Source organism: Populus nigra, chromosome 19, assembly GCF_951802175.1.
Source record: "Populus nigra chromosome 19, ddPopNigr1.1, whole genome shotgun sequence".
Taxonomy (NCBI): Eukaryota; Viridiplantae; Streptophyta; class Magnoliopsida; order Malpighiales; family Salicaceae; genus Populus; species Populus nigra.
Window position 1 is genome coordinate 3,279,430 of NC_084870.1, and position 71,480 is coordinate 3,350,909.

At 31.2% G+C, this 71,480-nt stretch overlaps 6 protein-coding genes and 1 long non-coding RNA gene across 10 annotated transcripts in view; 3 read left to right on the forward strand and 4 right to left on the reverse strand.

Moving 5' to 3' along the window:
- Window positions 1-950: 950 nt before the first annotated feature.
- LOC133680242 (tetraspanin-3-like) lies at window positions 951-5,366 on the forward strand. The gene is made up of 2 exons (XM_062103052.1): window positions 951-1,632; window positions 4,861-5,366. The coding sequence occupies exons 1-2, from the start codon at window positions 1,120-1,122 to the stop codon at window positions 5,200-5,202; spliced, it is 855 nt and encodes a 284-aa protein (XP_061959036.1). The 5' UTR covers window positions 951-1,119; the 3' UTR covers window positions 5,203-5,366.
- A 6,769-nt stretch (window positions 5,367-12,135) lies between these two features.
- On the reverse strand, window positions 12,136-14,807 carry LOC133680243 (L-ascorbate peroxidase, cytosolic-like). Of its 2 annotated transcripts, none has more exons than XM_062103053.1 (10): window positions 14,659-14,807; window positions 14,426-14,562; window positions 14,140-14,314; window positions 13,999-14,064; window positions 13,261-13,309; window positions 13,086-13,168; window positions 12,915-12,994; window positions 12,676-12,778; window positions 12,514-12,572; window positions 12,136-12,407 (listed from the first exon to the last, which is right to left on the reverse strand). In XM_062103053.1, the coding sequence occupies exons 2-10, from the start codon at window positions 14,542-14,544 to the stop codon at window positions 12,392-12,394; spliced, it is 750 nt and encodes a 249-aa protein (XP_061959037.1). In that variant the 5' UTR covers window positions 14,545-14,562; window positions 14,659-14,807; the 3' UTR covers window positions 12,136-12,391. The 2 variants fall into 2 exon arrangements, with proteins under 2 accessions (XP_061959037.1, XP_061959038.1); XM_062103054.1 differs by having other exon boundaries at window positions 14,426-14,576; window positions 14,659-14,783.
- Window positions 14,808-24,046: 9,239 nt separating this feature from the next.
- On the reverse strand, window positions 24,047-25,605 carry LOC133679926 (uncharacterized). Its single transcript, XR_009836228.1, has 2 exons — window positions 25,003-25,605; window positions 24,047-24,926 (listed from the first exon to the last, which is right to left on the reverse strand). It is a non-coding gene; the product is annotated as an uncharacterized LOC133679926 (long non-coding RNA).
- A 2,520-nt stretch (window positions 25,606-28,125) lies between these two features.
- LOC133680016 (probable receptor-like protein kinase At1g49730) lies at window positions 28,126-30,756 on the forward strand. Its single transcript, XM_062102796.1, has 7 exons — window positions 28,126-28,364; window positions 28,854-29,109; window positions 29,651-29,703; window positions 29,781-29,848; window positions 29,957-30,046; window positions 30,186-30,255; window positions 30,338-30,756. Exons 1-7 carry the CDS (start codon window positions 28,301-28,303, stop codon window positions 30,640-30,642), a joined length of 906 nt encoding a protein of 301 aa, XP_061958780.1. The 5' UTR covers window positions 28,126-28,300; the 3' UTR covers window positions 30,643-30,756.
- Window positions 30,757-31,329: 573 nt separating this feature from the next.
- LOC133680015 (dnaJ protein homolog) lies at window positions 31,330-33,640 on the reverse strand. Its single transcript, XM_062102795.1, has 6 exons — window positions 33,340-33,640; window positions 32,925-33,090; window positions 32,676-32,814; window positions 32,219-32,495; window positions 31,944-32,142; window positions 31,330-31,855 (listed from the first exon to the last, which is right to left on the reverse strand). The coding sequence occupies exons 1-6, from the start codon at window positions 33,487-33,489 to the stop codon at window positions 31,539-31,541; spliced, it is 1,248 nt and encodes a 415-aa protein (XP_061958779.1). The 5' UTR covers window positions 33,490-33,640; the 3' UTR covers window positions 31,330-31,538.
- A 19,897-nt stretch (window positions 33,641-53,537) lies between these two features.
- On the forward strand, window positions 53,538-60,062 carry LOC133680283 (protein IQ-DOMAIN 5-like). 2 transcript variants are annotated; one of them, XM_062103128.1, is made up of 7 exons: window positions 53,538-53,773; window positions 54,076-54,172; window positions 54,274-54,516; window positions 55,895-56,122; window positions 57,591-57,704; window positions 58,416-58,908; window positions 59,425-60,062. In XM_062103128.1, the coding sequence occupies exons 2-7, from the start codon at window positions 54,089-54,091 to the stop codon at window positions 59,577-59,579; spliced, it is 1,317 nt and encodes a 438-aa protein (XP_061959112.1). In that variant the 5' UTR covers window positions 53,538-53,773; window positions 54,076-54,088; the 3' UTR covers window positions 59,580-60,062. The 2 variants fall into 2 exon arrangements, with proteins under 2 accessions (XP_061959112.1, XP_061959113.1); XM_062103129.1 differs by having other exon boundaries at window positions 53,541-53,773; window positions 59,434-60,062.
- Window positions 60,063-71,057: 10,995 nt separating this feature from the next.
- LOC133679252 (probable RNA 3'-terminal phosphate cyclase-like protein) overlaps window positions 71,058-71,480 on the reverse strand; it is a 3,422-nt gene continuing 2,999 nt past the window's right edge. For both annotated transcript variants that reach the window (XM_062101793.1, XM_062101791.1), the window contains exon 6: window positions 71,058-71,480. This exon is cut by the window's right edge and continues 67 nt beyond it. In XM_062101793.1, coding sequence (XP_061957777.1) covers window positions 71,429-71,480 — 52 coding nt within the window. In that variant the 3' untranslated portion in view covers window positions 71,058-71,428.

Below are 71,480 nucleotides of genomic sequence, written 5' to 3' on the forward strand. Positions count from 1 at the left end.
ATATGTTTTTTTTAGCTTCAAATTTGAGTAGCTAGTTGAAGAATAAACATGAGTTTATTTTTGTTTATTTGTGGCAAAACAACCTTCTTTTGCAGGAAGAAAGATCGTACACTAACTTATCGAAGATTAACTGACTTCGTGGTGCCATTCGCATACTTAAAATTATCTATGGGTTTAAGTCTTTTTTCTATACCTTTGGTTATTAGGTATATAGTTACCTCTAGGTTAGAGTTCTATCAAACTTAATTTTTAGCTTTTAAAATTATTATCTTCTTTACTGGGGATTGCTTGACCATATGATCAAGATATTCACATCAACGTGTCATTTGATTTGCACCTCACCAGTATTGTTTGCTCTTCCTCTCACTGCATGCACTCATTCTATTTGAATGATGTGTTACTATTTTCACCGATCACAACACTAGCTTTTACTGCTTTAATTGATTTCCTAGCCTTTCATTAACTTTTCTTCTAAGAAAAATTATTAGACTTGATCTAACCCATGACCTACTTCAAGGCTCGAGTCATATGTTGGATGAGTTAACTTGGATTAACTCTTAATATTAGACATTAAGATCTTAATGCATTGCAATTTAGACATTGGTTGATTTTTAATTAAAATAACATTATTTCTCTTTTTTTAAAATAAAATGATATTATTTTATATTTTAAAAATATATAACTACGATATGATCATGAGTACCCATCAAGTTGATTTTTATTTTTTTTTTAAATTCAAGAGCGTGTGCAAGGTAAAACTGAATTTTATAGCCATGCTTAAGAACTCCAAGGCGCGGAGCAAAACGACATATTGGTAAGCACAGCAAATCTCCATAACCCGTCACAGGCCGGGTTGGAGCTTAGAAACTCGGGCCCGTACCTTGAAAAATAGAATCCAACTTGACATAAGCCCAGTACGGACGCGAGGATATTTATGAGCGTAAAATATCACACCTACAGAGAGACGTTATACCTTTGCCTTTGTTGCTATCCTTTCTCTTCTTCACTTGTAACTCGCCATCCCAAAAATTAACAGTAAAGAAAGAGAGACGGAGCAGAGAGAGAGAGATCCGACGCGCTTGTTGCAGAAAGGGAGAGAGAAACAGAGAAAGATCAACCATGAGATCTAGCAATCACTTGATAGGGGTACTCAACTTCCTGACCTTTTTGCTATCAATACCCATCCTAGGAGGTGGTATATGGCTAAGCAGCAGAGCCAACAACACAGATTGTCTGAAATTCTTACAGTGGCCATTGATAATAATTGGGATCTCAATCATGGTCGTTTCCTTAGCCGGTTTCGCTGGCGCGTGTTATCGAAACACTTTCTTGATGTGGGCTTACCTATTTGTTATGTTCTTCATCATCGCCGCGCTTTTAGGGTTCATCATCTTTGCCTATGTTGTCACTGATAAAGGGTCGGGCCGCCCACTCACGAATCGTGCGTATTCTGACTATTATCTGCAGGACTATTCAGGGTGGTTGAAGGATCGAGTAGCTAGTGATAGCTACTGGCACAAGATTGGCTCTTGTATACGAGATTCTAAGGTTTGTGGTAAGATGGGGAGAACTAAAAATGGCGTCCCTGAGACTGCAGATACGTTCTTTAGCAGGAAGCTCAGCTCTATTGAGGTATGTGCCTTTTTTGTTTTCCATAATATCTTGAGTTCAAGAAATATCAAATCTATAATTTCTTATCGTGTTCCAAGTCTTGAAAAGTTTTGGGTTTTAGCTAACGATTTGAGCAGAATACTGAACTTGTTTTGCGATTAGAGATGGGTCGGAGTAGAACGACTCAAGATCTTTAGACTCAGTGGCCTCAACTACCAATCAATTAATGGTTGAAACTTGAAAATCTCAAATACAACAATAATAATAAATTATAAAACAAATTATAGTTTCTCTGGTTAATTGATAGAAGATTTTTTTTAACAGTAAATTAAATTTGATTAATATCAAGGAATTAATTTTAGAAAGTCGAAGGATTATTTAACTCGTTTTCCAAAAAAAATGATTAATTTAAAATTTGCATGCAGCATTAAGGAAGCCTATCGTACGGGATAAATAAAGAAGGAGTTCAGATCCTAGATTTGAATTCCGCGTAAATAAACAATAATATTTCTCTTCCCCCCACCATTCCCGCTCCCTCCCCGATAATTTAAGGCTTCTTGATCGAGACTTGTAGTAGTATTTTATTGTGGTTTACAGTTGTTTTTATGAATATTTTTTTATTTGAAAATTTATTAAAATAATATATTTTAATTTTAATCTTACGTTTTAATAATATTTTATTAAAATCATAAAAAAAACGTTAAAAATATCTAAATTTAATATTTTTTAAACAAAAAAATATTTTTAAAAATATAATATTTAGTCAATTATTTTTTAAAATTGTATTGTGCTGGAATCTTCAACTAATTGCCTAATTTGTTTTGAAAAAAAATCCCCCAAATTATTGCTAGTGCGTAGGGACATCGACTGTGAGAGCCACCGGCTATAGCTGTTTCTTATTTGCCACGTAATTGTTTGTCGGCCGTTCGCAGCCCCACCTTTCTTTCTCAGAAAGGAGGTTAGCTTTATCCTTCTACCGTCCAGAGAAAGAAAGTTGAGTAGCTTAGCTTTATTCATACATTGACATAAAAAAGAAGCGATGGGACCTTTTCATTTTTAGTAAGAAAAACCATCATTACAAGATTCGTCTCTCATCCCTCCCTGCCTGCCTGCCGTCTTCTCTCCCTCTCGCTTCCCCATCTGCATGCTGTACTTTAACAATTATAATTAAATTAATTTTATATTTATATATATATATATATATAATTAATTTACTAGTATTTTTGGCACTTGTTTTGCTCATGTATTGTTTAGCTGATTTATATTATTTTTAATAGATTGTTTAGAATATTTATAAATGAATAAATATGGATGTTTATTAAACATAAAAGTGTTTGATTTTCAAATAATTGTGTGTAAATTTCGACAATTATAATTAAAGTAATTTTGGGACATAAATTAAAATGTAACCGTGTAAATGATTTTTAACTCATCTTGAATAAAAGTTAGGGATATATATTGAATTATCTTTCATAATTTAATAATTAATAGCGATGTATAACTCTTAAAAATAATAATTACTAAAAACGTTTTCACTTAGCATTATATTATTGTAAAAAAAATTATTCAAACAGTTTTCTTTTCAATTCTATGTGGCATGAATATAAATTAATATAATTTTACTCAAATTAACTTTTATCTTATATATATATAGCTTTGATACTTAAAACAGGCATCTATGAAGCCTGTTTGGAGCACTAGGATTTGATTATGGATAAGCTCAATTTTTAAAATTTTGAGAACTCTTGTTTGGAAAGCATTCTAATTCAAGAAATTGAAATCATGAACTTCAAAATACTGTACAGAAATCGCAGCTCTACCCAACTATCTCATGTTCACCTTTGTCGTCCCTCCCCTCCTCCTGAACAGTCATCGTCGACACATCCCATTAAACCTAAAAAGATTCATCCTTTATACTCACAATCTACATATCTTGCATATTTTACAGGAAGAACCAAAGATATTAGCCTGATAAAAGAAAAAAACACTGTTGGAAGAATAGTGCCTTTTGTCAGTCTGAGTACGGTATCAAGAGTAGAATCTTAGTGTATTTATTTATTAATTTGTTTAGATGAATATTCTTCTCTTCTCTTTGCATACTTCAAGTTGCAGCTCTTTTCAATATGAAAAGTTACTGCTAGAGAATAAAAGATGAAAGAGATTTGAGAAAGGGGATGCAGAAAGCTGGAATCTTATCTGATTACCCTACTATCTTATATTAAAGATTTGAGAAACTTAATACAGCTTCATTGTTTATATACTATATACTAAAATACATGGTTCATATTAAAAGTGTTTTTTTTTAATTAGTCTTTTTTTTTCCTTTCAATTTCATCTATTATTTTTTCAATCATGTTTGGCAACTCCCGCACTGTGTAATATCAAACCCAAGCTAGACAACAATAGATGAGTTTAGAGGTTTTTTCTTCTCAATTTCATCATTTTATTTTTTAATTTTTTCTTTAGATTTTTTTTAATTGGTCAACTAGATTGCTTTTGAATTGGTCAAGTTGATTAGGTCACATCATAACAACTTCTACATGATTTAATTTTAAAACTGGATTAGACAAGAAGTTAAATCAGGTAGTTTTTTTTTAATCATTTTCTTCTTAATTTTATCCTTAGATTTTTATTGGTTACCTTTAGAATGTCCTTATCAGCTCTCTATTATTGAGTTGCTGAGTTTGTCCCAATCTAATAATTTTTGTCCTAAAAACACCATTATCTAATCCTATCCACCACGAGATCAAGCAAAGAAATAAAACTTAACACCAACCCGTATATAACAAGTGAAAAATCAACTAAACAAACACACACACAAAAAAAGAACTGCACCAATTGGATCCTTTGAATCATAAAGTCAAAATGGCTTCCATTCTTGGGGGGAGGTCGAAGAATATGAAGTTTTAGGGCTTTAGAAATAGAAAAATAAACATGTAAAGTAAAGAAATTCAAGGAAAATAGAAATATACTTGATGTATGGAATGCTTTTTTCAACATTGCGTCAAATTAATGAGCTAATCAAACATTATTTGAACTTGGGTCACGCCATCATCAACAATGTCAGGTTTTAGCATGACGCAAAGTTGTAGAACTGTCATCCAATTTTCCATCGCTGCAGACATGAAAAAAGAAAAATTCAACAATCTTCAAAATATAGTAAACAACCCACTGTGTATGGTATATTCTCCTCTCTCTTGTATTTATTGTATAAATTCATAACAGATTTGCTTTTGGTTTGTTCTGTAGTCTGGTTGTTGCAAGCCCCCTACAGAATGCGGCTTCACTTATGTGAACGAGACTTTGTGGTCATCATCTGGAGGGGCTGTTTACAGCACTGACTGTAACACCTGGAACAACGATCAACAGCAACTGTGCTATTCCTGCAATTCTTGCAAAGCTGGTTTGCTAGCCAACCTGAGGAAGAGTTGGAGGAAGGTCTCGGTCATTAACATCGTCATATTAATCATTCTAGTGATTGCCTATGTGGTTGGCTGTGCAGCCTTCAGGAATAATCGCCGGATCGATAACGATGAACCCTACGGGGAAGCAAGGATGACCAAGTCTCAGCCTAGCAGAATCCATCTTTAATCAAGTGAAGCTCGATTGGTTAGATTTCCTTTCCATGTAAAAATTATGGTTTTGGTGTTATCATGTAAAACTTGAAGCTTGGTTGGATTTCCTTTCTATCATCATATCAGGGATGTAAAAATTATGGTTTTGCTATATTATTAAATAAAAACTTGTTTCTTCTAGCCAGGGGAAGAGCGGCGTTTCTTTCTCTTTTACTCATCATCATTTGTAAGATCGCTGTGTGCGCTTCTTTTGAAATTACTAGTAAAATTAAAACATACTCTAAATGTTATGGGGGAATCACTCTTCCCTCACACACATTTCACTGTGCATTACAACAGTAATCCACAATGATTTTTCTTTTTTTTTTTTTTTTCACTTTTCTCTTTTTTTTTGTTTTTTTTTCAATTTTTTTTTTCAAAATTACTTTTGTTTTTTCAATTTTCCTAATTTTTCTTTTTTTTCATTTATTTTTTCTTTTGTTTTTTTTAAAATTATTTTTGTTAATTTTACTTTTTAAATATTGACCTGGTTAAAATTTTTGTTTTGTAATTTTTTTCTTGAAAATACTGTGAATTGCTGGATGTTTTTTCACATAGTTTTTCTATTTTATTTTTCAAAATTATATTTTTTGATTTTTTTTAATATGAAGCTGATTGATAATTTAGTTTTGTAATTTTTTTTTAAAAAAACAATGTTTATTGTTACAGTGTTTCTTCACATGGTTTTTTTTATTGTTTTCTCTGAAATTATCTTTTTTTTAATTTTATTTTTTAATATTGATTTGGTTAAAAATTACAGTTATAATATGTGAGGAAAGCACTTTAACTTTCCTTGAAAATTACTGTTGGTTGCTACAGTGTTTTTTCCCACATGGTTTTTTTCTGTTTTCGTTATGTTTTTTCCTAAAATTATCTTTGTCAATTTTATTTTTAAAATATTAAGCTGGTTAAGAATTATAATTACAAGTAAATACAAGTTTTTCCTCAAAAAACACTATGGATTGATACAATTTTTCTTCACATAGTTTTTTTCCAGTTTCTTTTGTGTTTTTTTTTTGTAATATTTTTTTCCAAAATTATTTTCATCGATTTTATTTTTTAAATAAAGTTTAATCATGTGGGGAAAGTATTATAGTTTTGCTCATAAAACATTGTGGATTGCTACAGTGTCTCTCCGCATAGTTTTTTTTGTTATAATTTTTTTCAAATTATCTTTTTTCAGTTTTATTTTTTTAATATTGAGTTGTTTTTGAATTACAATTACAAGTCATTACAAATAAGGCTAAATCATGTGGGGAAGCACTGTAGCTTTCATCACAAAACACTGTGAATTGCTACAGTGTTTCCAACATGATTTTTTTCCCTTTTTTGGGTGTTTTTTTTTCTGAAATTATCTATGTTGATTTTTTTTAATATTGAGCCGATTAAGAATTTAGCTTTGTTATTTTTTTCTTTAAAACACTGTGAATTGTTGCAGTGTTTTCCCATGTGATTTTTTTATGATTTTTTCTAAAATTATCTTTGTCGATTTTTTTTTTAATATTGAGTTGGTTAAGAATTATAATTACAATAAAGCTAAATCATATGAGGAAAGCGTCATAGTTTTTCTCACAAAACGCTATGGATTGCTACAAAATTTCTCTAAATAGTTTTTTAGTTTATTTTATTGGAAAAAACGCTATAGTTTTCCTCACAAAACATTGTCAATTACTGCAACATTTTTTCTCATGGGTTTTTTTCCTTCAAAAATTATCTTTGTTGTTTTTTTTTAATATTAAGTTGGTAGAGAATTTAGCTTTGTATTTTTTTTTGCTTTTTATTAACTGAAAAGCTAAATCATATGGCGAAAGCACTGTATCTTTCCTCACAAAACACTGTAGATTGCTACAAATTATTTTGTTCAGTCTCTAAGTTTTTGATCACCAACACAACTTTTTTTTCCGTCATGAAATATTTACTTCATCATATCTTTAATTTCTATTACGTATCTAACGCTGGTTCACAATTATAACACTATTAAGTACATTTATTTTATATACCCGCAGCAGCGTGCGGGCAAGTTATCTCGTCATATTCTAAAGCACATACAATTTACTGGAAGAACACCATTAGTGTTATTGTCTTAGAATTACAATAAAATTTTAATTAGAAAAAAAACAATCGTTCCTAGTTCATCAAATTTTGATTTTGTTTAGTTGGTCATCCACCTTTAGATTCTTTCAACTTGGTCCTTGAAAGTGTTTTTCGTCACCTTTGATTTTTTCTCATGCTCCTTATATCCCATGTTAGCACGTGCCCAAGATGTCAAGGATTGTTTCGGTGTTGCGTTGCGTGTTAATTTTACATGGGAGGAATATTAATTGTTGTGTAAAATAAAATTAAAATAACAAAGATTAAAATTGACATCGACAAAATAAAAGCCTCTTCCCTATTTTTATCATTCTAGAGGCGTGTAAATTTATGCTTTTGTCCCTTGATTTTAATTTTTTTACATTTGATCCCTCATGTTTTTGAATCTTTTTTTTATAGATACCAAAATTTATTTATTTTATATTTCAGTGCACAACTCTTTAATGAAAGAGATAATTGTTGAGAAACTTTAAGGAGAAAAAAAGCTCTCGGATGGCCGAATCTTGATCATATATAACTTTGATTTTTATGTCTTTAGATTTCATCTTGAAGATAGGAGCTTAATGGATGTGGTTTGCAACTTTAATAATAATAAAAAAAATCAAAACTCAAAAAGTTTTTTTTATTTAATTTGATTTTCAGGCTATTAAAATATATTTTATTGTTAGAAATGAGATTATTGAGGGAAATGAAATATTTATATTGCTTTTGAAATAATCCTGATGTGCATAGTTTTTCTATATACATATGAAATATCTATTTTTAAAATTTGAGATAATACAATAAAACATAATATAGTTCATATATTAGAAAGTTTATAAATTCATAACATTTTATATCCTTATTTTACAATATCCTAAATTTTATAATTGATCTTACTCACGCTTTACTCTTTAGACAAAAAAAAATATAATGTTTTAAATCTTTAAATTTTTTTATCTTTAATTTTATCTTTTTCACTCCTTCCTCGCATAACTCGAGCTCGGCTCTATACAAACTTACATGGCATCATTGCAATAATTTCTCCATTACTTCATTCTATGGCATTGAAAACATGAAATGAACAAGAAGAGAGGAGAACTCATTAGCCACATGAGCTGCGCAAGACTTTACTGCAATGAGCAACTCAACTTTTGTGACTGGAATTCTTCCAACACCAACAGACTATAAGATTGGTTTATTTTGAATGTGATTGCTAACAAATGGACGAAATAAACCAACTAGCCAGAGCTTGCAAGTTTATGCAAAATTAGGGTTAATTTGAAAATCAGGTAGAAATTGTTTTTCATTTAAAAATACATCAAAATAATATATATTTTTTATATTTTAAAATTTATGTTGATATCAATATATCAAAAAAATAAAAAAAATAAAAATTTAAAACAAAAAAAATAAAAAATAATTCAACCATAATACCAAATAGAATATTCAACGACAAGCCATGATCTTGTTTTGGTATAATTAGCCCTCGTCTCCTCCTTCACAGCCAACCCCACACAATCTTCTTTTCCTCGTATAGCAACTATTACCACTGATACGCCCTCGTTTCTTCCAAATCAAAACCACATCAGCAATGATGGATTAAAAACATAAATCATAAGCCACTTACTCTTTAACATGAGAGATTAGCAATGTTGATTGGTTAAAATAATTGAACATAGTTTAAAAATCAAGGTTCTCTCTAAGCTTCAAATTGGGTGGGTTTTTTTTCAAGTTTTTGAAAAGAAATTATTTTTTTAAAAAAAAAAAGATTTTAGTGGCATGAAAAAAGAAAAATCATGTCTAAGAAAACTGTAATCTCCACAAGAAGAGAAAAATGGATTAAAAACACAATTTTGATTTGGATTCATATCATTAATAAAAAAGATAAATCATATTTGAAGTATTATTTTAAAAACCGACCCTATGGATTGACCTATAACTTGATTAGCCAAGACCAAGTCGGTTTCAACAAAAATAGAAAAACAGTTGATTCGGTGTGATACGGTAAAAAATCTAAAATTATTCGCAACCCGATCAGCCTAGTAACAAACCCAAGATGATTTTGTATTTTTTATAAAAGTAAAAAAAAAACAAATTAATCTAAGTTAATTCATTATACAAGACTGAGGACTTGCATATTTGAATGAGTTCAAAAATTAGGACTTGAAGAGAAAAACCATGTCTAAAACGTGAAATTTTATTAATTGATCCGTGAGGTATTTTTGATATATTTATGGTTGTTTAGTCATTTTGTTCTATTTAAAAAACTCTGATCAAATATATAGAATGAAATTTTCAAGAAAATAAAAACAGGGTAAAAAATTAAGCTAGCTATAGTATTTTTAATTAAAAAAACATTAATTAAAGAGGAGAATTTATAAGGCCAACTATATTTTTTATACAAAACTTAAATAATTATATTTGTAAAAATATCCATTTTAATGTTCATATTATAATTTTGAAATCTGGTCTGGCTTGACGGGTTAACCCAAGACCCGGCTAATCCAAACCTGAAATCGAGCCAGGTTTAAACTAAAAACACTCAGGGATTTGACCAGGCGAAACCCGGCCTTATTTTTTTTCTAACTGTCTTGCTCTTCATCTTCTCGTGGCTACTGCTATAAACTTCTTGTTACTTGGAGAAGTAGCTGGGGTAAACGCGTGAAGACCAGGTGGTGTAACTTGCTCAACTATCACCGACTCATCGACCCAGCTCGGCCACCCTCCGTGTTCGACCATCTTAACTCAGTCAGTCCCATCATGAGTCAAGAATAAATAGATGTCTGGGCTGAGTTCCTCTACTTCACCGCTCCATCCTCTCTCCATAAGAAGCGACAACTGTGTTTACGCCAGAAGGAGAGACTGCAAAGCTAAAATCAGCAATTCCATGTGGGGTGAGTCTCCAAGTCACCCCGGCTGCATACACTCCAGCCCAACTTGTCCTTGGCTCGCTTGGGTTTTCATGCATTGACAAGTATACTAATCTCCACTCACAATTAAAAACATGAAAACCCAGGCGAGCCAAGGACTGTTTTGGCTTCCCTCTCTTTCTTTACCAAATAATTTCCACTCACAATGGGTTTATCCTTCATTAAAATTCCACCTTTTCCATTCAATAAAGGAACTTGTACAGGTTTAGGAATTTCAAGGGCTGACCTTGATCAAGAGGATCATCTCTTCTTTCTGGCTTCATTTGTGGCTTATGGATCTGGGGATGGTTTTCAATGGGCAACCTTGGAAGTGAAGAGATCTAAGAAGACTTACTTTATTGAGATGCTTTATTTTTTAGTTCATCCGGTTTAATTCGAGTCAACTTATCTGATCCATGATCTAGACCGGGTAACTACCAGTTAAGTTTAAAAACTATGATTTTTTGATTTCTATATAATTAAAATAAAAGATCATAACCAAGTTATTGACAAATTAAAAGCTTTGAAGTGATTAATGATAGAAGACATGATTATTTTTTAATATATTTTTTATATTAAAATAATATATTTTTTAAAAAAATTAAAAACACAATTTTTACTTGATAATAATTAAATAATACTTTAAAAAGCGTGGGGAAAGCACTGTAGCTTCCCCACGTCTTTCACTTATTAATATATTATATTATTGTTATTATTATATTATATTATATAACTGTCGTTTTTTTTTTGTTTTTTTTAATGAAATTTTTTTTTTGATTTAGTTTATTAATATTAAATTTTTTTTATTTAGTTATCAAATTTTTATGATACGGATCCCGGATTTGATAGGTTAACCCGGATTTTTTTTCTTTTTAATTAATTTTTTTTTGTTTAGTTTGTTAATGTTAAATTTCTTTCTATTTAATTATCAGACTTTCATGACACGTATCCTGGGCTTCACGAGTTAACTTGGTTTGATGGGTTAACCCAGTTAATTTTAGGTAAATCCGTCAATTGTTTTTTTCTATTTAGTAATCAAACTTTCATGACGTGAATTCCAGGTTTGACAGGTTAACCTGGTTTGAAAGGTTAACCCAATTAATTCAGATTTTTTTTCTTTTTCTTCATTATTTTTTTCTTCCTGTTGGTTTTTTTTATTTGTTTTTTTTTAAAATTAATATATTTAATTATCATACTTTTATGACATGACCTTATAGCCAGAGCCACATTCAATATTCTTGGGTTCGGTGTTGCAGCCAGGTTCACATAAACTTAAGTCATGCAAGTTTAATGTTATTATTAATATTATAAATATTACTTTTAGATCAGGCGTTACAGTCAAACTCAAGATTCTTGGATATAACTTTACAGAAAAACCCTAAACTTTTAAATTTTAATTTTTTTTTATATTTTTTATGAAAAAAAAATAACCCACGGCATGTTATATAACTAGTATCGTTTAAAGCTCCTTTGCTCATAATAATTACTTGAAATATATTAAAATAATATTTTTTTATTTTAAAAAATTATTTTTTAAATTAATACATTAAAATGATTTAAAATATAAAAATAATTTAATTTTTTACAAATAAAAATACATTAAATTTTATAAAAAATCTATACCGTGGGTTGTTTCTATAGTTAAACACAAATACATTTCAAACCTTACTTTACTTTTCATTTATTATAATTCATTTCATAATAATTTTAACCAATCTCAATTTTCGTAACTTTCTTTTAACTATAACTAAGAATATTATAAAACAATATAAATACTTTCTAAACAATAAACACAAAAACTACCACAACACCAAATAAAGAAACAGTATTTGGCGCTATGATACTCGTAGTTTTCAAATATTTTTCAATTAAAAATATAAGAGTGGGGTTTTTCGTGATTTTTATACATGAACAAATCAAAACTATAATACACCTGAGAAATATCAATTTATTACTTTTTTTATATGAGAGTAAATTGGGGGGAGTCCACAACTTCATATTATTTTCCGAGAGGATGAGTTCAAATCGACAGAACCGAGACATCTCTTCCACCCATCATGAGCAACCAACATAGACAAAACCCAAGTGTTTCATTACAAACCAATACAGCTGCTGAAACTAAATCCTACAAGATCCGAAAAACATCATGGCCGAAGCCAAGCACCTTGTGCATTCATCTGAATCTTAGGCATCAGCAAATCTGTCAAAAAATACCACAGAATACCAAATGAGCAGCAGTCCAAGAATACAGGTAATTCTTCCAGGTAACGTGACCATTGAAAACGTAGATTGAAAATTGTAGTTACCCCAGTTCGGAGAGCTTCAGATGAGCTTCGGAATAATCGGCAAAGAAAGCATCTTCATCCTAAAAAAGTGAAGACGAAAGGACACAGCATTAGCAGAAGCAGAAAACCAGCAATTTTTCAAGCGCCTCAAGCACAACAACAGATGGTATTTTTGGTACATACAGCAGCATATTTGTCAACATATGGGCGGAAGATAGGGTCAGATAGAAGAGCTTTGTCAGATGGCAGTTGTAGAAGCCCTTCCTTCTCCCCACTCAAGAGCTCCCTAACGAAGTTTAGAAACACACAATGTGAGGAAAATGAAACATAAAACAGTGCAAGCATAAATTCAATGTTCGTGCACTGAAAATATGACAGAAAACAAGTGAAGGCTCCGAAGGAAACCAACCAACAGTACTCACTTGAAGTAAGAGTTATCAAAGATGAGAGGGTTAGCAGTCCAGGGCCCCTCAAAACCAGAGCGCTCCTTGTGGCACCTTCCCTGCAATACTCATGCGCCAATAAGTGAAAAAAAGGCAAACAACAAGCACTCAGGTATCATTTCAGGAAACAATTTGAAACTTGGAACGGACCAGGGTGTGGCCCCCAGAGAGAGCTACAATATCCTTATCACTGAGGCCCATGTGGCCGAAGACATCCCTCAAGTGATCAGAACCTGAAAAGGCATTATACAACGAGTCGATGACTTGGAGCTAAAACAATTTCAAATTTTCCTATTGCAGACAAGTTGACAAGGAGCAAACAAACCCTTAGTAGCATCAGGCAGACGGCCTTCTGGAGGTGGCTCAGGCTTGTCCTGAAATCAAGCAGGGCAGCAGAAAATTAATTGATAGAACAAATTGCTAAGACCAAAAACTCTAAAATGTGAGGGACTACAACACCGTTTGATAATCATCACATCAGATAGGAAGATGCTGTATTATCAGAGAACATAGATCTTCAAAGCATAGACAAGGGGAACAATGCTTGTTCATTCTTCACAAAACATAACGCTGTATTATCAGAGAACATGTATCTTCTTAGCACAGACAAGGGGAACAATGCTTGTTCGTTCTTCATAAAACATAACATGCACAAGACATGACAGGACAGCAGGTGAAAATATTAAAAAATTTGCAGCAAGCTTTATCACCAAACGGTAAGGTTTGAGATTTATTCAATAGAGATTCTAGGTCAAGCTTAAAGAACAACAATCAATAAAAAATGGATGAATCCAAAGTTCAACGCTATGAAATAGTTAAAACACCGCTGTTACACATCAGGCCAAAATACTAATCCACCTCCTTGCTCCCTCCCCACCATTTTAATTACTAGGTTGAAGAATGACCATGCAAATTTCAAAAGCAAACACAAGAGCCTGAGGTTAGACCTAACGTGGCAATGACTGCCTAAGAAATCAATGGCGATACAAAAGCAAAGAAGGGTATCAAACAATAAACAAACAAAACAAAACAAACAGAGGAAGAGAAAAGGAAAATTACTGACCTCTCTCCCAGGGTGGAAAGGAACCTCAGGACCACCAGTGATTTCAACACCAACAACACCAGCAAGCTACACCGAAAAGAAACCAATCAAAACACAGTAATTAATTTTTTCTTAAAAAAAAGATAATAAAATGGACAGTACTTGGTAGAAATCGGCATAGGAGAGGATGGGAAACTGCTCCTTGATGGGCTCAAGGAGTCTGACAGCAATGTCGAGACCATTGTTAGCGCCATGTGCCAGCTCTGCCGAGTACCTCATGGTACCAAAGGGCCCACCGGTTTTTGTCTTAACATCGAAGGTTCCAGCTGAGTGCCATCTGAATCATAACCACAACAACCAATCCGATCGGATCAGATCGGATCCAATCAAACATTTACATGGAAAGAGGGAAAAAAAATAAAAAGAGGAAGGGGAAGGGGGAATATACGCTAGACGAAGCATGAGAGGAGCGCAGCTCTTCTCAGCAATCAAGCTTCTCAGCTTCTTCTTGGCCTTTTCAACGGCTTTGATGTACTCTTCGCTTACAGTTGGATAGTTCTTCGTCATTTTTGTTCACTTGTAATTCTACAGCAAAAAAACTAAATATATTTTAGATCGAACACAGTTAGATAAAAACGGGAAGAGAAGAAGAAGAAGAAGAAGATAGAACCCAAAACAGACCGCAGAAAGTAGAGGATGCAGATGGAAACCCTAGCACGAGGCAGGCACAAGTCAAGCACAGGCTCTTCCTAAATGATAATGATATTTTTTTATACAGACGGATGCAAATGGGTGGACCTGATACAAGAGAGATGAGAATGTTCTAGTAGCTTAACTCCAGCCGTTGGATTTAGTTCATCTTGGGGCCGTTATTGATTTTGAAAACGGACGGATGGGATTGGATTCTTGGTTAGTTGTTGACTAATACATTTACGGTTTCCCCACTGGGGTAGGTGAGGCGGAACAGGGGTTGGAAAATGAAAACCAAAATGGAAAGGAGCGAGTAAAATTACGACAAAAACTAAAAGTATCAGTAGCAAAAAATATTGTGTACTCTCTCACAATTTATGTAGCTCGGAGTAGTGTATCTTTTGATAACTTTTATTTTGGTGCTTAAATTTTTATTTTATACAATCTTTAGCTCTTTTGAACCCAAAGTAGCCTTCAATTACATATTTTTTTTTTAGGAAGGAGTATTAAATTGTAAGCTAAGAGTCTAAAGTAAAAATCCTCGGTAAGATGAAGGTGAGTTGAAAGTTTTATTGAAATATTTGTTTTAATTCCCTATAGTTTTTACATATTAAATGACTAGTCTCTTGAATTTTAAGACAATATATTTTGATACTTAACTTTATATATATATTTTTTTAGCTTTAAATATTAGGAGGAGAGGGAGGGAGTTGCTGAATTCCAGCTTAGAGAGAAAAAATGGTTGTTCAGGAAGATTATGACCACCAAAATAGTTGATTTTAATGTTAAAAAATTTTATTTGATGAGAGCGATTACGTTAAGGTGTTTTTTTACCTTAAAAACACATAAAACAACATATCTGAGCTAGGGAAGAATTTTTGTTTCAAGTGAATTTCGAGTTTTGGGGCAGTTTGCGGCTTTTTGATGGCCATATATCGATTTAACAAGGTTTCTATGGTGTTTTCTAGGCATTTTGAGTAAAAAAAATGAGTTGAAAATGGGATTTTAGGTGAAAAAAATAAAGGATCTTGTTTTTCTGGCTACTACAATAACCGAATTATGAGTTCCCAAATGATGTGTCATCTGTTGACACAGGTGACACGTCATTTTTTTAACTATTTAGGGTAAATGACGTGTTGTCTACCCCATTAAACTTAAAAATAAAAAATAAAGGGAGGCGTTGGGCCTGATTCTTTTTTTTTTAGTTTTTTTTTTTAAATAACACATTATTTGTGCATATTTTTTCAAATAAATTTTTGGTTTATATTTTAATTAGATTGTGATTATTTTTAAATGATATTAGATATGTTTAATTTTTAGAGAGGTATGTATGATTCATTTGTGATTTTTTCTTAATTTTATATAGATTAAATTTATTTATTTTTAATATTGATTTTTTTATAAGATTTTCCATATGTATATATAGCCTTGCATTGTTTTTTTTTAATTATTATTCAATAAATTTTATGTGTTATGTGCAACCTTGTATTGTTGTTTTTATAATTATTATTCAATAAATTTTATGTGTGTGTCAGTTTCTATTAAAAAATTTATGCGTTTTTCTATTACAAATTTATTTCGATAGAGGAATTCATTAAACATAACCAAATAAATTACCCATGTTGTGATGTTAGATATCTTAATTTTCATTTTTCACTTGGTTTTCTCAATTTCATTTTTGTTTATTATTGATATTTTTGTTCATCACTTTACACGATGGTTATTGAGTTGTTTAATTAGATGCACGCATAATTGTTTTCGATTTACATTAAGGAGTTCTTTTGCTATATATATAATTTGGTGGAGGAAACTATTTGGTCAATGTTTGCGTAAGAAAGTTTAAAGGTTTTTGGTGCTCTTACATTGCTTTCTCTTGAAGGAAAAATTTACCTTCCAAGGTGAGTATTTGAGATATGTACCATATTCATTTTATACATTTGATCCAGACATATAAAAGGATATATAAAATATTTTTGCACCCATTTAACTAAGTTACTCAAGTCTTTGTAATAATAAAGAGACGACAAGAATTTGTTACTTTTTACTTGCTAACAGTTGCTGAGAGTTGCTGAGAGTTCATTTCTCACCTAAAAATTGGGCTTCATATTCTTTTTGTTCATCATGCCACCTTTTGTTTTGAGTTGCTCAAACAATGTTTATGTTAAATTGATGTCTCTTTACATTTTACAATTTGATTCTTATATGAAATCCAAGACAATTTGAGAAAGGTTTTTGCATGTTATTTATTTGTTGCTTGAAAGCCAAATCATATACCTTTTAATGCTACTAGCTCTTGATTACATGCTTAGAAAACATTTTTTTTTCCTTTCAATTGTCTCACAATTAAAAGCAACGCATGTTTTCAGAAGTAGCTCGCAACAACATACAAACAATCTATCTAGTGGGAACCGAAATGGAAAGGAGCTAGTAAAATTAACAGTAAACTATTCATTTCAAATATTATTTTTTTGCTTTTGCTTTTAAAAAAAATTGTTTCTCTTATTTTATATTTTAATATTTAGTTTATTAGATATTAAACTTCATGATCTATTATCATTTACTCTATACGTAATTAACGGTCTTATAACTTTATAATTTATAAAATCTTAGAGATTTTATTAGCATCTAGAAAAAATCAAAACAATATCTTATATGTTTGGGATGTGATTCATAAACGTTGCCACCTAACTAGAAAAAAGAAATGGAAAGTTCAAATTACCTCCTACATATTAATAACAAATTTTAAAAAAGTAAGTTATTGTAAACCATTGTGACCTAGGACACAAAACACTATAAATTAGAAGAGTGAAATAAAATTTTTATCCTTCTAAAAAAATTAACAAAGCTTGTTGTTAGGGGTAAAATTGTATTTTTCAAAAGGTCCATTAGACGTTACCAAATTTATTGGAGACAAATTGATTTTTACGTGTGGGCAGCCGTACGTGTGGGCAGCCCTGCATGCCATTCAAGTGGCACATTCGAGGTCATTTAGTCACCAAATACACTGTTTTATAGCAGCATTGGAATCGTCATAATAGCCCCTCCACAATCAGGTAGTGCGTGTGGCTAATGGGCTTTCGATTTGACGCCAATGAAATTTTTTTTTCCTTTTTTTCTTTCTACTCAATTTTTGTGCATGGCACTTCAATATTTAAAGGCAACCCTTCAATTGTTTTCTCCTTTTAGATCTGGTCTATGTTATTTTTATTATTGCTTATTTTATTTCAAGTAGTTTATCAAATTGTTTTTTTTATTAATTTCATCCTCATTTAATTTTTTTCTATATCAAATTTGATCATTATTTTTTTATTACTATTTATTTAATTTAATTTTTAAAATTAGATGTTTTTGTGATTTCATCCTCCTTATTTTTTTTCCTATCAAAATTGATCTTCATGTTTGATTGCTATTTTTTTTCTTAGACAAGTTATTTTGAATTGATATTTCTATTATGGTTTCATCTTTGAACATTAAATTTATTGGGGATTGAGCTTCTTAATTAAATCCAAGTCTAGGATTTTACAAGTTACAGATTTAAAAAATTAACCTAAATTTTGAAGATTCGCCTGAGTTTGTTTTTTTTTCTTTTTTTTAAGCTCATGTTTTTTTAGTTTCATCATTCAATATTCATTTAATTGGAGATTGTGCTCTATTATTTTTTCAATTTGCTTTGTATTGGATTTTTTACTGATTTTGAAAATGACTTAGGTTATCTCACCCTTTTCAATATTAGGTTGTTAGATTAAGTTTCATAGTTTTATTCAATTTATTTTTGAAAGGATTACCACGGTATAACAACCAGGTTAAAGGTTTTGAGTGTTAGTCGGGTGGATTAGGTTCAAGTTCTTTCAACCTTTTTTATATTATATTTTTTTCTTTAATTCTGTCCTTTAATATTTTATTTACTAGAAATTGAGCTATTTACTAGAAATTGAGCTTCAAGTTATTTTCATTTTACTTTCTGTGATGTTATCGCATTCTCATTTAATTTTGTATTCGTTATTAGATAAGATCCTTGAACATTTGATTTTTAAAAAAATTTACTTGTTATTTCGATTTTATCTTTTAACATTTGATTGATTGAGAAATGGTCTCGTGTTTTTATCTCTCGGTTTCCTTTCTAAGGGGTTTTCCCAATCTTATACCCTTGATTAAGAACTAGCTGGTTAACCTAGTTTGATTCAAATATTTTTTTATGTTGCTTTTAAAAAAATACTTTTTCTTCTAACTTCACCCTTTATCATTGGATAATTTGATAATTGAGCTTAATGATTCTATTCAATTTACTTTTAGCGGAGTAACCTCGGTGTCGTGACCAATTCGTATATTTAACGTGTTAACTTGGATGTGTTTGGGTATGGGTTTTTTTTACCATTTTTAATAGTTTTTTTTTCACTTTATTTACCATTATTGTATTTTTTTTATTCATGTTATTGAATTATCCAAGGTTATTAAACTCAATTGAGTCAATAACTAGAGTCTCATATTTTTTTTCTTTTTTTAAAAATGTTTACATTGCCTTGATATTTTTTTTTACATTGAAAAAAATTAACTCAGTCGGCGACATAGTGTATACCACCTATCTAGTTATACACTATTAACAAAGGCTAATTCACCTTGGAAAAGCATTGGTCAGTATGAGAGGGATCAGAGTTAACTTGGGCCCCGTTTGTTTGCTGGAAAGTAGTTTCTTTTTGGAAAGTGAATTATGGAAAAATGAATTCCGGGAAAGTGAATTATTTTCTAATGTTTGGTAGTGTAATAGAAAATAAGTTGGAAAACACTTTCTAGTGTTTGGTTATGTCATGAAAAATAAGCTGGAAAATAACTTATTAATGTTTTATTTTTCTCAAGTTTATTAAAATAATGAGGAACAAATCTTATAAATTAAAAGGTTGAATGAGAATGAAATTGAAAAAAAATATATAATTTCATAAATGATCTCAAATAAAATAAATAATAATCAAAATAATAGAGATCAAATCTAAAAAATAAAAAAGATGAAAGATGAAGAAATTAAAATAATAATAATTAACATTTCATAAATTATTTCAAATAAAATAAGTAACAATAAAAAAAATGAGAATCAAATTTGATAGATAAAAAATTTCAATAAAAAAATAATAAGGGAAAAGCAAATAACAATTATAAAAATAAGGAAAATTAATATAAAAATTAAATTTTAAAAGATAAAATTGAAAAATAAATATTCAAAACAAAATATATATATCAATCAAAAGTTTGAGGATCAAATTTGATATAATCAGCAAATAATATGACATTTCTAAATTTTTCACAACTTTCAGAAAGTATTTTCCGCTCAAATTTTACAGGAAAACACTTTTCTGGAAAGCAAGCCAAATTTTTCTTTGACTGGAAAGTGTTTTCCGTTGACCAACTTTCCTAATAACAAATAAACACATGAAAGTTTGGAAAGTGATTTCCCGGAAAATGAATTCCGGGAAACAAACATAGCCTTGAACAATGTAAAGATGATTTTTCCTTCCCATAAAAAATCATTGAACTAGATATTGGGGGTAATACGATCTTTTCACAAGGTCCATTGATCATTATTAGATTGAACGAGGAAACATTGAAATTTTCTCATTTTTAAAGTATGTAAAATGACTTAATTATCCTTAAAAAAAATTAAAAAGTGGCATCTAGGAGATTTTTTGTATTTTCAACTTGGTTTTTAGTTATAATCAAGTTGACTAAGGAAAATATAGTATTTCAATGAATATAAATATAATTAAAAAATAAAAAATGGTTGGCACATGCAACACACACGCTAACGTGTGGGAGGCATTTGAAGTCTTTTAACAGTGCATGCGGCGTCTTCTGATAAATAAAAAATTATTTCAACTGTGCTGTTGGAATTCTCGCAACGTCTTCTTCTTACTAGGACAGTGCATGGCGTTATTGGTGGGACAATAACCCAATTTAACTAGGTTTTTTTTTTAGTTTTTCTCTTTAACATTGAGTTGTTTTATAATTTAAGAGGCTTAAATTATGTTTTTATTTTTACTTTTTTCTTGTTATTATTATTTTTTCAATTTATTTATTGTTTCTGTATGTTTTACATTAATTTTTTTTACCTATCACACGGCGAAATGCATGCCATAAATGTAGTATTCTTTAAAAGAAAGAACAAACAAAATGATACAAATGATATGAGGCATACGCTACGAAGCCCAATAAGGACTATAAAAACAAAAACACAGCCTACAGAATACTTGGGCCAAATATTTTTGCTTTGAAAATCACTTGGTTATTCTTTTATATTGGCTGGGAAATTAAAAGATAACGTAACTTTAGAGCATCTTTCATGTTGGCTGGGAAATTAATATTGCGCAATCCTCAAACTATCTTCACAAACGTGAAAATTTTGTTAAGGTGTGAATGAAAAAACTTGGTGTTTGTTAACACTTTAATTGAAATAGAAATCTATATTTGTAAATAGAAAATTGTGTTTTTTTGTTTATATATATATATATATATATATATATATATTCTGACATGGTTTTGAGAATGAAGAAAATTTCTAATTTTTTTGAAAACTTTATAAAATTCTTATAAATTTTGATTCGCTGTTTATTATTGATTGTGCTACCTAGAATAAGAGATTAAGTAATCCTGAGAAATAATATTGCAATCATAATGCTAGCACTAAAAAGTAGGCAATAAGTTGTTTTAAGATTAAATGATTGATCATTACCTTCGTTTACCTCTTCAAGTGTAATAACCCTAAAATTTCTAACAATTTATCTGAATTCATGAATTTTTTTTTTAAAAAAAATTTCTCCAGGGTTTTCCCTAACTTAGTCTATCCCAAGTTATCGACAATATCAATACTGGTCCCTAATAAACCATTTTCACAATTCAATATATCTATTTTTCTCTAACATTTCACAATAAACAATATTTTACATTCTTTGACATATTAATTCAAGGAATAATCATGTTAACTAAATTAAAGAAAAATAATTGTCTTAACAATTATACACATAATCACAGTTTAAATATTTAATATTCCTCCTTCAATCATATTTAATCTTTTAAATATTATTATTAAATAAATGATATTAACTAAGTACTTATATATATCACCATTATGCTTGGAAAATAATTACACAACAAAATACAAGTTAAATAAGCTAGTCATTTTAATTTAATACATACACAACAAAATACTCTTCAAAATATACAGAAAGTATTATTTTTTTTACATGACCAAAAGATCTACTAGTAATAGGGGTAATCTCTGATGCTACTAGGAAGCGCGATATTGAGATGAACCTACACGAAGATTTAAAAGATAACCATGGTCAATTAGAGCAATTAAAATTTGCATATATATATTAGTTACTCACAAAGAAATTTTTAAATTTACAACCTATCTCTCGAGTACTGGTCACAAATCAATAATTCAAAATCTAAAATTGTCCCCGCCATAGGGCGCTAGTTCCAAACCAGGATAACTAGACCACTAGTCGTCCATTCACAAGACACCAGTTCAAAACCAGGATAACTAGTCCATCAATCACCCATTTGCAGGCATCAATTCTAAACTAGGATAACTGGTCCACCAGTTGCCCATTCACAAAACAAATTATCATGGGAAAATTTATCATCATAGCGCATAAAATTTTATTGATCGTGGAGATAATTTAAATATCTAAGGTTTTAAAAAAATTCAAAGTGTTAAACACTTACTTGGTGTTTGTGTCCTGTTAGTTGAACCTGTCTACTGAGTGATTCATGTAGCCTCACCCACTCTTGCAGGTTTATTTTGTTACTAATTAAATTACTAAATCAATAATATCACTACATGATCAATTTAATTCTATATCAACAATATCAACTTGTCATCAATTTATAGTCAACAACACTAGCACATGGCTCATTTAATATCAATCAATAATATCAACTCATCATTAATATAATTACTTCATCAACAACACTAGTACATAACTCATTTAATTATCAATCAACAAAATCAATTCATTACTCATTTAATTATTTTATCAACAACATTACCACACAACTCATTTAATTATCAATCAATAATATCAAATCATCTATTATGGATTGCTAAATCACAATTCAAATCATCTCACACCTAATATTATGGATTGCTAAATCACAATTCAAATCAAATAAACACATTTCCACTATATGCATATTCTATGCTCTTTTGGCCAGCCATGGGTGCTTACTATAGGTATGTCTTCTTCATTGATTGTTTTTTTACTAATCTACCACCCTTATAAAACTCATCCAAATAATGTTATTATCAATTATTGATTCAATATTTTTATTTTTTTTCTAGACCAAAAGCCCCTCTCAAGAAAGGGAATTGATAATTTTTCTTCAATTTTTACATATTAAAATTTACTCATTATTATTTCATTTATTTAAACATTAATTCATCACAATTTCGTAGATCAACCCAATCAACCTCATAACTCATACCATAATTATACACTAACACAATTAAATGAAATTTTAATACACTAAATACATCTATTTAATTAAGAGGAAATGATTTGTTACCTTCTAACTCAAAGAAATAAGAAATGAAAAGCTTAAAATCACCATAAAAATTTCTTTCTTCTTTCCCCTTTATTTTCCTCTCAATACGGCCCCTCTAAGAAAAAAATTTCTTGTTTCCCTTTTTAGATTTTCTTGTTTAAATCATTGTATACTTTAATCACTAGTTTTATCTCTTGGGTGAATTGTTGTGGATGAATCTTGATAATTTTTCGCTCAATTTCTTCTCCCTCTCAAACCGTAATATGACTGGCCAAATATGACTAATTTCCACTCCCCACTTGTTTAAATATTTACAAGTTTTTTCCTTCCTTTTCATTTAAGAACTTCCTTATTTTGTTTTAAAACAATTTGACCTCAAAGTTTGACTTATTCAATTTTATCATTGTCCAACATTAATCTTCTTGGAAAATAATTTCTACTCCATTAATTTTTTATTTATTTATCTATTTATTTATATTTTTAAAATGTAAATCAAAATACAGGAATTTACCCTGGAGTTATATCGAGTATATTTTCTGTCAAAAAATAATGTAAGTTGATTTTTCTTTTCCTTGTTGAATTATATGCATGTTTTATGTTTTGTAGAAACCAAATCATTAGAGTAAAGAGGAACAACAATCTTAGGAACTATTTAATGTGTTCCTACAAATTTCACCAGCTAATTTAAATTGCTCCAATGCACCAGATGCTCAAGATTGGCATTAAATCTCTGAAGTAGCTTGTGAGGCCAAGGTTCTGCTCTTTGCTGGTAAGTTAGAATACCAGTGTTATAGATAACCAATGAAACAGAAACAGAGAGAGGCTACTAATGAAACCAAGGATGTAGGACGGAAAATATATTAGAATTCATGATGACAGACACAATTTCAACTACAGATCTGCCGAACATCCTTTTGTATCGGAAGACTAAAAGATGCATAATTTACATACAAAGCAAAGCAAGTGCAGGTATCTTACTTTGGCAGATGGTCAAACATAAACATTATCTAATTCCAAGGTTCAAGATGCGATGAAGAAAGATATGCTACAGATGCTTATAACCCCAAGGTTATACACAGTACTCAAACACAGTTAAGCAGAATGAACAGAGTAACTTCCTGAAAAAGTATGCAATAAAATCAACCAATACAATGTGCAAAGCAAAAACGATTCAAAATGGGATACAGCTTCGATATTCAGAAGCTTCATCGAAATGATGCACAAACCTCCTCAAGAATGTTGTTTCAGGGCACACAAAAGATGTAGCGCTTCTGCAATTTTTCTTAACCAAACATTTCAATACTAGAAATTCCAAAACCGTAGCCCTGGAAATGAGTCTCTTCTCCAAGCTAAATGCCATAAGCACTGAAGACTCCCAATCCAACTAGTTAACAAAAAGATCCATTACAGCCGTGATTTTATCCTTGGATGTTTCCATGAATCTTTTCTAATGCAGTAAGAATATCTGCCTCAGACAAGTCCCAACTTTTATAAGCATCAACCTTTTTTTCCCATGTCGATTTCTCATTGACATGAGTGAACTCATTCCAGCAACAAATATACGCTTAGAAAGATCAAACCCCATATCCCTCGCTTCCTCTACAAGGTTTTTGACTTTATCAAAATTCATTGAGAACACCCTAGGCCAGTAATAAACCAATTTAACGATATTCGATTCTAACTCTCCATTCTCACGCCAAAGGTTGGCCTTACTTGCCATATCCCTTTCGCAATAGAAAGTACGAACAAAAGGGTAGCGATTGATAGCTACAACAGTCTTCTCATCAGATTTAACCAAACCTTTCAAGAAACTAAAAGTTGGGATAATGTGGTTTTTTAAGCCTCTGACCAAAAGCAAAGGGTGTTTTGCAATATCAGAGCGAGAAAGTCCTATGGAGTTGAAGAAATCCAATTTGGGAAAAAGGGCATCCTCAGGATTGCAGATACGGAGTTTAGCATGTGATTTGACAATATTTAAGATTTGGGTTTGTGAGAAACCATGATTTTTGAGCAAGGAAAGAACCGAGTCAGGGTTTCAAAACAGACATTCTTGGAAACAATAAGAGCAGATTTAGGAGAGAACCCACATGAATTTATGAGGTAAGAAACAGTTAACGAGTGTTGATTTGTAGCACTTGTAATGCTTGAGATGCATCTGGACGAAGACGATACTGAGATTGATGAATTTTTCCAACAACCCTAACATTTTTGCAGAGAAACCCAACAAGCTCATTACTTTTTAAAATGTTCCTTTTTAAATACTTTAAAATAATATATATTTTTTAAAAAATATTTTTTATACATCAAAACAAATAAAAAAACATAAAAAAAATTAATTAAAAAAATAACACCAACAAAAACAAATACTATCTTCACCCTCTAATGAGTCTTTGCTCTGTAATAGATTGCGTAGCCAGGATACCAACCTTAGTCTTTTTATCACCCTTTTATTTTCTTAAAGAGTTAATAATAGCTTAGTCCCTATACTTTAATAAAATTAATTAATTAATCCTTATAATCTTAAAATTATTTTCATTCTTACCTCGTAATCTTAAAATTATTTTACTTCTTACCTTGTTAAATCATTTATAATTTTTAAGTCTTTATAAGATAAGTAGTTCACATTACTATTACTACTAGAATATTTTTCATAATAAAAAAATATTCAAGTTGCCAACAACTTTTTAATAATTAGTGAGTTAATTTTGAAACTTTTTAATCTAACTCTTTACCTAACCCAAATTTTAAATTAAATAGTGTGAGAGTTGCTCTAATTTGACATGATTATTTTGACGAGTTTAATGATAACTCAGACAATCAGCAAAAACATGTTATGGCTTTAAATAAAAATCTCAAAGTCACATAATTTTTCTAAGATATTAAAACGATAATATTTTGGATCGATTCAGGTTTTGTGGCCCAACCCACAAACTCACGACCTAGGCTATGGACTCTACTAGGTTTAACATTTTTAAAAAAACTATTTTTTATTTAATTATATGATAAAAAAATAGTAGCTTATAAAATCGAACGCCAACTCAATGCCGAGATGTTTGTTTGAGATTGCAATAACCCCATAGAAAACAAATTAAATCAAAATATAAAGTTTGATTCTTAATCAATCCAAGTTGACCTGTTAAATTTACGACCCAAGTCATAGAATCCATTGAGTTCAACAATTTTTTTTATAATTTTTTATTTAATTTTATAATTAAAAAAATAAATGTTTGTAAAATCAATTATCAACCCAATATCAAGTTGCTTGTTTGAGAATGTGATAACTCCATAGAAAACAAACCAAAATAAATTATGAAACCCGATTTCCAATCAAGCCAAGTTAACCAAATTATGTGATTTGGGTCATAGACACCATTAGGTTTAGTAACTTTATTCTTTCTAAAGCTAATTTTGTTTAAATATATGATTAAAAAATAGATACTTGTAAATTTAAGCACCAACTAAATGTTGGGGTATTTTATTTAGATCATGATAAAATTACAGAAAAAAATCAAAACAAATTACATAGCTCAATTCAAAATCAACAAAAATCTTGAAGGATAAAATAAAAAAAAATCAGTAAGAAAAATCAATAAAAACCCAATTTTAAAAATTAAATTCAAATTTGTTTTTTAAAAACTAAAAAAGAAATAGGCACACGAGCATGGAGTAGGCCCATGCACCCGAGTTGCTTGTTTATATATTTTTTACCTTTTACAAGGGCGGATGATAATATATCTATTCCTTTAAAAAAAAAAAAAAATGGTGGCTCGAAAGTATGGCAATCAACTTCAAGGGGTAAACCCATTTTCAAGTTGAAAACACTCAAAAAAACACTTTAGGGATCTCAATAAACTTGTTTATGGTCTTAAATTAGTATTTAATTGGTTCAAAAATAAAAAAAACAACCTAAATAAAAAAAACCTCATAAGTACTAATCTATTTTTTTCAGTAAGATAAAGAGAAAAAAAGCTTAAATGGAACTCGTCGATACCAAAAACAACAAGTTTCGTTGTTGAAAATTGACTATTCATCAATTTTCTTTTTTTTTTTGTTATTTTTCAGTTACTCTCTTTTTCTTTCCTCTTTCAAACCGAGGGAATGCAAGGAAAAATAAAATTTTGGATCAATTCATTTATTTTTCAAGCTAAAGAACCCAAAATGATTTTTGACAAAACCCAAAGGAAAAAGTTGTGGAAAAGGCACTAACACATTCTTTTTTTTTTAAAAAAAGAGCTTTAATTTTTTTGATACAATTTTGATCTTTTCTCTTTTAATTTTTCTCGGATAATAAAACCAAATTATTCTTCATAAAATTAATCATTAAGACAATTGTGGGATAATTTTTTTGAGATTGAGATAACTATTTAAAAAGTATATCAAAATAAATCAACCCCAAATCTTAATCAACATAATATTAAAGAATCCAATTAAAATTGAAAAAAATTGATGATTGAAGGAAAAAAAAAACAATAAAAAAACTATAGTTGACTATTTTTTTTTTAAAAAAAGCTAAAGGCCTGCCATTGCTTTTTTTTTTTTTTAATTTCTGGTCCCCTCATCTTGATTAAAAAACAATTCAGACCAAATCATTAACCTCGAACTCTATCAACACAAAATAATTTTTTTTTTTAAATCCAATGATTGAATGAAAAAAACCCCAAAAAAAACATTGTACGAATTTACAGCTCTTTACCTCATAAGCCACAGTATTTCACTGGCGGCTTTTTTTTTTTAATTGTTAGGGAAAAAATCGTTCTTTGTGATTGGCATCTTCCTCTTACGCATGGGATCCACATATAATTATTATTGCAGTGAATATCGCAATTCACACGGGAAAAATCAATTGCAAGATTAAATAATAAATAAATATCTTCAAATTAAATTATCCATATATAATATATTACACTTGTCGGAAAACCGACTTAACAGGCAGGCTGGTTGGCTAGAGAACCAGGTTGTAGTCATCATAAAGAAAAGCAAAGAATCTTAACCGTTATTAATCCTTGTATATTATTTTTCAAGAACAAGAAATGGAAAATTAATATAATTGAGCAGTACAATAATTGTAGAGATATCAGGGTTGACAAGATAAGTTGTTATGGATCGCTTAATCCGCAAGATCAGGCCTTACCTTCTGGCTTGGCATCACCGATCTCGTTCTAGTACTACTACTTTCCTTTCTTGACTTCTTGATTTCTTCCCTCTTCTTTTCTTGTAATAATCTTTGTATATGGAAAACAATTCTCATGTCCTTTGAGTTCTTTCGCAATGACTGTGATCATGTGATTATGGTTTGACCAAAACTTTCTTTTGATTGAATTAGTTCCTGGATTTTGATGAATTTTATGCTTGGAAATGATAATCTGTTGAAACCCTCGACTCAATTTTGCAGAATCTTTAATGGGGTAGTGCTCAACTTTTCTATACTCCTTGCGTTGGAGTTTTAGTGGTAGGAATTTAGCTTAGAATGCAAAAAATGGAAATTTAAGAAACTATCTCGAAGAGACAGCCTAGTTTCTCTCTAGTACTATCGATTCCGCTGAATAGATTAGTAACAGTAGATTGAATGGCATTAAAATTGATTGTGCACGAAATCTTGTATTGGTTTGATTGAGGTTTTCTGTGTCTCTTCGATTTGGTTTCTGTTTCAGGTCCAGAATCGTTAGTGAGGCGCTTCTCATACAAAGATATAAAGAGGGCGACGGATGGTTTTCATCGTATAATATATAGCAATTCTCATGGGGCTGCCTACAGGGCTAGATTTCAAGATGGTGAGGTTGCGTTGGTAAAGGAAGTAAAAGACTTGAATCAAGGAAAGGACAATTTTTTAAAAGAAGTTCAACTCTTGGGGCAGTTGCATCATCGCCACCTTCTTGCACTTAAAGGCTTTTCCACAGGACATAAGAGGTTTGATGGCTGCCTTTTGAATTGTTTTATAGTGGATACTGCTTCTACTTTCTGTAAAGCATAAAGATTTAGAGTCTAAGCTTATTGTGAGGATTTGCAGAAAAGTGCATATGGTGAGTTTGAGTATGTGTCTGTGCATCAGTGCGTGTTTGATCGATTCTGGGGGGACGTATACTCAGCAGGAAACTATTTCCTGGTTCAGGGGGTAAAGAGATGGGCAGCCATAGGTTTTAATCTTACCTAACATAACCTAGTGATCCAGAGTTGTTTGAATTAAATTGAAGATTGAATCCAAACTTCAAATTGTAATGTTGGGACAATGTACCGTGTTATCATGCTCAAATGTGAATCTAAAGCTATGAAAAGAACTAACATGGTCTGTTAATTTAACAAAATGATGTTTTTCCCAAAATGTTGTGAGATTGCCAGCTCAAATTGATTCGTTTATGTTCCTTCTAAAGCATATCTGTTTTCATGGATAACTCCGCAATGGAGCAAAGACTGCTCTAATTTTTCACTTATGTTTTATCACATTTTACAGGTTGCTAGTGTATGACAACATAGAAATGGGAAGCTTGAAGGAACATCTCAATGGTAATCCTCAGGGAAGAATTTCTATCTGATGCATGGTTCCAAACTTCAATTCTTAACAAGTGATTGGCTCGTGGCAGATCCTCTTAAAACTCCCTTGAATTGGAGAACAAGGTTACAAATAGCCATTGGTGTAGCAGCTGCTTTGGTAAGTCATGAATCATGATATTGAAATGTTCATAGCTTTTAGCGTAGCGTGTGCCCGCAGGCTCGCCCCAGTCGATAGCTTCATACTCATGGATATTCGATTCTGCAGGAATACTTGCTTCTCTTCAGTAACCCACCAATATATCATGTTTCCATCAGCGCAAGTAACATAATGCTAGATGAAAACTACATCGCAAAGGTATGTTTATCTTTCTTTCCTTTACATTGCTAGTATATGGTCACAAATAGTTCAATTTTCTTATGTTTAAGTAGTGTTGGTTGTGTCAAACTTGAGAGGGACATTATGCAGTAAAGGATCATCCCTTTTCTCTTGACAGATCTCCGATGTCGGCCTTATTAATTCCATTGGAGCTAATGTAACAGTGCCTCATTCCTCGAATTCGGAAGGTTGTTTTCAGTCATCATCCCTGCAAGGAATTCAGATGCTTTCTTAGAATTGCTTGTGACTTATTCTTGTCTCACACCGCAGATTGCATGGACAACACATGTGGAAACTTAACTTTTCAGCTTGGTGTGCTAATCCTGGAGCTGATAACTGGTCAATCATCAGAGAACGGAATCACGGATTTAATCCAGTGGATCCAAGAGTCCCGTTATCGCAGTTCGATTCAGAAGATGATTGACCCGGATCTTGGAAACAATTATGACTCTAGAGAGCTTAAAAATCTTCTAGCTGTAGCAAGATTGTGTATAAAATCTGGGGATAAGCCAAAATTTTCTATTCCCCAGATATTTAGGTATCTCCAGAAGAAAGCAGAAAACACATGTAATTAGTGTCTGCACTCCCACACTTCTCTTGAATGAAATTCTTTCATTTGTTGAAATCCAAACCCATTGTCTTCCTGTACACTGTTTGTTCCTTTTAACCACATTTTTTTCTCCAATTTATATCCTTCTCTTTAGAGGCTTATTGTACTTTTATTTTGATTTTTTCATAATTTTCATTTTCATGTAGTGTTCGGGGTAAATTGGTATCTTGATTGATATAATAATAATAATAATAATAAGTGGTTAGCTAGTGTAAATTGATATCAGTTTTATTTTTTAGTTATTTATATATATTTAATTTTAAAAATATTATTTTATTTCATCTATATTTTTTTATATATATTTTATAGAAATAAAAAATATTTATAATTTCTCCATTTAAATTTACACAACCTGTGTGTACGAGTTAGATTCAATAGGATGGACATCAAACAACTCTCCTAAACGCTATTAGATTCCTCAGGAACTTTATATATTGCTTTCTTTGGTGATATTCTGTCTTGGCAACTGCTGTTTCATACGTAGCAAAGTGTCCTGACCTCAAATTCAAATTCAACTTACCAGAAGCCGATTCAGATTCAAGATAGCAAGTTCTGAAACAGCACTCCAATTTTTGGTGCCCTTAAATGCATTGTGGATGCGGTATGAACTTGGAGGAAATGAATATATTGAAAGCAAATGCAATTTTGCCAATACGAGACGACAAAACACTTGACATTTTAATTTCACTGTCAAGAGTAACATATAGTGCCAAAAGGAAGGCCGATCCTGAAACATTTTTCGAAATCATTAGATGTTTCACAAGTTCAAAAGGATAGATAATGTCCTCCGTGCCCATTCCAAAAGAAAGTTACTGCAAGCCCTTTGGTTTCCACATTCCTACACTATTCAGTTCAGTTCCCTCACTGCTGGGCGCATTGGACTCTCTGACCGCCATGAGGCATTTCCTCATCCTCATCATAAGCTTCCTCACGAGCCTGCTGCTTCCTCCTCATTTCCTCTTCAATGTTAACATCGTGCAGTGTAGTCTCCTCACACTCGTCCAGCTCCATATCTGTCAACTGGCTTGATGGCCTCGGCAGAATAGTCTCTATTGCTTTAACCTGATCAGGAGTCAGAGAATCAGGGAAATCCACAGTGAAGTGGATATACAACTTCCCTTTCATGAATGGCCTTTGGTACATCGGCATACCCTCATCGTTGATTGCCTTGAATGAATCTGCATGTTGCATGAGCGAATATAGTTACACAATGACATCAAGCAGAAAATTGACTTGAATTATAGTTTATACATCCACGTCATTTACCAGGTTTGACAGCTTCACCAGGGTTAGATTTGATAAGAAGCTGCCTGCCATCAAGGTGTGTCAATACAAATTGGAAGCCACAGAGGGCCTCAGTGAGAGGCAGAGTGTGTTCCACAAAAAGATCATCCCCCTTTCTCTTGAATTTTGGATGTTCCTTCTGCTGAAGGACGAAGACTATATCACCAGTGACTGTATCCGGCTGCAAAACATCACAAGTCCAGTTAGTGATGCTCAAAACAGCAGCACAATCAAAATTAACAAGGATATACACACACCGCTTCATCAGCTTCACCAGGGAAGGTAATTTTCTGTCCATTCTGCATGCCCTTCTCCACTATAACTTCCAAAACCTTCTTCTCCGGCACAATCTTCTCCCCTTTGCACTGTGGGCAACGATCCTTATCACTAATGGTCTCACCCGTTCCCTTGCATTCATTGCAAGGATGCTGCATCTGTTGAATCATTGAAGGGCCAAGTTGCCTTATTGAGACTTTCATGCCACTTCCCTGGCAGCCAGTACACTTCATCGACTCTCCAGATTTCGATCCTTTTCTGTTAATCACCATGCATTATATAAATTCCATGACCATCATTCATTATAAATCAATTAAAATGTGTCTTGAAAACATGTATTAGAGAAGCCCAAAATTATGCGACTTTGACATTTTTCTATCCCATGTCAACAACATTCCAAATATAATGCATAGACACACACAACAGTGAAATACTCACCCATTGCACTTAGAACAAATCACATTCCGGGTTAAGGAAAGCTTCTTTGACGTGCCAAGGTACAAATCCTCCAATGACACCTTCAATGGATGAACCACATCCTCTCCCCGTCTCTGCCTCCTTCCTCGGCTACCACCACCTAATCACCAGACAGACATGATCAAACCTCTACAAACACTGAGTTCAAACATGATGACTATAAACAACACCATAACAGACAGACATGAACGGAGATTAGACTAATCTTACCACCGAAAGGATTCCCACCGAAGAAAGACTCAAAAATATCGAAAGGGTTATGGCCAGCACCGCCACCGCCCATCCCTTCCTTTAGGGCCTCTTCCCCATACTGATCATAAATTTCGCGCTTTTCAGGATCACTCAGAACCTCATACGCCTGAGCCAGCTCTTTAAACTGCAATAATTTTCAGTATACTCCATCATCACTCCTCATTCATCAAAAAAAGACGAGCAACTTCCTAATAATCCCAAATCATTTTGATAAAAAAACCCTCTAAACCAACAAATATTTCACTCAATAAAGATTAATTTTATTTATTCTCAACAATTCATCCATCGAGACTAAAAACGCAAGAAAAAATGATGAGAAAAAAAAAACCACATGGGTTGTTGAAAATAACAGGAAGAGAAAAGATTATGATACCTTCTCAGGATCACCACCTTTATCAGGGTGATTCTTGATGGCAGCTTTCCTATAAGCCTTCTTCAAATCATCTTGACTAGCATTCTTTGACACCCCTAGTATCTCATAGTACCTTGTGTTATCACTCTTCTTTGGTGCTCTCCCAAACATCTTCTCTCTTCTCTCTCCAAATCAAACAATCAAACACCCAAATAACGAAAACCCACAAACGATCAAGAACTCTTGGCGTTTAATTTTACAGAGCTGCGTGTATCTCTGTGTGTAGAAGGCTCTGGACACGCAAAGAAGATGCTGGTTCGTTAAAACCGGTTTGGGTATTTATAGGAGAGAAGCTTGTGCGCGTTTCCATTGATGGACGGTTGTGATTTGGGTTCTAGTTTTTGGAAGAGGAAGGGTCTAGAATTTTAAGAGTTTTTTCGCTCTCTTTTCCTTTTCAAGATTATTTCTTCTAATTTAGATTTTTTTTTGTCATTTCATCAAACTATATTTTTTTAAAAAATTAAAATTTTGTAATTTAAAATTATTTTTTTAAATTATTTTAATATATTGATATTATAAATAATTTTTTTAAAAATAAAAAGATATTATTTTAATGTATTTTAAAGTAAAAAATATTTTAAAAAACAATCTTCATCATACTTTCAAATAGACATTTAAAGATGATATTTTCAAACCTTATTTCAATTCCAAACCCGATGGATATTAATCTAATATGATCCAAATGAGTTATATTTTTAGATAATTACTTTACCTAATAGAAAATAAATACGATATGAATATTATCAAAATCTATTGAAACCTATCCCAAGATATATATATTTATATTATATAAATATATATGTAAAATATTTATATATTTTGAATTTAATATAATATATAAATATCTCAATATTGATATAATATATATGCGTACATATAATATTTATCATTTTATTATTTAATACACACATATATAATTTTTATATATACATACACGACCCAAATAAGGTCAAATTCAAATTTTGACGTAAATTTTTTTACCATCCAGTTTTACTCTATTGAGCATGACTCCAAATCAAACTATTAGATCGAGCTGAAACTTTACCAGAAGATTCCAAATGTATTTTTCTATGTTAGGATAAAATTTTAGGTGAATTGGAGTTCGAGACGGCCTTGCGATATATGTCAAAATAGGTTGTACATATTTTGTTATTTACTTACTTTTGACTTGTATACTTTCTATTTAGCAATGATCATTTTTCTATAAGGATATGGTAGCTTATTTTAGAAATTTCTTAGTTCTACAATATTTAATGGACTGGAACATAATTTCCAAGTATACCAAGGATTCATTAATGTTTCAAAATCCTTTTCTTATAGGTTATCTAGGTTATTGTGGTATTTAATGACAAATTGGTTTCTAAGATCATTGGGCAACATTGTAAGCTATAAATAAGCCTTATATCAGACTTGTATTGTTTTTTTTTCTTCTTCTCTTCTCACGACAATATAGGAATTAAACTCATGGACTTTATTTCTTTTACATCAGCTACAATCCAAGACTTGTTTGAGCTTAATTAATACTTTGTTTTCATTTAGGATTCAAGGCTTGTTTCGAACAGGGTTAGGGCTTACTAATATAGGTTTTGGATCAGTTTTGCAAGCAGATCAATTTAGCCCATAAGGATAGATCCATCAGGGTTAATTTTTTAAAAATACTTTAACTCTTGTAAGCTTAAGTTTCAGTAATTTTTTTTTCAATAATACTTTAAAACTTTTCAGTTTAACGTGTGAAAGAGATTATTGTATTTTTTGGTTATGAACTGAATCTGACTTATCAAAGATTAACTAACTTTGTGGCATTATCCGACTTCATTCCAATAGTGTTGGTGTCTTAGACAAGTTTTCATTGTGTCACACTCTTATCAAATCTCTTTCGGCTTTCTAATATCAAATCTTAATTTTAATTATGGGTTACGTGATCATAAGGTTCACGTTAATTAGTATCAGAGCTAGGTGTTGCGATGTCGCGGTCACATAAATTAATTACTCTAGCTTAAACAAACAAGATAGTATAGAGCAAGTAAGATGCCGATCACACGAGGAAGATCTAGTTTAGGTCTTTATGTTAGATGATTCAAAGTTGGGGTTTTTGAGGTTATCTAAGCTATGCTATAGTAAACAGAATAAAACAATCAAACTAAATTAAATAAATCCGAAACTTATCAAGAGAAAAACCTTGGTTTGAAGTAAACATCTACCTACAAAAATTAAAATTGATCACTGAAACGATATATCAATTTATATTCTATATATCTATCTTTCCTTAACATTAGTCAGTTAACCGATCCACAGTGTAACTAACTCTAACTATTAAACAACCATAGTATTCGCACTAGTAATTTAATTCAATGGCAGCCTTAAGAAGTATATAGGTTGATAAATCTAGATAACATAACTCTTTGCAGTCTATGTTCAATTTAATTGAATATTTTTCCTAAGATTAACAACATAGATCTGCCATAATTATTAAACCTAGTTGCTTCACAAGTTCAAATATCACAACTCCAGTTTTAATAGCAAACTTAGCAGTAGATTGGTTTAGAATAATAATTTAAAGTCTGCTATAACAATCAAACTAAACAATCATAGAAAATAAACAAAGAAAAACATTCATATTCATTATATAAATTGAAAAGAAAAAATAGAATAGATCTCATAGTTTTTAAAATCCAAAGGTTTATGTATCTTTTCAACCAAGAAAAATAACTTAGCCTTATATGTCTATTGAAAAACTAATGAATAGAACAAATGAGAACATATTTTTGGGCATAGGAGAAAATGGTGGAGTTTTTCTTTTTCTTTCTGGCCACCTCTGCCTTTTCTTTATCTCTTTCTTTTTATTTGATAGGAAACCCTAATCCCCATATCTCTCCAATCCATTTGTATTCTCTAAAAATATAAAAACAATCATTTCTAATCCACATTTAAGTAAGTTAGACTTGTTTCTTCACAAAACTTGTCTGCTAGTAGAATTATAAGTTGTCTTAGAAAAATCATATCTATCTTATATGAACTCCTTTTTAGTTGGAATTTGGTAGGCTGATAGGTATTTGATTTCAGAATTAAAAAAAAATTGAGTTTGCATTAAATGGACTTCTCTAACTCAATATATTTAAGTCGGAATGGTCAAAGGTCAAAACTGGCAGAATGCAAGACATGTCTTTGAAGGCTGTGATTTCCATCCTTTTTTTTTCATGTCATATTTGTAAGGAAATGTATGGATGTTAGCTTTCTAATACCACTAGAATCACTTCATTTTGACCTTATAACTCAAGTTCAGCATAAAACATTAATTAGAGGTCAAATCTGCCAATATTTGACATGGGTAAGAACATGGTTTGGATTTTATCTCCAATTTACTCTTTTCGAATCTCACATCCAAAATACCTTCAAAACATAAAACAAAGATTATCAAGGCATTTTATATATAAAACATGAACAAAATACTATGTAAATATGGGTAAAACTATCAAATAATATGGTTGCATCACCAGGTTCTAAAATCAGGTCATATCTTTTTAAAACTTTCTTTTTCCCAGTGTTCTTTAAGTTTTTAGTGTTTACATCAATTTTCTTCTTTTTTATGTCTACGACATCCTAATTCATAAAAAAATTGTTTTTTTGTTACTGTCTCTAAACATATCAGTAACATAAAAGATAAAAAAACAAGAGATAAGAAAAGATGTTATTTAAAGCTTGTTACAATTCCGCCGTAGAAATACAACTCATAAAGAACCCTAAGCAAATCACCTTAAAATTAATTAAAATTTCATTTAATTTTACTTGGGTTGAAATTGCATGAAATATTAATTTGCGCTTATTTCGATATCTTTACTTGAGATTTTAATTCGATGTTCAATTTTACCACAAAATAATGCACGAGTTTCGATACCTAGGAATAAGAGAAGAACCTATAAACCAAGGTCTGTAGTTTTTTTGGGTATCAAGATACTGCATATTGAATTCGATGTCATTTCGATATTGTTTGGTTTGAGTTTCAATTTTGATGCTTTAAAATTATGTAATAGGTCAGATTTGCATCAAGTTCCAAAACATGTTTGTCTAATATTTGTTTAAACCAAAATCAGTTTGTTTATGTTATTTTTGGGTTATTTATGAGTCAAATAAATGTCTTTATTAATTTTCACTTCTGTTTTATTTCGCATCTTTGTTTCGTCCATAATTTGTATGAATTTGCATTACTACTCGTTAAATTATAATCGTAATTTTGTTTTGTTTGTTTTCAGTATATTTATTGATTCTTAAGTCTATATTTATAATTGGATTACATTGTGAAAGCCATTAAGTTCTATTCATTGATTTTTAGTTCCAAAAGAACCACAAGAAAGTGAGATGAGAGGTAAAAGGCGTAGTGAGAACAATTGAGTGAAAAACCTTAAATTGTGTGAAACATGAGAGTGGTGAGGATATATTTTTATTGCTACTAATTATTTTTTGCAGATTCAAAGATGTCTAAAAATAATGACATGGCGACATTGAAAGTGGATAATACCTTTCAGATGCAAGCTTTCACCAAATAACTTGAGTTGTTGACTAGGGTGATGAAAGAGCTTAAAGATGATATGGATTCGATGAAGTAACAAATTAGTAGAGATGATTGAGGAAATTCAATATGAGTAAGGAAGAGAAACAAAGGTTACATGTTTCAAATATTTATGATCATAATGCTTATATGAAGTTAGATAAAGAGCGCGAGGCTAAACGAATTGCAAAGATTTATAAAAAACAAATAAAGAACATGAAGAATGGAGAGCTTCAATTCAACGCTAAAATGATGGAAAAAAGGTAGTAATGGTTACCATTCAAAAATATAAACGCAAGTGAATGACAAGACGTGCTTATTTGAAATTATTATCGGCTACTATTTTCATATAATGTTGCTGGAGGCAAGTGCGTGCAAGAAAGAACTCTAAAGGCTTCAATAAAAGGCTATGTAATTGTCCATTAAACCTATTAGTGATTCAATGATGAATCATCTTGAAGAGAGAGGGAATGATATGATTCAAGTAAGGTCAGATTTAAATTTTGGCGTAAAATTTCCTATAATCTAGTTTTATGTTATTAAGTATCACTCTAAATCAAACCATTGGATTGAGCTTAGACTTTACCAGAAGATTCAAGAGGTATTTTTCTATATTGGGTAAACTTTCAGGTGAATCAGAGTTAGGGAAGGCCTTAGGATATAGGTCAGAACATGCAGCATGATTTTTCTTATTTATTTTATTTTGACTTGTGAACTTTCTATTTGACAAGGATCCTTTTCACATAAGGATGTGACAACTTATTTTGGGGATTTCCTAGTTCTACAATAATCTTTAATGGGCTACAATATAATTTCCACGTATGACAAAGATTCATTAATGTTCTAAAATTCTTTTTTTACAAGGATTCCTTATTCATCCTAACTACACAATGAAATAAGGGTTGATGGTATTTAATGATAGATTGGTTTCTAGGATCAATGAGTAGCATCATAGGCTATAAATAAGCCTTATATCACACTTGTATTGCTTTCTTTTCTTCTTCTCTTGAATCAGACTTATGAACTTTATTTCTTTTATATTAGCTACAACCCAAGGCTTGTTTGAGCTTAATTAGTATTTTGTTTTCAACTAGGATCCAAGGCTTGTTTGAATCAGGGTTTAGGCTTAGTAGTATAGGTTTTGAGTCAGTTTTATAAGTGGATCATTTTAGCCCACAATGATAGATCCATTAAAGTTATTTTTCAGAAGAACTTAAACTCTTGTGAGCCTAAATTTCATAAACTTTTTGATCAATAGTACTTCTGAACTTTTCAATTTAACGTCTAAAAGAGATTCTTGTATTATTTGATTTATAAATGAACTGAATTTGACTTATCAAAGATTAATTGGCTTTATGGCATCATTCGACTTCATTCCAATAATGTTGGTGCTTTGAGATAAGTTTTCATTTTATCACACTTCTATCAGACCTTTTTTGGCTTTCCAAGATCAAATCTCAATCTTGATTGTTAGTTATGTGACCATATGATCACGTATATATAGTACTATTTTATTTTTAGGTTTATTTAGGTTGTGTAGGTATTATAAGATGCCCTAAACAAGTCTAGTGTTATTTGGTAAAACCCTATTACAAAGTCTTAATAAGCAAAATCAATAACCGTTATATTTACAAGTTCTTCATTTTTAACCTTCATAAATCCTTTCCTTATTTGTTTAATGATTTTGACACGACCAAAAGATTGATGTCTTTTTTCAAGTGCAGAAGTGTCAAAGTAATAAATAACCCGGCATGGCCGGGGTCGAACCACAAGGAGGTTAATTGTATAAATTATAAACAACAATAATATAACAACAACAACAACAACAACAACAATAACAATAACAACAACAACAACAACAACAACAACAAAATAATTGTCATAACCTAATTTTTGACCCTTTTATTTTAATTATTATTATTATTTTATTTACTGAAAAGAATAAAAAAAATGATGATGAAAATATAATAATGATGAAAAATAAGTAGAATGAAATAAATGAAGAATGAATTAAAATTTGGGTTAAGGGCAACATGATTGGAAGTTTTGAGATTTAATTAAACTTTGGAATTAATCTAATTAATCCAATCAAGGGTTTAATTGGTGAATTGATAAGTTTTGAGATTTAATTAAGCTTGAAATTAATTTAATTAATCAAATCAAGGGTTTAATTGGAGAATTGATAAGTTTTGAGACTTAATTAAGCTTGAAATTAATTTAATTAATCAAATCAAGGGTTTAATTGGAGAATTGATAAGTTTTGAGACTTAATTGAACTTGGATTTAATTAAATTAATGAAATCAGGGACTTAATTGAAGAAATAGCAAAGTTTGGGGTTAATTGGGGGCAAAATTGCAATAGATTAAAGTCCAAGGATTAGCTTGTAAAAAGCGCCGAAATACAGGGGTCCAATTATAATTTACAAAGGGGCTTGATTGCACAATTTCAGAACTTCAGTGACCAGATTGAAAATGGTCATTCCCATCGCACAAACGGCACCGTTTTGAGAAGCTGTTCATCGCCTTCTTCGCCTTCTTCCTCAGGAGCCGTTTCTGGCAGTAATGGCTTTGAAGCCATTTCAAATGGTTGGTATTCTCTGGCTATAAAGCCAAAGAAGATGAGAGAGCGCGAGAGGAGGAATCACAAAGGGGGGAATCACAAAACCGAGAAAGGAAAAAAAAGGAACAGAACAAGCCTAACACAGACGAAAACGAGAAAACACAGAGGAGGAGGCTTCCATTCAACCAGCAGCACTTCGGGCCTTTATCACCATCGAGACAGACAGGAAACGAGGAGGGAGAAGACATCGTCTGGCCAGAGCTAACCGGTCATCACCATCGTCTTCATCTTTACCCCGCAGCTGCACCAGAAGCTGGATGGTGCAGACGCAAGACTTGCAGACTAATCTGATGTGATTTTAGGCACCAGCACTGGTGGCCTCGATCGCGACTGCTATTCTAGCAGAACCTAATGAGCACCAACTGCCCTCAACTTCGTCTTCATCTTCAGGAGCAGCAAACCACAAGTAAGTTTTCCTTCATCTATTCTCGCCTCAGTTTTAATTCCTGATATACTGTTCATGTGAATTTTAATTCACAGACCCCTTAGAAACGCGTGAGCCAGTTCACGCTTGCTGATTGCCCAGCCGGGTCACTGGCTTAGGCCAATGACCGGGCTGGGCTGGCTGGGTCTAGCCCAACCCATGTGGGCTGAGCTAGGCTCAACCTGAAAAAATAATAAAATAATAAAAAGCAGAAAAGTAAAAAAAGTAGAAAAAATAAAAAATGTGTATGCATAAATAAAAATAATATAAATTTATTAGTTTATTCACTAACGCTAGAGTCAGGAATAAAAATACCGGTTTAAATTTATATTATTTTTGTTCATTGTATTTTATTTTATTTAGCTAGAAAATAAAAAAAATATATGCATACTTAAAAAATAAATGTTTTTATGTGAATATTCACTGGCGCTAGAGTCAGGAATATTATAAGTAAATTATCATAGCATAAACTAATAAACATTTAGCAATTTAAGACAAAACCAGCAATGCAGTCTGCCTCAGGTAGAACATTTAAGGGGTGATAATATCTTTCCTTTTATGTAACCAATCTCGAGCCATAGAATCTTTGATAACCAGTTATGGTTTCTAGTGACCGTAATACTAGGTGGTGACTCTTCAAACAAGACATTTTTCCCTAAAAGAACCAGATGCCAGAAACATATTCTTTTTCCATAATCAAGAAGAATTTTTTAGGGCCGCCGCGATGTCGGGTGCGACAATAATAATAATACTAGTAGTAGTAGTAATAATAGTAATAGTAATAGTAATAGTAGTAATAATAATAATACCAATAATACTATTAATAATGATAATAATAAAGATGATGATGATGAAGAAGTTGATGAGAACTTTGAGATGAAAGATTAACGTAATAATTAAACAATGATAACAACAAATGTCAAGGTTAGAGGATCCACTAATAGTATTTCAAACAAGTATAGTATAAACTCTTATTATTCAATTGGAAACCACACACAAAGGAGGTTCCAATCAGATTATAAATTGTTAACATGATTATATTAGTTATCTTATTCGAATAATGCTAATACTTGTAAATGTTGTCAGGTATTCATGATTATAACTTATGTTAACAACAAATCAAGTTCCTTTCATAGCTTAGGTGTCGGTTATACCATACAGTATGAGTTATGAAAGTGCCAAGTATTTGTTATACCAAGTGTTATACAACATAAATCTAGATTAACCATTTAACAAGCAAAGTATTAAAAGTGAACAAGATAACAAATATAAAGCATGTTAGTATCCAACATTAAGGTCCATGTTAAGTTTATATTATACTTATTATTAAACCATTAGTGTACCATTTTCACCTTGATATAATTAACTTAGCTAAACATAATGAAAGAAAGAAACATAAATAAATAAGATAAGAACATAAATGAGAAAGAAGTTAACTAAGTAAAGAAAAGGAAATGAAAGGCATAAACAAGAGATTAATATAAACAAAACCTAAGTATTACAAAAGAGAGAGAGCAAGAGCATAATCTTGATCTGAACACTAAGATACCTAAATACATGGCAAATGCCTCCTTTTATAGGCCAAAATTCGGAACTATTGATTTGTTGACTAATTGTTGAGTGGGTGGCCACATCTTGACTTGGTGACAATTCTTATCTTCTTGTCTACCAACCGTCATTGATAACGTCATAATTTGAACAGACTTAAATCATGAAAGTTCTAGGAAATTGTCTAAGCTTTCCAGGGTAAAAAATTGAGATCATTTGGACTTCTAGAACTCGAGATATGGGCTGAACACTGAACAATGTCTAGGCTGCAGGACATATTCAGACTTCTTCGTTGTTGCTACAATTTGGATTTGGAAACGGCATTGTTAAATCTTAGACTCCTCCTGAAAGTTGTAGGCCTATGTCTTACCTTTCCATCCATATAAAACAAACCTAAATCTGAGATCTACAGCTCCAGATATAACCCAATTACCGAACAATGTTCCAATTTGGACTGCACCAACATCTCTTTTCTAAGTTTGGCCATCTCTCTGTCCTTTCAATTTCAGTACTTCAGCTTATCAATCAATTCTTTCATTAATGTGATAGGCCTGCATTTAAGATGAACATTTACCATAAATTAAAGGTATCTTATATTATTAGATATGTTATTATAAAACATGCTTTAGTTAAGGAGTTATTGATACTTCAAGTGCAAAATGATGATATAAACTCACTACACAAAACACTTGACAAGTCTTAGCTCTGTAAATATTGAAAAGAGAGGGCATCTATTGTTACCCATTTTGGAGCCCCGTATAAATATACAAAAAATTAGAAAAAATAAAAATATATAGTTTAGGCTTTAATTAGAAGAAATTGAAGTCTGAGGGTTACATTACAATTTTGAAAAGCTAATTTTGTCAAATAAAGGGCTTAATTGTATAAATATTATAGTTTGATTAGTAATTAGGGACATGATTGAAGAAATTAAAAATCAAAAACTAAACCGAAAAAGGTGCGCAGCTTTAGAGACTGAAATCACCAAAATCATGGGCTAAATTGAAGAAAATTGAAAAACAAATGGTCAATAGGGGGTTAATTTGTATAAATAAAAAATTAAAAACTTATTTGGAAAAGGCACTGAACTTTAAGGATGATAATTGATTTTAGCCGAGATAAAATTACACGAAATTAAAAGTTAGAAGACAATTACGAGTGTAATTAAAAGAAATAAAAGATTAGGGACTAAATTGAATTTTGTTCAAGTACCAATTTAAAAAACCTTATTTTTTGGTGTTTATTTAAAAGAAATCATTTTATGTACTTGAATCTATCTTTCCTTTTATTCTCTCACTTTCTTGGTGTTTATTTAAATATTTTAGCATTTAATTGATAACTAGTTTTATTAGATGTCAATTTATCATCTCTAGAAAAATAAATTAAGAGATTGAGGAACAATATTAATATGAAGGGAGAAACATTATCCTTTTTCATAATTCATGTGATAAAGCTCCATTGAAACCCTATAATTTCAAATTCTTCCTTTTTTATCCTTGTTATTTTAGGTTATTACATTTTAATCCTAGACATTTTAGTCCCTAAAAGTTTAGAGAAAGAAGAGAAAGACACTAGAAATGTTAATGAGAGAGAAAGTTCTTAGATGACTAGATTTTAATCATTAATAACTTTGATTTTGGTGTTTATAGAATCAAATTTGAGAGAGAAACTCAAGAAATGTAGTTTTCACCTTCAATAACGTTAAAAAAGTAAATTGACCATCAAGAAAAGTTTTTATTTCCTTTTGTATTTTTAAACTAATTAAAATGTTTTTTGTTATCGGAAATGGGGTTTTAGAGGCCCATGATATTTGTTTTCATGTTTTTAGATAAAAAACGGTTCAAATTTGTTTTTTTGAGCCAAAATGTTGAACCTTGATTTTCAGTCACCGTAGACAAGTTTGGTGCTTGAAAAACGAAACCAATTGATGACATAAAGAAGACAGAGTGTTTTCTCCTATTATTAAAAAAAATAGATGGATAACGTGTCACCTACCTGTTTATAAGAAAAATAGCGTCTGGTCCTGGTTTATAGGCCTGGGTGCGCACGGGTTTCTGCTTATGCAAGCTAGACGCAAGGGTCTGGCCTTCCAAGACCCAAACCATCTTGCCTATCACTTTTTTTTTTCTAATTCTTTAGTTTTAGTTTATTCATTTTATTCTATAATAAAATGCTTTTTAATAGAGATTATTGCAATGAAATTTATAAATTGACCAATTATGTCTTTTCAAAAAAGATTTGATATTTCTAGGGTAATATTGTCAATTCATTTATAATTTTTTTTAAGTTTTAATATAGTTTTTTAAATTAATTATTTTTCTTATTTTTTATATTAATGATTTTGAATTATTATGGTATGATTTTTTTGTTTTTCAATTGAGATTTACTTTTCATAGAATGCTAATTTTTTTATTATAAAAATCATTATTCTAATAAAAAACATATTTTTACTAGGAAAAAATTTTGCTCGGTCCAAAATTTCGTTTTAAAAATATTCTTTAATAAAAGTCAAGTCAGGTTTTTGTCGAGCGACTGATTCGCAGGTGCACCAGCTATGCTTGCTATGCCACACTAGATTAACTCCCATGTAGTTTGTTTTAAAACTTGGACCAATCCAGCAACTAGCTCGGCATGTCATTGTTAAGGCAGTGGGTATAACAAGAAAGCTTTAAGGCATAAAGATTTCATGATTTAGCACACATGATCCAATTAATTCAAAACAGAAATTCACCATTATTTTAACATTAATATGACCTTGTGCTACTTCTAAATTCATGAATATTTATAAAGTTTTCCAAACTTTTGTTTAAGTGGCCCCATTTTCTATGTTCATATAAGTGAAATTTCTTTTTTATATAAAGATTTCATTAAGATTGTTAATCATTCATCCTCCTTTTTAATTTGAATACTAATTTTGTACATCTTAATTTTATACACAAATTAGTGTAACCATTCTTATTAATAATTTGTTATCACCCATAAAACTCTTAAGTAGTAAAAATACTAGTAAAAGTTGGGTTCCAGTTATTAGAAAGTTTAATTTAATGGTCTTAAGCCCATATTAGCAACAATACTTCTAACTAAATCTTTTGAGAGACATTTAGTAAAAGGATTTGCTAGATTATTACAAGATTTAACATACACAATAGTAATTATCCTGTTATAAATTAATTCCCTCATATATTCATGTATCAAGCAAATATGTTTAGTTTTTCCATTGTAAACTTTACTAAATGAATTAGACATCGTTACTTGACTATTATAGTGTAAGGAGATAGATGAGATTAGTTGTGGCCATAACTTAATATCCAATAACATATATCTCAACCATTATGCATCTTATCATATGACTATTAAAGCTATGAACTCAGATTTTATTGTCAAATGAGTTATATATGTTTGTTTCTCTCAAGCCTAAGAAACAACTCCACCTCTTAAAATAAATACTCATATAAAAGTTGACTTATTATCACCTGCACTAGTTATCCGACTAGCATCGGTATAACCTTCAAGTACAATTGGAAAATTATTATAATATAACTCAAAATGCGTAGTCCTTTTTAAGTAACTAAGTACTTTTATAATTGTTTTCCAATGATCCATACTAGGATTACTTGTGTATTTGGAAAATTTGCATACAGTGAAAGCAATATTTAGTCTAGTACAATGCATGACATACATTAAGTTACCAATTTCACTAGCACATTCAATTTGGGCAATTAATCTATATGTATTTTTTGTTAACTTAAAGGAAACATCAAACATAGTATTTGCTTATTTGATATTCAAATGATTAAATTTATTTAAGATTTTCTCAATATAATGAGATTGACAAAGAGCAAAACCTCTTACTATGTTTTTTTTTTTTTTTTTTTTTACTTTGATACCTAAAATTATATCTATCTCATTTAAGTTTTTCATTCTGAACTTTGAGGTAAAATATTTCTTCGTATCATTAACATCATTCATGTTAGTACTAATAATGAGTATGCCATTCATATAAAGACATATTATCACACCAAAATCACTTGTAAATTTAGAATAAATACATTTATCAGCACTATTATGTTTAAAAACATATTCTAAAATTATAGAATTAAATTTCTCATGCCATTATATAGGTGCTTGTTTCAATCCATATGGAGATTTAATTAATTTGCACGCTTTATGTTGATTTCCTAGTAGAATAAAACCCTCTTGTTGTTCCATATAGACCTCTTCATCTAATTAATCATTAAGAAAAGTTGTCTTAACATTTATTTGATGTCCATGCAAATTATAGATTGATGACAAAGCCAAAAGAACTCTTATAAATGTTATACGATCCATCAAAGCACAAGTATCAAAATAGTTTATTGCTTCTTTTTGTCTAAAGTTTTTTACTATAAATCTTACTTTAAAAGTTTGAATTGATCCATCACTATTATATTTTCTTTTGAAAACCAATTGCCTTGGAACCTAGAGGGAAATCAACAATAGTCCAAATATTGTTATATAATAATGAATCTATCTCATCATTAACTACCTCTTTTCAAAAGCCAATCTTAAGACATCATTGTCTCTTTGTATGTTTTAGGGCCATCTTCAACTATTAATAAGATTGGTATCTTATTAAGCACATTAGTCTTGTTGCCTTCAACTAAGAAAACAATAGATTTTAAAATGATTCCAATTCAATAAGTGAACTAATTAATAATTCTGAAGTTAAAATAGAGTCAATAAAAAATGCAGATTTTGATCCAAGTTCTAGAAATAAAAGAATTCAATTTGATCATCCTATTGAACTTAGGAGAAACCAGTGTGTTAGAAAAGAAAAGAATTTACATCCGGATTATAAATCCTCACAATCTATTTTTAATAAACTTAACATCTATAGATTTCATAATCACATTATAACTTAAATCCAATATTCTATATGCCTTTGAATTTTCAGCATAGCCAACAAAATTGCCTTTTAAAGCTCTAAGTCTCAATTTCATCCTTTTAGGATCTAGAACTTTATAAAAGACAAGACAACACAAAACTCTAATATAATTTAAGTTTGGTTTTCTTTTCTTCTATAATCCATATGGAGAAACTTTTAATTTTCTAAAAGGAATTCTATTATGTATATGATAAGCACTGAGAAAGCTTTCCCATACAAACTAGTAGGCAACTTGGAATTAACTAACATACAGTTAAGCGTATCAACAAGTGTTCTATTCTTTCTTTCTTTTTCGCCAAACCATTTTATTAAGGGGTGTATATGGAGCACTAGTTTGATGTATAATTCCATTTTCTTTATAAAATGAAGAAAACCCCATGGAAAAATACTCATCACTTCTATTACTCCTTAGAAATTTGATTTTCTTCCTATTTTGGTTTTCAACTTCTAATTTATAATTCTTGAACATTTTAAAAGCTTGATCTTTATGTTTCATTAAATAAATATAAGTATACTTTGAATAGCCATCAATAACAGTTATAAAATATATATTTTCTCCCCTAATTAAGATGTCATTCAATTCACATATATTAGAATATACAAGTTTTAATAAATTTATATTTCTTTCAATTTTAGAAAAAGCCTTTGTAGTAATCTTTTCTTGAATGCAGATTTCATATGTTCATTTATCTTTAATTTTATAAGGAATTAAATTATGCTTAGCCATATATTTTAAAGATCTAAAACTAACATGTGCCAAAAAATCATGACATAAAAATAAATATAACTTAACCATATAAACATAAACATTAACTTTATTATTAATACTAAGTTTGAACATTCAATCACATGAGTAGCCCTTCCTCACAAATAGTCTATTTTTTGACAGAATGATCTTATGATACTCTAAAACAACCTTAAAACCCTTTTTATAAAGCAAATTTACATATACAAGATTTTTTCTTATATTTAGTATATGTAAGTCATTGGCCAACAACAATTTCTTTCCATAAGTGAAATTTAGTTCAACACTTTATTTTTCCATCACCTTTGTAACCTTATAATTTCCTATTAGAATTTTTTATCCATCTTTTGCAACATTATAATCTATAAAATGGTTTTTATTGTTGCATACAGTGGCGGAGCCACGTGAGGACAAAAAGGGGGAACTGCCCCTTTAATTGTTTTTTAGAATTTTACTATATCATTTTAGAATTGATTTGATTTTACATTGAGAATTTTACTATAACAATAAAAAGAGGTTTCTGTGAAGATTCCAAGCAAACTTCAATCACACGATATCCGACACTTATATTATTTTTTTAAATATCCACTTCTAGGAAAATCTTAAGATATTAAGAATATTTTTGATACAAATTAAAACATCTTCGATGGGATATAGATTTTATAATCACTTACTATTCAAGAGGAGTGTAAATCTATATAGGATTTAATATAATAGTTTTGGTGAGGGTTTAATACAGGGAAAGAAAAGTGAAAAGTTATTATCATATATATATCCGGCTCATTTACCCAAATTTTTTCTTATAAACAGAGAGCCACATTTTCTTTTAAGCCTCGGTTGCCTGCCTTTTTCTCTTATATAAATTTCTCTTTAAATCCAGATAAGCAAGTAATTTCTTTTGCTTTATTTTATGTTTTAGGTAAATTTCTTTTATATTTTCTATTTATTTTATTGTCTAATTTTAGTTTTATTCTTTTATAATTAGTTATTAAAAATATTAGGATTTATGATAATTTAGGGATTTCGATATGAATGTGTTCAAATATGTTCAAAATAGATGTTTGAATTTACTAATTTAATCCATTAAATGTTTCTTTTCTTATTATAAATGAATAAATTAATGTTCATGCAAAACCATTATTCTTGACATCTCTTGTACTGGCAGAGTAGATTATTGAAATTGTTTAACTGAGGTCTCTTAATTCACTATAATCATGGATTAATTATTTAATTGAGGTCTCTTAATTTACAATGTACATATATTGATTGTCATTTTATATCACAAAGTTGTTTGTAATTAATTGTTAATGTGATGTTTGGAGTTAGGAGAGGGCATGGGTTTAAATCCTATAAGCTGCACTTTTTCTATCTCGGTATTTTCTCTTATTTGAAACTAGAGTATAGTATTAAAACTTGTTTCACTTATTTGACTTAGTGAGTTCATATAATTTTTTGTGTGTCTAGAAATAATTTAAATGTCTAGAAATGATTAAGTATAATTCATTCAACATACTTATTATATGCATATAAATATGAATTGAAATGAGTTTTGATGAATTGATGTGTATTTTGCTATGAATTTCATATGGAAGATTTAGAATTATTGTGTAACTTAATTGATTTTTGTTAACAACGAATTATTGTGTAGTTTTGTTAATTATTATATAGACATTAATGATAATAAAAAAAAATCAGCAAGTTCATCAATTAAATTAACATGTCACCTTCAAGCGTAAATTCCTTGAGAATGAAGAGTTATTCAAAGCTTCAAGTCATGTAACTCAATCAAGTTCAAAGAAAAGTCATATTAAAAAGTTATATAATATTTGTTAGTAATTTGCCCCCTCATATAAAAAAGTTTGGCTCTGCCACTGGTTGCATACATGGATGGTTGCACCTAAATCATACCACCAGTCATTAGTCATGATACTTATTGTCATATAAAGTTTAGTAATCATTTCAATATGCAGCTTTGAAACCATTGCAACCAACTTGGTTTCATGTTCAACTATATTTCTATTTTTTAAATTCTAAACATTGCTAGGATCTTCTTGCTTCTGTTTCTTTCAAAAGAGCATGTACACAATAACATTTTTCCTTTCTTTTCCCTTTTCTTCTTCTCATTCTTGCTAGGTTTAGTTGGGTTTTGTATAGGCCTAATTGAGCAATTTTTCTCTTTTTTTCTTTTCTTTATTTTCTCCTCTATCTTTTTGGGCTTACTTGGGCTTGAATAAAAAATGAATTGAAGAGTTATTGAAGAATCAAGGAAAAAAAAATGAAAAAAAAGACTTGGCATGTGTGTTCCACGTGCCATGAGTGAACCAATTCACCACATAAAGGTGGCACATGTGGAGTTTTTCAGGCTTCGATGATGGCTTTTTTTAGTGTCATTGGATTCATCTCAATGAGAGATTTATTTAGAGGTGGCACGCGTACGATTTTGAGCTCCAATGATACTTCAACGACCCATTTTGTTATCTTTCTTTCTCTCTTCTCACATCAATTTTTACACCATTATTTCTTCTCCCTTCCCTGTGTGCCAACCAACCTTCTTTCTTCTCATATCTATTTCTTTATAGGTTAAGTTAGGCCAAGATAATGGGCTCGATTGGGTTTTATTTTATGAGCTTGGTTGGGCCAATTTTATTTTCCTTCTCCCCTTCTCTTCCTTTATTTCTTCTTCTCCTTCTCCTTTATTTATTTCTTCGAGCTCGGTTGGGTCAGAGCTTCATTTTCTTCCTTTCTCTTCCTCTTCCTCTCATTTTTTCCCCTTTCAAGCTCTATTGGGCCAATATGGCCCCGATTAGGCTTACCCTTCCTTTTCCTTTCTTCCTTTTTGTTAATATAATTTAAGAAAGTTTATTCCATCCATTGAACATTAATATAGTCCAACAAATAGCTCAACCATCATACCTTTTATCTTATTATTATTATTATTATTATTATTATTATTATTATTATTATTATTATTCCTTTCTTCACTAATTTATTATAATATACTAAACCCTTTGACATTTCATTGTAGCAGTGAACATTGAAATATTAAGGCATTGTACACTTTAATCTTTAAAAATAAAAAAAAATTGTGAGAACTAATTTTTTTTAGTTTTCAACTATTTTTTTTTCAATTTCATTCTCCAATATTAGGTTTAATAGGTATTAGACTTAATAATTTATTTTGATTCGCTTTATATGGAGTTATCTTTATCTCTTTTTTTATAGGTTAATCCAAATTGACTCTTATAACCACTCACAAGTTAAGCCGGATGACTTGAGATTTTTTTTCTCTCTTTTTTAGTTGTTTTTTTTTAATCTCATCCTTCAATATTATATTGACTGAAAATTAGGGTTCATAATTTATTTTAGTATGCGTTTTATAAGGTTTTTCTGGTTCATGACCAGAGTCACCAGTTTGTTTTGTTGACCTGAGTGGGTTTTTTGTGTTTTTTTTTGTTTGTTTTTAATATCATCCTTCAAAATTGGGTTGATTGTGAATTAAGTTTCATAATTTGTTTCTATGTGCTTTTTATGGGGTTATTCCGGTCTCATAACTCAAGTTTGGAAAGTTAACATGAGTTGAATTGACTTATTTTTTTAGTTGAATTTAGTTTTCAATTTTATTCTTCAATATTGGATTGATTGAGAATTTAGTTTTGTAATTTTTTTTTAATTTGCTTTTTATAGGGTTATTAGAGTCTCATGACCTGGGTAATAGATTTGACAGGTTAATCTGAGTTGATCCTAGTCAATCTAATATGTTGTTATTTCAATACTTAAAAAAAGATATCGTCTTGATTTTTTTAGTAAAATTATATTTTTTTCAATCATCTGGAGTGTTTTTGGACCTGCTATGTCAATTAGATTCCATCAAGTCAATCCTATATATATTTTTTAATAACCGGAAAAAGATTAATCAAGCCCACCTCAAACAATTAGTTTTCCTAATATAAGACTTTTATTTATTTGTTGCCAACGCATTACTATATTTAACCAAGGCAATTAATTAACTTTATTTATTTTATTCATTACAAGATATATTTAAATCTCAATTAAACCCGATTGTTTCTAACTTTCGCCACTGGGGGCCATATCGAATTGGCCTGGCTCTGGCTGTGCCTGATTCGGTGAGTGTCTGAAACGACAGAATCCCCGTGATTGTCTCGCAAGCCTGAAAATGACTCCACGCACTAAGAAACGGCATCGTTCACTGTTTAAAAATGAAAGCAACGGTTTTAAATTTTCCAACATCATTCTTACCCCCTATAAATTCATCGGCATTCTAATTCTATCTATATGGTTTAAACTTTTCAAACATCACCTTTCTAGTTTTCATAAAGTTCCAATATCCAACGTTAACTATTAAATATCTTACTTTATAAACTTGTTTTTTTTTTAATTTTCCAGGGTTTTAAGTTTTTTTTAGTGCTATAACATGAATGATTTGAAAGAAAAAAAAGAGATAGAAAAAATAAAATGTGATTTTTTAGTTATTTATTTATAGTAAAAAGAGTAAAATCATTTTCTTATTTTAAAGTGAAGTTTGATTTTCAAGGTTTAAACTTTGAGAACAATACTTTGAAAAATTTATTTAATTTCTTAAAATAAATAGGTTGATGCATAGAGATATACCTTTAAAATCACTCGGACGCACAAGATAATTTCAAATACTAGAAGTGAAAAAAAAACTGAAAAAACAATTAAATCGAGAAAAAAAACAATAAAAAAAACAAACAATGAAAAAAATCAATTAGAATATTTAAAATAATATTCAGTTCAGTTCGACTTTGATTTTATAAGTTTGAAATTGAAAAGCCAAACCAAACCGAACCGAAAAAATAAAAAAACAGAATCGAAAAAACCAAATCGAACAGAAACTAAGCTCATTAGAAAGTAAAGAAAAACTCAAAAAACAATATAATTTTTGATTTTTAATATAAAATAACCGAATCGTATTAAAACCAAATTGAACCAAACATAACCAAAACCGGTCGGTTGAGTTTTGTTTTTAATATAAAATAACTGAATCGATTCGAAACTAGTAGGTTTGAATTAGTTTTGGTTCGGTTTTGGTTTTATTTTTTGTATTCTATAAAATTTTACTTTAGTTGTTTTATAGGTAAAAACTGAACCAAACTGAAAATAATCACCCTTGTAAAATACTAAGAAGTTGAAAAAAAAAACACGGAATTCTTCTGGAAAACACAAGAGCAATATTGGGAAGTTACAAATATAAGACCTGAAGTGAAACATCAATGAATCTGTAGGGGTAAAAGTAAAATTTACCCAGTAAAAATGAAGTTCACTCAATAAAAATCCGCCACGGCGTAATTTAGCCAAGTGGTCCTCGCTCCTCACTGTCTTTCTCATTCCATGGCTTCTTTTTGTACCCATTGAAAATTTGAATTAAAAATAACAAAATCTAGAGAGAGAGAATTTTTGTTTTGTTTTGTTTTGTAGTCTTTTTGAATCACAATTATTAGAGAGAATTTCATTTTTCCTTAGCGAATCCAAATTCTCAGTCAGCGAGCGAGCGAGCGAGCGAGTTTTGACTTGCGGGCTGGGATTGATAAGATCGAACGGTCAAAAAGGTATCTTTTTATGATCGTATGGTGAATTCTGCATTTTCTGCTTCGTGATCTGTGGGGGATCTGCATTTGTTTCATAGATTTTAGCTGCTTTTGAGCTTTAATTGGGTCGATTTGGTTCAAATTCTCAAAGAAAGCTCGTTTCTTCATAACTGGAATTATCTAGGGTTTCTTTTTCTTTTTTGTGTGGCGATTTTACCTGTTTTCTTATTCACAGTCTTGACAATTTATTTTTATTTTTTTGATAGTAAATAAGAAGAATTTAATTTTATTATTTTTTTTTACTTATCTTGTGCGTGTGACAGGAAGTGGCACCATATGGGTGTCTCAGGGAAATGGTTTAAAGCTTTGGTTGGTCTAAAGAAGTCTGAAAAGTCACAGTCTTTGGACAAAGAGGAAAATGTGAGTTTATTTATTTATTTATTTTTATTATTATGCTGTTTTTCTGTCTCAAGTTTTGATTTTGATGGCTTCTATATGCTGTTGTTCTTCGATCATATCAGGGGGCGACTGCTAGCAAGTCTCGACATAGGAGAAAGCATTCGGTTGAGTTTGATGCTGATAAAATTCAAGAGGAGTTTCATAATCATAATCATAATGATGGTGATGCCAACATTCGTTCCATCCCAGATACTTCTGAATCTCCTTTTGATTCGCTTCAAGTTCAGGATTTAGCTCATAATCAACAAGTTATGAGAGAAGAATTGGCTGCCACTCGCATTCAAACAGCTTTCCGCGGGTTTCTGGTATGACTTGTTTATGTCATTTCAGTATCACACGAAGTAGGATTTTAAATGTTTGTGCGGTTTGGTTGCGTCTGTTTTACCTTTGTACTATGAAATGCTGTTTTAAATTCCTTATTGTTAAAATTGTTGGGGGAAAAAAAACAAGAATGCAAGTTCAATTGACCATGCATGGTGAAGAAGGAAGCCTGACATCTCTATTATGTGATTGATGCACTCTATTTAGCCAACACATGATAATCCTCCATGCTTAAAATGAAAATAGTGGTATAAGCAAGCTTTATACCAGTATTGTCTGATTCAATCAAGAATGCATTCAGACCGAGTATAAGGAGTGTGGTTATGCCATGGATATTGGGTAGGGGATGTATTTTAATTTCTTGTCTATCATTTTGTTATGTGAGATAGGAAATCTGTCCATAACTTGGGTCTCCCTTTGAGTACTAATTTTAAGGATACAAGGGCATGGGAATATTGTTGAGAAAACTAAAAGGAGGTTCTCAGTTTACCTCCTATTGGAGACCATCCTAAGGATGAGAGGACCACTTTATTATATTATCTTTTCCAGTCTCCCTCTTTCTTTGATATCTTTAGCCTCCATCCCCCTTCAATTGCAACTAGGCCTGAAAAGATTCAAAGGAGGTGCTTATGGGAAACACGGACAAAATTTTAAATATCATCCGGGGAAATATCCTCCACATTTAGGGAGTTGGGGCTTTAGAATTCTCACATGCTCCAATAAAGCTCTCTCAGGTTAGTAGCTCTGGGAATCATACAGGAGAACTTTGTTTTGGTATTGATAATGGTGGTCAAGTATGGGGTGGGTTTCGAAGTGAGAAAGGGGATGCTTAATAAACCTTCAGAAATGTGTCAGGTGGGTTTGGTTTGGCACGGTACCGTTGTTGTTTCTGAAGTGGGTAGAGAGGATTCCATTTTCTTTTTGGCACGGGACTTGATGTGGAAACTCATCTCTTAATACCCAATTTAGTGAAAATTTTTGGTTGGCTAGGGGTGAAGATGGTACGACGAGTTTCCAATTTCAGCCATTGGGTTGGGGGTGGGGTGTTTTCTTCATATTTTCTTCCTACTTGTTCAAAGATGGTAATTTGGTTGAAAATCTTTCTATAGATCTCTGTGGGAAGATCACCATAATGAAGGGAAGAGTAATTTCCCTTAGAGAGCTATTTTAAGGACCAAAGTAATCCAGTTTACCTTCTTGGAGGTGTTTGTGAAAATGACGTTGCTGCTGCATATTGTGTGCCTTCGTTTATATTCTGATTCACCAACCTTTTATTTTTTAATTTTCTAAATTATTTCAACTGCATTCAAGTTTCAACTAACAATTCTGATAACAATTTGAATGGTTTTGGAAACACACAAGGCAAGAAGAGCTCTGCGAGCTTTGAAAGGATTAGTGAGACTGCAAGCTCTTGTTCGGGGCCATGCTGTGAGGAAACAAGCTGCAATAACTCTTCGCTGCATGCAAGCTTTGGTGAGAGTTCAAGCTCGAGTCCGTGCAAGGCGTGTTCGCTTAGCATTGGAAAGTCAAACAGCTCAACAGAAACTTCAGCAACAACTAGCTAATGAGGCCCGGGTTCGAGAAATAGAGGTAAGAAACAATGAGTTTTTCTGATCAGATATAGAAATATGTTTCCACTATTGTGCAATGTACTTAGTCTATATATGTGCATGCCTGGTAAATCTTATTCTTATGGAAAAACTTGACCTTAGTTGTTCTTTGTGTTAACTATGCAAGTTTCTTCTTTTGTTGCTCTTTTTTTCCTCCGATGTCAATGTTCTTACATTAGTTGTTCTATTATTAACATATCAGATTATATATTTTGCTTCTTAGTCTATATATGAAATGTTTTTCATGACATAAATGGCAAAAAGCTGGAATGGTAGCACATGCAGCCACATTTGATAGATTTAGACAACCAGACTGATCCATTGTTTATTTTTTTTCACCACAGACTTTTGAGCCTTGCAATTTGTTTAACTTGAATGATGACATGTGGTCCTTTGTAACCTATCCGAATTTTGTTCTAATGTCTTTTCAATAAAGATTTGCTAGGTAAATGGCATTGGAGCTCTAGCTGAAATAGTACAGTTTGTGTCACTTTGGCCTTAGCCTTTGAAGAGTGATTATTTTATCTTGAGATGAATCATCTCAAATAGGGTGAAACTTATTAATAAATTTAAATATCTCAACTTCCTTTCTCCTTCTCTTTTCTCTTTTATGATTTTGCCAAATTGTATGTAATTCATGGGAATCAAAGGATTGCTTTGCTTCTGCATCATGACTATTTATTTGCTCCAGGCTTAGGTTTTGTCATTTTTCTGGTTTTTGGAGTTTGATGCAGTAGTTCTATGGGGAAAAATGGTTATGATGCTTTTCTTGCCCTGTGCAGCTACAACATTACGTCTTTGTGTGAAATGTTAGTCATCCACTATGGCAGACAAAAAGATGTGGTATAATGAGTTGGAGAGTTTTAGTATTTTTAATTTTTAATGATAAATGTTCATTGTTTCCTCTAAACTTGTTCTATTTCCGTCAGCTTCTATGAGGATTAAGCATCTTCTTGTCCCAACTCTTAATATCCTGTTGATGTTTTCTCGGTTCAACAACTATGACTAGCATTGGTTGAAATGCAGAACTGAATATTTTTAACTATAATAATATATAAATTTGATTTGTATACGTCAAAAAATGGGACATGCAAAATGGTCTTCAGTGGTGGCCAAATATCCAATATTTGGATAGAATTTCCAATTGTGTTTGCCTAATAATTGTTTTTTCTACCTTAACTTTCTGCCTCTATGTGAAAAAAGTTAAATAGGATTTCATTGGTGTCTGTTCTTCTGTAGTAACAGAATGGGTTAAGTGAGATATACAAGTGCGGGATAATAAAGTCATATGGAAAAAAAAGTTATAAACTACAAATGTTTTATTTTACCATTACAAGACAGTGTTTAAAAGATACCTCATTGATTAATTGCTCATGTTTGTTTTCTCTAGCAGCTTTAATTTTTGTTAGGCTTGCCAAGTGCCTTATATCAATATCACTTTTACACAGGAAGGATGGTGTGATAGTGTGGGATCTGTTGAACAAATTCAAGCCAAGTTGCTGAAACGGCAGGAGGCTGCAGCTAAGCGTGAGAGAGCTATTGCATATGCTCTGGCCCATCAGGTAAAAATGCGATAGCTCCATTGCTTTACTTCTTTGCTTTTTTTATGAATTTGATTGTAATTTGCATTTATATAAGCCTACGTTCTGGAAATTGGATTGCAGATGGAAAAAAATGTGCCTTTGAGTGATCATTGATGTCAGCTAGGGTTTTTGAGCTAGAGTATGATGTAAAATCTCTCATTAAAACTTGTTTTTGAGGACAGTGGGATAGTATTAGCTCAATGGCATTGTATTCATTACTAGAACAAAAAAGGTGAATACCTGGTATTTTGTTTTTGCCTTTTCCCTCTGCATGGATATTGTAACCTCCATTTCAGCAAAAGCTCTGTGAGTTTAACTTGTACACTTCCAAATATTTCTTCATTGATTTCTGGTACACTTCTCGCTGTGTGTGTGATTGATGGTTTACATGTATCCAATTTCTTTCAGTGATTAGTGCTGTGAGGTAAAATTCTACTATGACCTAGGTAGAATGTGAGGCTTCTGAGCCAACACATGGCATTGTGGAAAATTAGTTGCACCCAGAAATTTTCTTCTCTCTACCAGAGAAAAGAGAAAAAAAGAGGCAGATACTTTCTAACTTCATTTGTCTAGAGTTGTGCTGCTAAGTAGTTTCTTATTTGAACAGTGAAGATATATATCTCCTTAGAAACCCTTAAAACGTATTTCTTACTGCTGCTGACTAATACATAAGATTTTCTGTTTGCACAGTGGCAGGCTGGGTCAAGACACCAGGCTGTTCCCTCTGGTTTTGAACCAGATAAAAGCAGTTGGGGCTGGAACTGGTTGGAGAGATGGATGGCTGTTCGCCCATGGGAGAACCGCTTTCTTGACATAAATCTTAGGGATGGGGTGATGATTCGTGAGGATGAAACAGCTGCTGAGGTCAAGAATGGCAGCAAATCCCAGTTAAAAACAACTGCCAAGAAAGCTATTGGCTCAGATCTTCAGTCAACCATTTCAAGTCAGAAAAAAGGTCCATCTCATTCTGATGGTGGCAGTTCCTCACCTGGTAAGTCAGCAGGCATGTTAGAAGCACCCAACACACTTTTTTCTAAACCAAAGCCAAAGCCAGTTCTTGAAGACCTGGTTGAAGAAGCCAATTCAAAACCTGCTATGGCTACAAGATCTCACAGCAACCCAAAGGAGAGAACCACCCAACTAGATAAACAGGCAAAGAAGAGATTGTCTCTGCCTAACAGTGGTCAGTTTTCTTTCTCGTTTTTCTCCTTCATGCCTACACATTTGCACGAAAGCACATGTAGGTTCAAAAGTATGCAAGGATTGCCACACTGCTTGTCACAGAAATGATCACTTCACTATGAATTCTGAGTCAGCTGTTGTACATCTAAAAGGGCCATGGTGCACTTTCTTTTTGACATGCCCATTAAATTATCTTTTTTCCCCGCTTGATAGTCAATAAACATTAAACCAGGCAATAGATACCTGTAGGAGCTCATCATTTTCAGATCAATCAATGTTTTTGACCAAACATGCATAATATAGGTGGCTGTTCTCACATGTATTGAGGTAGATAATCATATCTTCTTCAGCTTCTCCTTTCTTATGAGTTATGGCCAAAATCACTTAGGGTACACTAAATGATGGATGCTTATTCTGTGTGAGCATGACTATGATACTGGTCCAGTCCTGCAGGGTTTATAGGGTGTTTATGATAAGCACCATCAGTTTTATTCTCATCATTTATGACTTAATTTAGTTGAAGCAGGGGGAGGTGCTGGCACCCAGGCAGCTAGGAATAGCAGAAATGCTGCTAGAGGGACACCTAGCTCTCAGAAGACCATCAGAGATAGATCCAAGTTAAACGGGAAAGGAGATTCAAACACCACAAAGTCTGTTGCACAGGCTGTTTGATCTGTAGAGATGAGAATACCATGGAAGATTTGACTCATTGAGGATATTCTCCTTTCCTGCTGCGGTGTCACTTTGCATGTATAGGTCCACGTTGCAGAAGATGCAAGCAAATTGCCTGGCATGCCTGCCATATTATCCCGGGTTGGTTTTGACATTGCAAAGTCGAGGAGGTTGGCTTGGCTTGTCAGGGTAATAAGATAAGCAGGTTTGTTTGATGACTGTTGTAATCATGTTTGGTTGTTGTTTTTAATTTATGTCGATGTGCAGTATTTATTCTTGAGATATATGATTTCCAGAGCAGTTGCCCCCTGTCGTAGATGTAGGATTCTTTCCCAGGTCTCCAATGTTTGAAGAGCAACGCTTTAGTTATGCAAGCAGAGAGCAAAAAAGGAATCGTGCAAAGTGTTCCATAGATTGGACAAAAGCACAAGTTATTATGAATTCTTTCTCTTAATGAAATTTTCCTTCCGTTTTCCTGTCGAAGTATTTTCCATATATGTATTATAATATTATTACAATTAGCATACAAACCACTAAAAGAATTGAATATTATGAGCAGTGCAGCTCACTGTTTACACCCCCACTCAGCTACTTTGTGGATTTCATTGTACTGTTTTTTTATTTATTTATAAAAAATATATTTGTTCATCCAATTTTATTTCTTTGCAATTTCATTATTTCAAGTTATATTAGCATGGTTTTATGTTTTGAGATTCCTTTTGGTTTTGCGTGCTTTTATATATATGTGAAGTGTTGATGAATATTTCAATGATAAATTAAAAATCTATGTTGCAAAATAGAATTTGAAGTTATAGTTGAAAAAATAATAATTAATGAACAAAGATTAAATTTAATAATATAATGTACTCTTTCATTTTTGTATGGAAAACTTCACTTTGGTCCTTTTGGTTTTTATATTTAATTGATTTTTGTTTTATCTTTTTATCTTTCAGTCTAAAAATTTATTTTATTTTATCCTTTTATTGTTTGATGATGAGAGAGAGAGGAGAGATATAAAAAAATAATGAAAGAGAGAGAATGTTTAGTTGGTTATATTATGATCATAAACAAAAGTCAATTTGTGATAAGAGTTTAATGAATATCCTGTTGTTTTTTAACCATGTTAGGAAAAGTTGGTTGGGGTCTATATTTTTATTTATTTTGTTTTTAGAGTAATTAGAAAATGTTGAATTTAAAATGAATTTATTGAGGTTGTGATTGTTATTTTTGTAAAAAAAAATTAAAAATAAATTTTTAAGTTAAAAAACTAGTGACATCAAAGGTTATTAGAAAATTATCTAACAAACAACGCATTGTTTGCTTTAAAAATCAATAAATTGAGTGCGAGGTTTTAGTCTTTTCATTCTTGGCTTGATCTTTTTTTCTCCTGATTTTTTATTATTTAAATTTTAATTAATATCCCTTTTATTTTTTTTAAATTGTTTAGTTTTCACCTCTTTAAAATAATAATTAATCTTTTTAATTGCCTTTTTAATTTCATAACATTTCAAAGAGATTATTGTAATTTATCTTTAAAATTTTTCTTCTTATATTTTATATAAATAAGTTGTATTTGCATAATACATTTAGAAAAAATAAAAATTATTTGTTCTTAACGACCAGAATTAACTTATATAAAATAAATAAAAACATATAAAATAAAAAAGATAGTCGGAGTAAAATATTAGCATATACATCTATCTTTTGTTGTATGTGATAAAGAACTCTATCATCTGGTAGTATATTTTCACAAATAGAATATTGCATACTATTAATGGAATTTTTGTTGGTATTTAAATACTAATTCTTTTGGAAATAAAAAACTACCAATGAAATCACGTAAGGTAACTGGTTGTTGGAAAACATATTATTGGTGATTTATATTTTATTGGTTATTCCGTTGGTAATATAATCACTAATGGTTTTATAAATCGAAAAGGCATGCTAAACAAAAAACAATTACTGGTATAATTTCATTGGTAATTTCATCAATTATTATGATATATTACTGACAAACTAAATCGTTGGTAGTTCCATCAGTGATTGAATTCATGTTACTGATGAGATTAACTCTTTGAAGATTTATATATTGTCGGTGGCAAGTCCTGTAATTTTTTTGAACTCTCTAAAACTTTTTGAGGGATTTATTTCGTCGGTAATTTCATCTGTAATTGTTAGTGAAAAGGTCATGTAATTTCTTTTCAACTCTCCAGAACTTTTCGAGAGACTTAGTGGTTATTCCGTTTGTAATTCAAATTCTGTTAGTATAGTCAGTCATTCCATCTGTGATTCAAATTCTGTCAATACAGTCAGCCATTCTATTTGTGATGTAATAGATATTTTAAAAAATTAAAATAAACAAAACAAAATAAAAAGAATAAAACTAAAATAAAAAATCAAAATATTATTATTAATTTAAAAAATATTATTGAATATAATTTATCTAGTGAACATAAGCTGGAGGAGGAGGAGGTGAATGCAGATCTTCATCGGGACTAGGTGGGCGACAAGGTAGACCACATGTACTAGTAATGGTTTACAACAGCTCCTCAAACAATCGCCTAAGTTTGGTCGTCTCAGACCAAAGATAAGCCCAAACATAATAAATTAAAACCACCACTAGCATTCTCTTCTAATTGGCAAACTTGGTACATGATTACAACCTTAATAGTTAAAGATAAAGGTTTAATAAACTTAAGTGTTATGATGAATCATATAATAAATTGTTTATCTTGTAATTAAAAAAAATTTAAGATTAAGTCAAATGTGAATTTTAAGATAATAAAAATTAATGATGTTGCATATGAGAAATATTTCAATCTAATCAGTTTATGAGAGTATAAGACAAAAATATTTTAAAATAATAACTTGTTAATATTTTACTTACTAAACAAAATGTTTCAATTCATCGTAGTTAAATTACACATAATTATGTGCATGTTTGAATTCAATTTCTATTTAGTATCTTCCCCTCACTATATTTTTTAGTAAAGGTTATTCAGGATGGGAAAAAAATTAACAAATTCCCACTTGAAGCATTTCCCTACCGTCATCATGTTTTGGAATGTGATTGATTTTTATTCTCAAATGAGACTTAAAATAGTACGAGAATGTTGATATCTCTTTAATAATATAAGCCCTGTATATCGAAGCCTCAACATGCGTCTTATTTTTAACTTTTTTCTTTAGGTTGAACAAATATCTATATGGAATTAAATGGATGTTTTAAATTAAAAAAAAAAGACAATAGAAATTTAATTAGGATGCACGTGTAATTTCTAACCTTTCGAATGAATACATCTATCTATATTGGACATGGCATCCAACTTTTGCCTCAAACGGTAAATGTATGGGTAGTGCTCCATTGACTCAAAGAAAAATGAAGGGAATATCATCTTAAGCTTGTATATTGTCTAAACGATATCCATTTCAAGTTTTCTCATGTGTTGATTATGCAATTTATTAGAGCATATATATCTAAAAAAGTGACTTATCTTTGTGATTGCATCCCATATCTTTTTTTTTTACAATAAATCACAGTAAGCAAGTTGAATAAATGTTAACAAGTGGTAGTTATGACTCTTCATTTCATACAATCTTTCATCCTACAAATTCACCAATCTAGATATGTTAGAAGCATATTCATCAGAAAAACACAGACTCTTAAGAGTCATTGGTAGACAAATAATTATGCATTCTTGTGTAAGGCGAAGCTGAATTTGGGCTTTGCTACCCATGACCTATCATAAGCCAATTTCATATTTTTACAGTGACAAAACAAAATGTATATCCATTCTAGCCTTCATGTTGTCTTTTGTCTTCCCTTTCACATTCATCACCATGTTAAAAATGTTTCCAAATATGTTCCTTTTAATATGCATGACATCTATATTATGGCAGAAAAGATTAGTCTTCCAATAAAAAAGCTTCAAAAAAATACTTTGCTTTACCTAATTATAGGTTACGCCAAAACCATGAAACTTCTGTTTACCGAATTGAAAATCAAACATAATGCCCTCATACTGTAAGACCACACCATACAATTCTTCACCGGACAGTACCGGCAGTGCAACATTCCTTTCAAATATACCTACAAAGAAGTCCTTTCTGTACTTGTGATCGATTAGTAAGAATCTGCAGTGGCAATAAAAAAAAAAGCTTTACCACTTTTTGTTAAGGTGAAAGCTTTATTATTTTTCATATATGCTAATTTTTCATACATGCTTTAATTAGAAATAATCCTATACACAGGAAAATCATTGATAGTCTACATCAAAGCTGCCTTCATTTGAAAATTTTGTTTCCTCAAGACATCATATATCAAAGTCTTGGATGACCACAACTGCTTCAACTCATCAATCAACAGTCAAAGAAAAATATTTATATTCTACTTGTACTATTAAAACGGGGTATGATTGTAGATAAGAGTATGAACTCTGACCTCATACACTTTTTTGGTGACAAGTTGTAAATCGTGAATATTACTGGCCAACAAAAATATGTTGAGGTAAATGACCCGAATTGAATTCGTCTATAAATAATCCAATACGTATATTCTATGGTTCCATTGAAAACTAAGGATGCACCCTATTAAACTACTTCTAAGCTTTACCATTGGAAATGTGCATCATAACTCCATCCATCATATAATGTGAATAACCCAACATGTATGTGTTATGTCAAATGCTCAACAGTCTTTGAAGACGTGATAACCTTTACAGTTTAGGAATGATTGAGAAGCATCTCAATTTTTTATGTGCAATTGAATCCTTCCCTTGCCAGTTTTGAGTTTATACCGAGCATGCCCTCAGATTCTGTACTTTGGTCAAATTTGCATTTTCTAGGTAATACAATATGCAGAAATTTGGATACATGTTAGTTTTTTAGTATCTTAGGCTAAAGAGTTTCATCATAGGCTTAACAACATAAAAATTCTCTATCAACCTATTCTTTTTGGGTAAAATGCTTCTCACCCTTTTTAATGTTTTTTAATTGATTGAAAATATTTCAACTTCTGTTAGAGATAACATCAAATAAAAAAAATATTTTAGTTTTTACCATATAATATAAGGACATCAATTGTTGAAGAAAAACAACTCTTTAACATTTACTTGATGATCAATTTACTTGAACACTTCATTATGTCGCAATTATCTTTTTGTTTCTAGACACTGATGCTTAACCATCTTTTTTATTGCAATCATTCAGCATTGAAGTCAAAATAACTTAAAACTAATGATACTAGATAAGTGGCAAGTGCTTCGCTGCAAGCCACATTACAAATCATCGATGGCGTTAAGAAAAGTAAAAGTGTCGTAAGAAATTAAGGAAAGCTATGCAATTTGAACAGATATGTATAAAAGAGAAAAAACAACTAAAGTAAACAAGAGGTAAAATTAGCTACAACACAATATGTGCGGAGAAGGGAAATGCAATGTTGGCAATGAATAAAATGCAACAATGATAGTGAATCAACATCACTAATGCCAAGCTAATCCAAGGACTTTTGCCTGTTCAAATAAAAGAGGTAAAAGTTCAAAGATGCTGGGCAAGTCAATGAAGAAACAATAACTTTGATTGGTTGGCCTTTTGTTAGAGAGTTATGGTGTCAATGCGAGCAATCTGTAGTCCAGCTTTTTGGCAAGTGCATTAAAAAGTGAGGTGTTAGCCATCCTGTGATCAATTGATATGGTAAGTGTAATTGCTAAGAAAAATGCAGAACTTATTAGACTTGTAGTAGTAGGTGTAAAATGAAAAAGGTAAAAAAATATATCAGACGACTAAGCCATTGTAAGAGAAAAAAAGGCTATAAATGCAGCGTTGACAACCCTAGATTTTGTTGTGTTCTTGTAAATTTCACACTTAAAAAATTAGAGTGATTTTTGAAACTTAGATTAAAGAAAACATATAGTAAATATGTTCTTTGACAAAAAAATCCTCTACTAAATGAACCAGTTGTGATCCTGTAAAGCAAAAAAGAGAAAGCAAAATCTTGAAATGGATAGAATAACAAAAATTAATTCATTCAATTTGAGATCATTGTACTCCACCCATGAAATTCCAAAACTCCCTTCATTATAAGCACCTTGGCTATCATGACAACATCAATAATAAAGTCAATTTGAAACATAAAATCAAGAAACTTTCTTTACATTTTAATTCCAAAACTCCTTTCACATCTCTCATTTTCCCTCATTCCTCTGATTATTTTATCTCTTTTCCCTTCTCCATCATTTTAAAGATAAATCAAAATGACTCCACAAGAGATAATAAAAATAAATCAGATCGAAACAACCTTTATTTTCTATAACACTTTAAGTTTTGTCCTTGGAAAATGTTTTGAATGAAAAACATGATGTATAAAAAAAATATTGTAATCTAAAAAGCACAGTTATACAATGGAAAAGTTAGCTTTAACTGTTGGATGTGTAGTAGCTTACTTGGAAAATAAAAGGAAATTAAAGTTGCGGACAATGGTTATGGTTTTTGACGGGTAAAAAAGAAAGGTTGGGAAGGCAGGTAACGAATTCTAAACTAAAAAAAAATCATGTTTGTAAGAAAGTCAAGAACAAAAACTATAAGAAAGCTTTCAAAACCATGTATACAAATCATATATGATGTTTTTCCTTCATAGCACACTATTTTTTCAAAAAAATAAAATATTGGCTTAAAATAAATTATACTTTTTAAATTTTATCGACCTTGCATGCTAATCGAAAAGAGAACTTTAAAAGTGTGAAAAAGAAAAGAAACTCTATTTTATAGCTGGTAAGCTAAGAGAAGGGGTTGCAAATTCTATGACACAAATGAGAAGTATAAAATGATACCATGAAAATAATTTTTCTTCGATAAGTTGATTCAGTTCGTTAGAGAACCAAAATAGAAGAGAAAACTCACCCTTACACACTCACAAATAGAGATACGACAATCTGAATTATTATTAAGCAAAAACATGAAAACTAAAACTTAGGTTACAAAGATGTTTTTATATGTGTAATAACCTAAGCTAAATCCTAGAATACCTAAGATGTGAACTTGTATAAGGCTCACTTACAATTAGACCCAAACCCTTAATTAAACAAGTCCAAATAGTGATAATTAAGCTTAAAACATGAAAACATAAATTAAAATAAAGGTCTGAAGCATTTGTCGCAAATAACAAAGAAAATAACATAAAAGAGTTATTTCCTAGCTTATATACTCCCCTTAGCTAAATAATCCTTTCTTATAGCTCTAAGATCAATTGTTGACTTGGAGAATCAATTCTGATATGGAAATTTTTGTTGTAGCCTTTAATTTTCCTTGTAGAGCTTGGTTTCCTTACTTGGACAAAAATAATGATCATTTCCTCAGTTTTTAATTTTATTAGTTTTCTTTTTAGACTAGAAAAATAATTAAATAATCCTCTCTAGTTTAAGAAATAAATTTGTCGCCCTTTAATTTTCTTAGTGGACTAAGAATCCTCTTCTATTAAATAACCCTTGTAATTGACTCATATGGCATCTCTAAAGGGTCAAATAACGTGTTTAGTCATGGTATTGAGCTAGTCCTCATCATCTCCTCTCTATTCAAAAAAATTCAACCTCGAATAATCACTTACATCAAACAGAGTAAAATCAGAAACGTTAAAAGTAGCACTAATATCATACTCACCTAGTAAATTAACTTTATAAGTATTGTCATTAATCCTTTTAAGGATTTGAAATGACCCTACATCAACTCCTAAAGGAAATTCCTGTGTTAATTGTTAGCAAATGGATATTCCAATTAGGATGACAACGGTTTGAAGATCGTCAGATGTTTTAGAAAGTTACCATGACAAAAGACAAAATAGAGTATTAGACAAGTAAGGTATTATAGTTATAAAGGATTTATAGTCATAAATACTTTTTTTTATAATCTTTTAAACTAGTAAAAGTTATTTATTCTAAGCTTGGCTGTCTTGAAGGGTTTGTTTTTTAATCTTTTAAAGAGCTCTTCAAAAAGCTTTTTCTTCGTAACCAAACAACTTATTTATTTAAGTTTTTCATGCTTTTATTTATTTAATTACTTGATAAATAGTTACAAAGTGTTAAGAAATTGCTTTTTAATATAGAGGGAACAAAAACGAGACTGTCATAAGTTACTTTCCAGTATTCAGATTTGTATGCTATGTGTTCATACCTGATCATCTACGAAGTGAATTTGATAAGAAGGTGATTCGATGTATGTATTTGGGCTATTACGGGCAAGGAAAAGGCTGGAGATATTGCAATCCCGATACCAATAGATGTATGGTATCGAGAAATATCATGTTTGATGAAGAAACTTCTTGATGGTCATCAGAAATGATGAAGAGGAAAGATAATAATAATCATGAAGAAGGGTCTAATAGCTTGTTTAAGGATGTGCAACTAATACTTGATAAATTAAAGGAGTCCACAGTATCAAAATGATCAAGAAGCACCTATAGAACAAGTAAGCCCCTGGGAAACTAGAGTTTATCAAGTACCTACTGAAAAAGAGCAACCCGACAAACAAGAAGTTCAAGAACAAGTTACACCTCAAGTGAGGAGATCAATAATACAACGAAAACCAAATCCAAAATATGCTAACACAACATTGGCTTTGGAAGTTCAAGTTACAGAGCCTATGACTTATGAAGAAGCGTCGCAGGGTAGTGAATGGAAGAAGGCAATGGATGAGGAGATTCATGCTCTAAAGGAAAATAAAACATGGGATTTAGTTCCAAAGCCTGAAGACGTAAAGCCCATATCCTGCAAATGGGTTTACAAGGTAATGACATGTTCAGATGGATCGAAAGATATAAGGCATGACTAGTAGCTCGAGGATTCTCCAAACAATTTGGATTAGATTATGATGAAACGTTTAGTATAGGAGCAAAAATCACTACTGTGAGAGTAGTACTTGCATTAGCAGCTAACAGGTCATGAAAACTATGGCAATGGATATAAAGAATGCATTTTTGTATGGAGAGCTTGATCGGGAGATATATATGGAGCAGCCACAAGGGTTTCAAAGTAAACTTCATCCTGGAAATGTATGCAAGCTTAAAAAAGCTCTATATAGATTAAAGCAAGCTCCAAATAACAGATTTCTGATGCAAAGTGGCTACTCAATGGCTTAGTCATATTCAAACCTATTTGTTAAAAATCAAGGGGGAAGAATAACAGCAATTTTGGTCTAAATGGACGAACTCATTATTATTGGAGACGATGTGGAAAAAATTCCACCAAGCAGGAGAAAATTTAGTAGTCCGCTTTCAAACGAAAAAGCTTGGAGCGCTTAAGCATTTTCTTGGACTTGAAGTTAAACGAACAAAAAGTGGTTTGTTTCTAAATCAACAAAAGTACGCAAAGGATCTGCTACAAAAATCTGGAATGCTCATCTGCAAGCCTGTTTCTACCCTGATAGAAGTTCACATAAAACGAGGAAAAAGATTTGAAATATACAATTACGCCTCACCTTTAGTCAATACTCTAATCACCCATAAATTTAGGTCTTTAGGTTCTTAAAACATAGCTAAGAAGTGACATAGAAGGAAGAGAAGGAAGTTAGCTTCACTCACATTATAGCATCACCACAGACACATCATATCCACAGCATGTTTTGAAGAAACTGTTAATCCATTTCTACTCCTTTAATCTTCTAAACTCTAAATGGTATAGTATCTTAGAGAGAAAGATCCAATAAGCTGGAATTTAAGATCTTAGAGAAACAAAGAGAGCATAAACTTCTGTTAGTTATCTTTGGACGTGGACGTAAACAAAAAGATTTGAGATTTCAAAATTTGAGGTTGAGTCAAAATGTATTGAAAAAATTCAAATTATTACTGGTAAAGTTTTTATTTCTTTAATTATTAAAATTAACTGTATGCCCCTTGGTTCTCTTTCAGCCAACTTTCCTGACTGAAGCTTGTGAGATGTTATGTTAATAGGAGTGTGGGACGATGTGATATTTGGGAATTGGCTGTATAAGAACCAAGAGGAACAATACCTGTTTAGTTCATAAGATATACAGTGTTGAAGGTCAAACATGGGCTTGAAAGACGCCCTTACTACATGGTAGCCTTATGATGACTTGGGCAATAAGAAGCAAATGCCATTAAACTGACATGCTGTCAAGGTGCCCTGTCTCCTCAAGGGCAGGGGCAAAGAGTGTCCTTTGATGGTGGCCAGAGCTCTGCTGTTCTTCCAACCAAAAGTCTTATTTTAACCATCATGATCCCTAAGCAATCTGATGTAGAATGCAAGTCTGGACGTTTGTGGGGAGGCTTGGTTCCTCTCTTTAATTAGCACTGCTCTGTCTGACAATCTCCCCAAAGTTGCTCAGTTGGGTATACAGATACCATGTGTAGCAGCTGTATTGAATGAAGGCAATATTCAATTTCTGCCTTGGCTACGCAGACCCTTTATGCCTTTGAGGAGGTGTTGTTGGCTCTAGACAATATGGTTGTAACTTAGCAGTGCCTTTTGGAGCCATTAGAACGTTGATGTCTAGCAGTAATTGTGTGATTTTGGCTCTTCTGATCCATCAGTGATTGATGCTGGACATCGAGGGATAATTCTGTCTTCTCTCTCTTGTGGTGAAGGTGGCTTGGCAGTTGACTTATCTTCTGATGCTTTTTTTCATCGTCGATTGTTCGAACTTCAAACACTAGTTGGTTTCCTTCTTTTACAGTGCTTCCTTTGAGCTTTAACAATGTTCAAAGAAGTGGGTGTGGAGTTTGAGCATCTTTCCAGGAAAAATGTTATGTAGCATGAAGCTACATTAAGATGTTTTGCAATGTTGATCAGTTCTTGTAATTTTATTGGGAAACGAGTGAAAGCAGTTTTCTAACCTCCAGTCTTTGTTCCTTTTCAACGACAATTACGTTATTCCTTGTGTCAGATCTGGAACCTCCTCGTCAAGGGCCAAAGACATCAGCAAGAACTGCCCAAAGGCTGATCGCTTATGGAATGGGGTTGAAACTGCCGACAACCTTTGGTTCAAGAGAACTGAAGAGCCAGGAAGAAACCAGAAAGAACCGGATAGTTACAAGGCAAGAATGAAAGATGATGCTTGGGGCGATGATTGATGGAAAAACAAACTAGAAGGATAGCTTTGTAGTATTAAAGACCAGTTCAACTACAAAAAGAAACATAGCCTTAGAAATGGACGTATCTTGTATTAATGGATTGCTTGCACTCATGTTTTTATTCTAGGCAGATTGGTCTTTACCTTATTTTCTTTTTGTTCTAATTTACTCATTGAATGACATGACATTTATGCATTTTGCTTCTATGATGCTATAAGAGAACTATTGTAGCTTTGGCATCTGTTTATAGTTTGTGTTTAGATAATTAGTCAAGCATATCGAATTCTTATACTTTGGCATCTGTTTATTGCTTCGTCCTTTGATCATTTCTGTTGCCATTTAATTATTTTTTCTTTCCAAAAAATACCTTCTTCAAAGTGAGAAAATGATCTCTACTCGGGAAAAAAAAAAAAAAAACTCAAATTTGCTTACCACAGTATCCATTTTACATCGAGCTTGGATCTGCAAGGAGTCAGATATACAATAAAATTGAACCAAAACTTATCCCTCCTCTCTCACTTGTAGATTACAGGCAATAATACGATATAAAGTTTCAAAAAAAAAAAAAAAAAAGCTTGCAGTATTATAATTCATAACCCCTTCGCATTGGACCTTCCTATAAAATCTTTGATCCACAAAAAGCACATCGTCGAAAGAGATCAAATGTGAAACATTTTGCAATCATGAACTCTTTCTAGAAAGATTCTTAAGTCCACTTCCCACACATTTGAGTATAACCGTCCCTGTTGATGGATCAGGCTTGATGACGAATTTAACACCCAAAAAATCCCTGATGAGCCTTAGTGTTTCTATTCCATGGGTTA

What these genes read in the sequence shown, in the direction of transcription:
- LOC133680242 (XM_062103052.1), top strand. Translation starts at nt 1,120, where the DNA reads ATGAGATCTAGCAATCACTTGATAGGGGTACTCAACTTCCTGACCTTT. An exon ending in GGAAGCTCAGCTCTATTGAG is followed by an intron (nt 1,633 to 4,860) that starts GTATGTGCCTTT and finishes TTTGTTCTGTAG; the next exon opens with TCTGGTTGTTGCAAGCCCCC.
- LOC133680243 (XM_062103053.1), bottom strand. Translation starts at nt 14,544, where the DNA reads ATGACGAAGAACTATCCAACTGTAAGCGAAGAGTACATCAAAGCCGTT. An exon ending in TCTCTGGGGGCCACACCCTG is followed by an intron (nt 12,995 to 13,085) that starts GTCCGTTCCAAG and finishes TGAGTATTGCAG; the next exon opens with GGAAGGTGCCACAAGGAGCG. An exon ending in TTTGATAACTCTTACTTCAA is followed by an intron (nt 12,779 to 12,914) that starts GTGAGTACTGTT and finishes AAACTTCGTTAG; the next exon opens with GGAGCTCTTGAGTGGGGAGA.
- LOC133680016 (XM_062102796.1), top strand. Translation starts at nt 28,301, where the DNA reads ATGGATCGCTTAATCCGCAAGATCAGGCCTTACCTTCTGGCTTGGCAT. An exon ending in TTGGTGTAGCAGCTGCTTTG is followed by an intron (nt 29,849 to 29,956) that starts GTAAGTCATGAA and finishes TCGATTCTGCAG; the next exon opens with GAATACTTGCTTCTCTTCAG. An exon ending in TCATTCCTCGAATTCGGAAG is followed by an intron (nt 30,256 to 30,337) that starts GTTGTTTTCAGT and finishes CTCACACCGCAG; the next exon opens with ATTGCATGGACAACACATGT.
- LOC133680015 (XM_062102795.1), bottom strand. Translation starts at nt 33,489, where the DNA reads ATGTTTGGGAGAGCACCAAAGAAGAGTGATAACACAAGGTACTATGAG. An exon ending in ATTTGTTCTAAGTGCAATGG is followed by an intron (nt 32,496 to 32,675) that starts GTGAGTATTTCA and finishes GGTGATTAACAG; the next exon opens with AAAAGGATCGAAATCTGGAG. An exon ending in CTGGTGAAGCTGATGAAGCG is followed by an intron (nt 32,143 to 32,218) that starts GTGTGTGTATAT and finishes GATGTTTTGCAG; the next exon opens with CCGGATACAGTCACTGGTGA.
- LOC133680283 (XM_062103128.1), top strand. Translation starts at nt 54,089, where the DNA reads ATGGGTGTCTCAGGGAAATGGTTTAAAGCTTTGGTTGGTCTAAAGAAG. An exon ending in CAGCTTTCCGCGGGTTTCTG is followed by an intron (nt 54,517 to 55,894) that starts GTATGACTTGTT and finishes GAAACACACAAG; the next exon opens with GCAAGAAGAGCTCTGCGAGC. An exon ending in CCCGGGTTCGAGAAATAGAG is followed by an intron (nt 56,123 to 57,590) that starts GTAAGAAACAAT and finishes ACTTTTACACAG; the next exon opens with GAAGGATGGTGTGATAGTGT.